The sequence below is a fragment of the Cetorhinus maximus genome, chromosome 1, assembly GCF_964194155.1.
Source record: "Cetorhinus maximus chromosome 1, sCetMax3.hap1.1, whole genome shotgun sequence".
Taxonomy (NCBI): domain Eukaryota; kingdom Metazoa; phylum Chordata; class Chondrichthyes; order Lamniformes; family Cetorhinidae; genus Cetorhinus; species Cetorhinus maximus.
The window spans coordinates 195,260,201-195,332,289 of record NC_135879.1 but is presented as its reverse complement, the minus strand read 5'-3'; positions in this window follow the sequence as shown (position 1 = coordinate 195,332,289).

The following is a 72,089-nucleotide window of genomic DNA, read 5'->3' as shown; positions in this document are numbered from 1 at the left end:
TCAGCTCTGCTCCTTCTGGCACCATGAGGGTAACAAATGAAGGACAATCAATTATATAAAGAGACAGAAAGGAGATGTCAAGGTACAGACAGCTGGCATATTCTGCTCTGATGAGGTTGTTCAACCTCATCCTATACTGCAAAGATGCAAAGGAATCCTAGGGCTCAAGTAGGTGAACCTCCAGCCTCCAACCCAAAATAATCCACCACACTTTCTCTGTATTTCTGTTAGGCCCAGGCCCCTGATGTTTATTGTATGTTTCTTTGATCTGGCTTTCATTCTTATTGCCCAGCTTGACTGTTTCATCCTGTACTGCCATTGCCCCTTCAGGTTTGATGTCTTGATGCTGCACCAGTTCTCTGCATCTCCTCTTATTATTTTCTGATCCATCTCACCAGCCATTCAAAGCCTATTTCTGGCCTAAACCCTGCTGCTGACCCATTTGACCACCCTGTTGACATAACTGAAGCATTACGAGTTGGATTTATAGAGCTTCTATGTCTCAACATTTTTATTCACTGAATCTGTGATTTATGATGCCATCAAAATTTTGGGCCCATATTATTTTCACAGGTGAAAAATGCTTATTGGAAACTGTTACTTCAGATGGAATTTCCATATAGTGTGGCAAAAAAAAAAATCTCACTGCAGCATGTTGTCAAATGCTGTTTGATATTCTGTACCACCTTGGTTTGACATGGCACAGCACATATTAAATGTGCAATGTGAAATGTTTCCTCCAGACATAATGGGACAAAAGGGGAGATTATGTCATTGCAGATTTGAATTAGATGTCAGGGAGCACTGTCCAGCGCCAGAGAGTCAACTCATTCTTGATGCAGCATCTAGACAATCTTAGCAGTCACATTATATTAATCACTTTGTTACAAGCTTGTTTATATGTTCTCCATCAGGATCACATGTAAATCTTTATTAGTATGTGGTGAATGCACTCAGACTCAACAGCTGAATGGAAAAATATACTTTCTACAAGAGACAATGATTCTCCTGCCCCTGATGAGCTACCCTCGAAAACAGTGAGTGATCAGATTTGTGAAATTTCCCTGCCCCAACACTCACTACATACACCACACACATACATATGCATGTATGTATATTATGGAACAGAATAATGAATCACTTTGTCACACTGAAATTAAATAATGTTCAATTATTTTTGCAAGTTTTCAACTAAACTACCTAAGCTATGCATTTTTTGGCGATAAAGTTGTTAATCATGTATTAAGTACAAAAGAATCAGATGCTATACCCTACAATCTTAACCAAACTGTTTAGTAGAGTTGGATTTGTCCAATTAAAACTCATGTAGAACATGCTAGTCGTTGTATTTTCTTCCTTTTGCAAATGAATATTTGATTTATCTGATCTCCATGGCAATGCCTCTACCAATCAGAGTCCACTTGCCAACCAATCAGGGCTCTCTTCTCATGCAGTATAAGTTGTTGTTTCCTTGAGATTTGGTATTTTTGTAAATCTGTCCTGAAGAGTGCAAGCCAAAAAAATTCAACAGCAAAACTCAAGATCTTCACTGCCAAGTGACTTTTTTTTTTGATTTCATAAATCTTAACAAATACAAATAAAAAAGAGAGTGCCAATTTTAACCACTATGTTCCATCAGCATTCAAAGCAAATTGGTCAATCCTGACACATTTATGATAAAATCTACCAGTACATTTGCAATGAACTGGTACAAATGCTGAATATTTTGCTCATCTAGTCGTGAATTATGGAATAGTGATATAATGCAATTTTAGAAGTTCACAGTGCACTAACACTGCCTACTTTGAGCAAATGTTGACGCAAATCTTTAATATTCTGAGCAAAATCTTCTCTTGACCTATTTGTCTGCATTTCTCGCATACAATTTACATATATTGCATTTTTGCTGGCAAAATAAAATGAGTATTGATTGGTTTTCAGCTATAATCTATTGTGAAAGATATTCATAAAATTATATCTATGTTTTTTTTGTTGCTGATTAATTATATTCTACCTGTGACAGATGTTTTACAAAATGTCAGTTCAGTGACTATTACAATTTAACAATACCTAATTTAAAAAGTATTTTGGTTCAATCAACAGGATTGCACTTCTATCAACTTCAGACAATACCATTATGGAAGGACACCTTGCGCATCATTCATTCTATGTACCAATTTTTCTCTCACACTTGCAACTAAATAACTCAGCTTTTGTATTCACAAAACAGCAATTGATCAGAGCCAATCAGGAGAGGAATGAAAGCCATACATTCTGACGTTCAAAAAACAACTCAAAAATAGACTATCAGAAACAACTTTAATGTGATAAGAATGAAGCCCTGAGATGCCACTGCTTTGTGAGCGCCCATTCCTGTACACCACCCGGCCTCATCATCCCTCCAAATTGTTTCCCTTCCCAGTTCCTGTTGTCAGCTAGCTTGACGTCAGAGGTGGCCAATTTCCCACAGTCTGCAACCAACAAATTCTCTTAAGGTGCCTGCAGTTCACCAGCAGCATGTGAATAACTCAAAATGGGTCAGGCATCATGGCAGTAACAAAAGCCAGACAGGCAGTGGGTTTACCCTTTCCACTGACCACCCTTTTGCATCATTTCATCGGACCCTTGTTCTGTCATACCTCTAATGAATGGCCAATGACTACAATGAATAAATCCCGCTATTACTGCTTTTACCCAATGATCTCCTAGTCTGTTCATTTTGGGAGTTCCAGAATTATGTAAGTGATGCTAAAGGCCCTGATGGCACAACTCATAGCCTGGAAGTGGTCATCAACAGTGCTATTGAGTGGCACTTGCTTAGCAGTAACCTGCTCACTGATGTCCAGTTTGGTTCCGCCAGGGTTAATCAGCTCTTGACTTCATTATGGCCTTGGTTCAGACATGGACAAAAGGGCTGAACTCCAGAGGTGAGGTTAGAGTGACTGCCCTTGATATCATGGCAGCATTTAACTGAAGGTGGCATCAAGGAGGCCTAGAAAAACTGGAGTCCACGGGAATCAAGGGAAAGCTCTCCACCGGTTGTAGTCATGCCTAGTACAAAGGAAGATGGCTGTGATTGTTGGAGGTCAATCATCACAGCTCCAAGACATCACTGCAGCAGTTCATCAGGTTAGTGTCCTAGGCCCAACCATCTTCAGCTGCTTCATCAATGACGTTCCTTCCACCATAATGTCAGAAGTGTGGATGTTCGCTGATGATTGCACAATGTTCAGCACTATTCCTGACTCCTCAGATACTGAAGCAGTCCATGTCCAAATACAGCAAGACCTGGACAACACCCGGGCTTGGGCTGACAAGTGGCGAGTAACATTCGTGCCACACAAGTGCCAGGCAATGACTGTCTTCAACGTGAAAGAATCTAACCATCGCCCCTTGACATTCAATGGCATTACCATTGCTGAATTCCCCACTATCAACATCCTGAGAGTTACCATTGACCAGAAACTGAACTGGATTAGCCAGTGCAAGAGCAAGTCAGAGGCTAGAAATCCTGTGGTGAGTAACTCAACTCTTGACTCCCCAAAACCTGTCCACCATCTACTAGGCACAGGTCAGGAGTATGATGGAATACTCTCCACTTGCCTGGATGAGTGCAGCTCCAACAACACTCAAGAAGCTTGACACCGTCCAGGGCAAGGCAGCCCCGCTTGATTGGCACCCCATCTGCAAAAATTCACTCCCTCCACCACTGACACACAATAGCAGCAGCGTGTACCATGAACAAGGTGCACTACAGGAACTTACCAAAGCTCCATAGGCAGCACCTTCCAAACCTATGGCCATTACCATCTGGACGGACTAGGGCAGCAGACACTGGAAAAACCACCACTTGGAAGCTCCCCTCCAAGTCACTCACCATCCTGACTTGGAAATATATTGCCATTCCTTCACTGTCGCTGGGTCAAAATCCTGGAACTCCCTCCCCAACAGCACAGTGGGTGTACCTACAAGTGGACTGCAATAGTTCAAGAAGGCAGCTCACCATGACCTTCTTAAAGGCAATCAGTGATGGGCAATAAATGCTGGCCTAGCCAGCAATGCACACACCCAATAAATGATTTTTTAAAAATTGTAAGAGGCTACTGCTCTGAGCTTGCTACCTCACCATTTTGGATGCTTCTGCAGATAACCATGAAGGTGTCACTTGCTCTGTGGTATTTCTTGTGGCATTTGAGTAAATCCCACCTTGATGACTGAAATGATAGCAGATATTGAGTACTTCGTAATCTCTGTCAACTGCTGCAGGTAATTCATGATGAACTCAAAGAATGTTGCAAGTGCTTTTTGCTTCTGCATTAATTACTGTTGAAAGTAGGATCATTGGAATACTAATCCCTTGCCCATACACTTTGCATTAAGAGAAGAAAAGAGAGATGTTCATAACCTCAAGGTGTCTCAAGGGTCTTTGCAGTCACTGGAGACCTTTAGAAATATAGTTATTGCTGTAATGCAGGAGACACAGCAGCCAATTTATGCACAGCAATGTCCCACAAACAGCAATGTAATAATGATCGGACAATTTATTTCAGTAATGTTGATTGATGGATAAAATTTGGTCAGAACACTTGAGCAAACTCACCTGCTCTTTTTTTGAAATGACTCTATGATATATGTTACATCGACATAAGACTGCTGACAGGACTAATTCTATCTGTAGGGTGGATTAGGAATGATAATTCCACCCTGTCCGTTTTCCACTATTGAGACGGAGGGAAAACTGCTGCACCAAATTATAGGAAAGTGTCAGTGGCAGAAAAAATACCTCTCAGATTGTCAGATAAATGAAGGCATTTTACTGGTTGAAGAAAAGGCTAGATGGAAGAAATCCTATGGATTCAGGGCAAGAATGCACATAAAAGCTTTATAGAGAAAGGTTGCTGAAACAGTCAGTGCAAACTCCATCATTACAAAATCTTCCATCAAATTCAGGGAGAAGTCTGTTGACCTCAAAAGGATGGCCAAGGTAAGTTAAGGCACACATTGATTGATGCTTAACTTACCTCTTTACATATCTGGCTGGATTTGTATCCTCAAGGCGGGTAACGGGAGTTGAGCAAATTCCTGGTTCAGCTCAGTCTCCCCTGGAGAAAGTGCCTAGAAAGACATGGTTTTCATTGCGGGGCAGGGCGCAGGTGGTGCAGGCAGGCACCAGCTATAGTCGGCCAGCCGACCTGGCAAAGAGGTCGGAGACAGCTACAGGGTTGCCGAGTGCTGAGGTGGGCTGTTTAAAAGGGTACCTCGGTACCTGTACTGTGGGACTTTGCTCCAGTTATAATGAAAAAAGTAAGGCCCTCTAGCCCTTACCCCTCATAAGCCCTTACCCCTCTCACACACACTCCCCATGCCCAATCCATGCCACCTCATGCCCTCCACCCACCTCCTATGGCCCGACATGCCAACACATGAAATAATGCGTGATGATGTCCGGCGTGCATCCCGACATCATCGTGCATCATCTCCATATTTCGTACAGTGGACGCGCGCCGGAGGCCCCTGCGCGCCCGCCAAAATGTCAACAGCCTATTAAGGACATAAAGAAAGTAATTAAACAGGTTAAGAACGCTGCCCGTCCAACCTTTAGGTGGTGAGCAAGCGAAGAGCCCAAGAGGCCTTCGTGTTTTTCAGGAAACCCCATCCACGGGCGGGATAATGTTTCCTGAAGCTTTTATATGAAAAAAATAAAATTTCCAAACTTCACAAACATGTCCCAGCTCATGTGATCAGCTCCGCACCTGCCCCCACCCGCTCCCGCCCTGCCCGCCCACCATAGGCCATAGGGAACATTCTCTCCATGGCCTAGCAAGCCACTCAGTTGTAACAAACCGCTACAAAGTCACAAAAAAGGAATGAAACCGGATGGACCACCCGACATCAACCCAAGCACCAGAAATGACAACAGCAATCTTAGACCTGTCGACCCTGCAAAGTCCTCCTTACTAACATCTGGGGGATAATGCCAAAATTGGGAGAGCTGTCTCACAGACTAGTCAAGCATCAGCCTGACAAAATCATCCTCACAGAATCATACCTTACAGATATGTCCCAGATACCACCATCACTATCCCTGGGTATGTCCTGTCCCACCGGCAGAGGTGGCGACATAGTGGTATACAGTCGAGAGGTTGCCCTGGGAGTCCTCAACATCAGCTCTGAAGCCCAGGAAGTCTGGTGGCATCAGGTCAAACATGGGCAAGGAAACTTCCTGCTGTTTACCACATACCGCCCTCCTTCAGCTGATGAATCAGTGCTCCTCCATGTTGAACATCATTTGGAGGCAGATTGAGGGTGGCAAGGGCACAGAATGTACTCTGGGTTGGGGACATCAATGTCCATCACCAAGAGTGGCTCGGTAGCCCCACTATTGATCAAGCTGAACAAGTCCTAAATGACATAGCTGTTAGACTGAGTCTGCAGCAGTTAATGAGGACACCAACAAGAGGGAAAAACATACTTGACCTCATCCTCACCAACCTGCCTGCCGCAGATGCATCTGTCCATGAAAGTATCGGTAGAAGTGACCATTGCACAGTAATTGTGGAGACAAAGTCCCGCCTTCACATAGAGGATACTCTCCATCGTGTTGTGTGGCACTACCACCATGCTAAATGGGTAGATTGCAAATATATCTAGCAACTCAAGACTGGGCATCCATGAGGTGCTGCGGACCATCAGCTGCAGCAGAATTGTACTCGAACACAATCTGTAACATCATGGACCGGCATATCCCCCATTCTACCATTACCATCAAGCCAGGGGCTCACCCTGGATCAATGAAGAGTGCAGGAGAGCATGCCAAGGAGCAGCACCAAGCATACCTAAAAAAATTGAGGCATTAACCTGGTGAAGCTATAGCAAAGGACTACTTGCATGACAAACATCATAAGCAGCAAGTAATAGACAGGGCTAAGAGATCCTACAACCAACGGATCAGATCTAAGATCTGCAGTCCTGCCATCTCCAGTCATGTATGGTGGTGGACAATTGAACAACTCACTGGAGGAGGAGGGTCCACAAATATCCCCATCCTCAATGATGGTGGAGCCCAGCACATCAGTGCAAAAGATAAAGCTGAAGCATTTGCTACAATCTTCAGCCAGAAGTGCCGAGTGGATGATCCACCTCAGCCTCCTCCGGAAGTCACCAGCATCACAGATGCCAGTCTTCAACAAATTCGATTCACTCCACATGATATCAATAAACAGCTGAAGGCACTAGATACTGCAAAGGCTATGGGCTCTGACAATATTCCAACAATAGCACTGAAGGCATGCGCTCCAGAACTTGCCGCACCTCTAGCCAAGCTGTCCCATTACAGCTGCAACACTGGCAGCTACCCGGCTATGTGGAAAATTGCCCAGGTTTGTCCAGCACAAAAAGCAGGACAAAACCAACCCGGCCAATTACTGCCTCATCAGTCTACTCTCCATTACCAGTAAAGTGATTGAAGGGGTCATCAACAGTGCTATCAAGCGGCACTTGCTTAGCAATAACCTGCTCACTGACGCCCACTTTGGGTTCCGCCAGGGACACACAGCTCCTGACCTCATTACAGCGTTGGTTCAAACATGGACAAAAGAGCTGAACTCCTGAGGTGAGGTGAGAGTGACTGCTCTTGACATCAAGGCCGCATTTGACGGAGTGTGGCATCAAGGAGCACTATCAAAATTGGAGACAATGGGAATCAGGGGGAAAACTCTTCACTGGTTGGAGTCATACCCAGCACAAAGGAAGATGGTTGTGGTTGTTAGTGGTCATTCATCTCAGCTCCAGTACATCACTGCAGGAGTTCCTCAGGGTAGTGTCCTCGGCCCAGCCATCTCCAGCTGCTTCATCGATGACCTTCCATTATAAGGTCATAAGTGGGGATGTTCGCTGATGATTGCACAATGTTCAGCACCATTCCCGATTCCTCAGATACTGAAGCGGTCCATGTTCAAGTGCAGCAAGACCTGGACAATATCCAGGCTTGAGCTGACAAGTGGCAAGAAAGATGCACGCCACACAAGTGTCAGGCAATGATCATCTCCAACAAGAGAGAATACAACCATAGCCTCTTGATGTTCAATAGCATTACCATTGCTGAATCCCCCACTATCAACATCCTGGGTTACCATTGACCAGAAACTGAACTGGACTAGCCATATAAATACTGTGGCTACAAGAGCAGGTCAGAGGTTAGGAATCATGCGATGAGTAACTCATCTCCTGACTTCCCAAAGCCTGTCCACCATCTATAAGGTACAAGTCAGGAGTGTGATGGAATGCTCCCCACTTACCTGAATGAGTGCAGCTCCCACAATACTCAAGAAGCTTGACACCGTCTAGGACAAAGCAGCCTGCTTGATTGGCACCACATCCACAAATGTTCACTCCCTCCACCACCGACGCACAGTAGCAACAGTGTATACCATCTACAAGATGCACTTCAGGAATTCACCCAAACTCCTGAGACAGCACCTTCCAGACCACTACCATCTAGAAGGACAAGGGCAGCAGATAGATGCGAAGCCTACCACCTGGAAGTTCCCCTCCAAGTCACTCACCATCCTGACTTGGAAATATATCGCCATTCCTTCACTGTCGCTGGGTCAAAATCCTGGAACTCCCTTCTTAACAGCACTGCGGTGTATCTACACCACATGGACTGCAGTGGTTCGAGAAGGCAGCTCACCACCACCTTACCAAGGCAACTAGGGATGGGCAATAAAATGCTGGCCCAGCCAGCGAAGCCCACATCCCAAGGATGAATAAAGAAAAGCTCCATGAAAATTACAGAGAACTAGGACATGCCAAACCATCAATGAGGTCAGTCAAGTTCGGAGTGCAGGGTGCAGGCTTGTGACCCAAACCAGCCCACACCCTTAAAAGGCACTCCTTAAATCCCTGAAAGGTGGGAATGGGGTCAGGAATCCTGAAATCAGGTCCCCGTCATCAATTTCACCCCTCCACAGACTCTCCCTGACTCCATGAAAATCCAGCCCATCATGCTATCTCTGTTCAGGAACCGGCTTTCACGGAAAGTGACAGATGCAAAGCCTTTGAAACTCCTAAAGCACCATCTTAACTAACAACAGTCGTATGAACTCACATTTCTTGCTAAGTTTTTAAGGACTGTTGACAAATGTCACTATGTGCAAGGCTAAACAAGCAGCGCTATTTTTAACATCTTGAGGGAGCTCTGGGGGAAGAGATCAGGTACTCTGATGAGATCTTAGCATGTTTCACAGAGAAGGAAATGAACTGAGCATTCGACCGGGAAAGCATCAGTAAGCTGTCGCCTGAGCAATATGACAAAAGTCACTAAAAGTTGCCTGAAAGGGCCCCATTGCAAGGAAATTCAATGCAATGTTAACTTTGATTTTGGATTTAATCTCAGCTCCCAAAATTTGTAGGCTTGGGTTGTTTTAGAGATTAAAATGCAAAAAATAATCTGAAACACGAATACAACTAGTCTTGAACCCACAGATTTCTCATTTTAACAGGGCTGGGATGAGCAGCAGGTATTTAATCCACTTGTAGAAAATGGGTTAGCCATTTGAATATCATAATAAATGAGCTTGCATTTATTTTAACAGTAATTCTTTGAGCTAAGTGCCTCTCCTGCATGTGGATTAGGAGGAGCAGGAATGTTTCCTCCAAGCCTAACAAGCTATCAAGTAAACCATCCTCTGTGACCTGTCTGTCTCACTGCCCAACAACATCCCCCTCCTCGACCGCTATCTGCTCCCACCATTTCCAGTCAACACGCCTCTAGCCTGTCAATCAGGCTGCCTATGGCAGGAAACCAACAGAAAATATTTAGAGGAACCCTGCAATTAAAAAATGACAGGACATTTAAGAAACTTATTTTTTCACGTTTCCTGACCTCAAAACAGATGCCTGCATGGAACACACTTCTGGGCTAAAATTCAGGCCAATATTTTTCTTATCATATGTAAATTGACAGCAGATCATCAGCCAATCATTGGCAGACTACTCTCACTACCAGAAAAAGTTGACATCAATTTGCATTCGAATGCCCTCAAATGCATTCAGAAATGATCAGTAATCATTTGACAATAAGTTTTTCATCAATATTAACGTCCATTGCTATCTTTTGACTGTGATCAAAAGTAATCAAGGCATCGTAAGCACTGAAGGAATCTAAAGTGATCACTGGCATCAAAAGCAATCATTACAGCTTCCCCCACACACTCACCCATGTTTTCCCTCCCTCCCACTCTGCCCCACTCACTCCTTCATAACCTCACTTCCCTCCCCCTCAGACCCCATTCATTCACTCAGATCTTCCCTCCCTCTCAGCCCTCACTCATCCTCTCACACCTTCCCTCCCCTCAGTCCCCATTCACTTTCTCACTCATTCTTTCCTCCTTCTCTACCCTCCCTCCATTGAGGTTTCCTGACTTTGCCAGATGTGAGAGAGTTTCAACCCCTTTCCCTTCGGCTCCACTCCAACCCCAGGCACTGAATTTCAGCCCCCAACTTCGCTCTCAGTCTCAGGCCACGGACCCATGCTGTATCCCCTGGCCTCGGACACGTGTTCTCCCCTCCTCATCTCAGACCCACATTCTCCCTCCTGGCCTCGGAACCACATTCTCCTCCCAATACCCACTGGCTTCAGACCCACTCTTGGCACCATTCAGTGGCAGCAACTCACACCGCGGAGGCAGCACCAGTAAGACCCAATTCTAGAAGGCACTTTGCAGGCTTCACATGATCTACTTGGGGCATCTACTTCTGCATCTCCCAATCACAAAGCGAATTAAAGGCAGGTGGCTTTGGCTCAAACATTGCAAAGGATGGATGTATCCATGTGCATATTTCTGAGATATGGTCATGTGGTATACATCCTTTCTATTGAGGTTTGACAGTGAAGAAGTGCATTGAAGACAGAAATTATTACATTTTTGTTGTCTTTTGTGCCAATGCTCTGGGGAAGTCAAATTGTCTTCCTTCAAGAATGTCTCTCATATTGCTGCTGACAGCCCTTGGTAAATTTGACAAGGAAGCTAATGCAATATAAAATAAAGCATTTACAAATTCCCTGGCACAGTGGTGGATAGCATACTGGGTCAAAGTCACTATAGCCTGACAGGATCGAGAAGTATAAATGTCAATGCAATCCTCACTTTCATTGCCACAGTTAAAACTGTCCAACTGATTGACTATGTGCCCATTGTTACAATCCCAACTGCTCTTAATACCAAACAAGTCAGATCCCAGAGTGAAACCTGGCTTGGTTTTCTTTTTAGCATTTTTTTTTTAGAAACCATGGAGAAAAGTTACTGAACAAATTCACAGGAGTCTGCTAATGAACTTTTAATACAAAAGATAGAATATTTATTAAAACAAGAAAAGTGAACTATATTACACCAGACAAAAAGTTTGGAAAAATCTAAATATAAACACAAGAAGACAATTCAAATTCCCATCATTCCTTTACATCAGCAATATCTTTACAGACACATAAACCAGTGAAGAGTTACCACTAGCTTGGCACAAAGGCTTCTTGGGACTGGCACAAAGGCTTCTTGGGACTGGCACAATTGTAAATAGTTTTTTTCCGGTGAATTCCTGAGCATTCAATTGATGCTTCTCACCCAACTCGTACCTCCCCCCAAGACACCCAAAAACCACACTCTAAACTCACTGTTTCTTCAACTGCAGAGCAAACAAATTAGTTTCCTAAACTCAGTCTTCCAGTAGCACCTCTGCTAAGTTGATCACTTTACTGAGTCCCAGAACAGATTACTCAGTTAACCACTGTCCCACTAGCATTGCAGGTTTTCTTCTCAGAAAGCTTACAATCTATGTCTTCTCTCTCTGGCCCATACTCTGAGCACTGAACCCCCCCACCTCTCTCAACACCTGGCATTTCTGTGTCAGTTTCACTAGATCCCTGTTGCTAGGCAACAATAAAGCTTTTCTACCTTGTATTTTGTTTTCAAAATCAATGAACTTTCAACCCTTTTTAACCCATCTCTTTTACTTCAGGGTTTGTAAGACCTCATTAAAAATGTATATATACAAACAAACCCAAAAAGTCTGAAACCTCAGTCACAAGTCTATCCAGACTCCCAGGCACCAAGGTTCATAAACAAAACCTAAACTAAACTGAAACCATTTTCATTTTTTGTAACATATATATATTTATATATATATATTTCTATATAAATTAAACTTAAAATTATAAATTGTTTATTACACCATGACCAGATATAGAAGATAGGATAGTTTTGTAACTCTATCTTTGCTAATGGCCTGAATTTTCCTTTCCTAATAGTGGTGAATGTAGAGATGTTCATTGCCATTGAGGATTACAATGGCACTGTAGTTTCCGGTGATCTCACTTGCACCAAAATCTGGAAATTGCGGTGTGCCTCAATGGGCTCTGGACAAGTGCAATCTACAAAACACATGCATAACATACTGCATCAGCTGGGATTTAGAAAAATCCATCATGTAATGTCAACTGATATCTGCAACTATGTCAAATTTTGTCATGATCGCTAGAATTTTTCCTCACAAATAAGCTCTGATCACTTTCGCTGTCAGTTGAATGTTTCTAAGTGCTCTGAAGGTAATTAAATTATGTTAAATTATTGCAAATGCTGTTGTTTGAGTGCAGTGTAATTTCATTTGATGCCAATTTGGGATGTCAAATGATGGCTAAATGATTGTTGTTGGGTGCAGATGATGGCTAAATGACAGCTTTTGGGTGCAGATGATCACAAATGAGCACAAATGATGCCTGTTGAACGCTGTTGAATGCAAATGATGTCAACATTTTCTGGTAGGGCTATTTGCCTCAGGGAAAGTGTGGATTTCTGAGTCAGCTTTGTACTGAAAAATATGCAGGTTCTAGGTCTGTAAATTGCAGTGAAGGGGTTCTTCGTGTTAAGTACCAAGCAGTTTTTGTGATGCCTCACTCTAAATTCCTCCAATCTAGTGTTTTCTGTGTGTACCTCCTCTCTAAAACATAAAAGTTGTGGGCAAAGGCAAAACACTGCGGATACTGGACATCTGAAACAAAAACAAAAAGTGCTGGAAAAACTCAGCAGGTCTGACAGCATCTGTGGAGAGAAAGACAGAGTTAATGTTTCGAGTCCATATGACTCTCCTTCAGAGCGAAAGGGAAGTAGAAATGTTGTGAAATATATACCGTTTAAGTGGGGTGGAACAGGTGAAGCTGGATAGAAGGCCAGTGATAGGTGGAGGCAAAAGAGAGATTGCAAAATATATCATAAACTAAAGGTCAAAGGGTTGTTAATAGTGGTGGTACTGGCAGAAGGAGGTGCTATTGGTGACATTAAGAGTGGAAAGCAGAATGTGATAATGGCCAGATTAGGGGAAGCATTCTGGAAAGTGACAGATGGCCCTAGTGGGGGTGGGGTGGGGGAAGGGAATGGTGGTGGGAAAAAATATCAGAAATAGGCTAAAAGCTGGGGATAAAACAATGAATAAAAATGAAAATAAATTTAAAAAATAATAATGAAAAAAAAAATTAAAAACAAAAATGAATATAGAAAAAGGGGATCAAAAAGGGGTGGGGATGGAGAGAGAGTTCATGGTCTGTAGTTGTTGAACTCAATGTTAAGTCCAGAAGGCTGTAAAGTGCCTAATTGGAAGATGAGGTGCTGTTCCTCCAGTTTGCGTTGAGCTTCACTCGAAGATTGCAGCAGGCCAAGGATGGAGATGTGGGCATGAGAGCAGTGTGGTGTGTTGAAATGGCAAGCGACAGGAAGGTCTGGGTCATGTTTGCGGATAGACCGTAAAGCGGTCACCCAGTCTGCACTTGGTCTCTCCAGTGTACAGGAAACCGCATTGGGAGCAGTGAATGCAGTAGACCAAATTGAGGGAAGTGCAAGTGAAGTGCTGCTTCACTGGAAAGGAATGTTTGGGCCTTTGGATGTTGAGGAGGGGGTGAGTTGCAGGGGAAGGTACCGTGGGAGGCGGTTGAGATGCTGCAGGTGATGGAGGAGTTCACCAGGATGTCCCGGAGGGAAGGGTCCCTACGGAATGCCGACAGGGAAGGTGAAGGGAAGATGTGTTTGGTGGTGGCATCATGCTGGAGTTGGCAGAAATGGCGGAGGATGAGCCTTTGAATGCAGAGGCTGGTGAGGTAAAAAGTGACGACAAGGGGAACCCTAACATGGTTCTGGGAGGGAGAGGAAGGTGTGAGGGCAGAGGCATGAGAGACCGATTGGACACGGTTGAGGGCCCTGTCAACCACCATGGATGAAAAACCTCAGTTAAGGAAGAAGGAAAACATGTCAGAAGAACTGTTTTGGAAAGTGGCATCATCGGAACAGATGTGATGGACGTGAAGGAACTGAGAGAATGGGATGGAGTCCTTACAGGAAGCGGGGTGTGAGGAGCTGTAGTCGAGGTAGCTGTGGGTGTCGGTAGGCTTGTAATGAATATTGGTGGATAGTCTATCACCAGAAATTGAGACAAAGAGGTCAAGGAAGGGAAGGGAAGTGTTGGAGATGGACCATGTGAAAATGATGGAGGGGTGGAAATGGAAAGCAAAATTTATTAATTTTTCCAGGCCCAGATGAGAGCATGAGGCGGCATTGAAACAGTCATCGATGTACCGAAATAAGAGTTGTGGGAGGGGGCCTGAGTAGGACTGGAACAAGTTGCAGGATTGCCATGGCCTAAGTCAAAATTCTACTTTCTAAAAACTTAACTAATAATGGTAGGAAAAGTGTTCACAGAGCTTCCAGAGTACAAAGCAGCATAAATTGATATGCAGGCAAATGAAGCAAATCTTCAGTCCGAGCAAACAAAATAACCTCATTGTAGTATTTGTCTTGGAGGTACCTCTGTGCTACTTGTACTGCCACTTATATGACACAAATCTAATTTGGGTTGGGCTTGGGTGACAATTTGGGGAAATAGAGCTGGAATGTTGACCATACCAACCCAATCCACCCTTCCCCATTGAAGACTAAGGGTTGTTGTTAAAAGGGAAATGGCAGTTTCTTTGAGGGGAACTCTGTAATTATATTGTTGCTGGATTTAAGGATATAGGCCTTATCTCTCCATTTTATTATTTATCAGCCACTGCCTCAGTGGAAACCAATTCAGCAATGAGAGCCTCAATCAGAAATTATACCCCTTGTTTGCATATGCAAAATTCCATGGCTGTTGCAGCACTATGCATTGCATATTTGATTTTTTTTATTTGGTCTTTATTAAAATGGTGGGTAATACACCTCAAGCTCATAATGAGCATGCACTTTCTTCCCAACACACTGGAAGCTTAGGTGGTTGTTTAGCTCTTGAAAAACAGGTGCTGTACAGCTGAATTTCTAGGCCAATGTGTATTAATGACATTGTTTGGTTCATTATTTAATGCACGTGTTAATATGATTATTTTAAATAGCCAACAGAGGAATGTCAAATGGACAAGTGATGTGCCTGATAACAGCTAAAATAGTAATTTCATGGCTGGTATGGTAATGGGTAATACTTAAACATTTTCATGCAATGTAAATAATGACAATATTTGTATAATGTGCCATTTTTATACTTTTTTAAACACATTGGTTTTCAACACACTTAGAAGAAAAATGCAAATTTTCTATTTGTAAAAAATACTGGACTCTAATCCTGTTTCCTGATGGAATAACACTGCAGTCTTGCTGCTGTATTTGCTGACAAACCAATACAAAATTTGAAATATTTTGATATCTTTCAGTTTCTCCTTTCAGTACTTTTGCCTTGTTTACTGTTCAAAACAAACAAAAAAGTATTCTATTAAATAGAAAAATTACCACTTCTTAAATGCATTACACTACAGGGAGGAATTGGGGCATGTGATTACATTGAGATATTGGGACTGCTGGTTATTGCAAGGAGTTTCCCATTACTCAGTTCATAATTTTATCTACTACTTTATAACTTCCCAGTGGAATAATATGGTATTCTTGATTCCACTGAAGAAAGAGGATATGACTCAAGTGGCACATACGCCAGGAATAGAATGTACTATTTATCACATCATCTGGGAGGTAATGTCCCAACCTACCTGGTAAATGTATGCATATTGGATACATTACTGCCTACATAGTCAAACAACGGGGTCTTAAAATGAAGTTGGCAGTATAATGTTATTCTGCTGACATTATTATGTACTGTACTGAGAGTTCTGGTTGCAAATAGTATCGGTTGCAGTACAGTGTTTCAGGTAATATATTACTTTTTTTAGTAGCAATCTTGATTCTGAGTCAGAAGTTTATGTAATCAGTATTCACGCCAGAACTTGAGTGCGTAATCTAAGGTGACATCCCAGTGTGCGAATGGGGGAATAGCACATTATGGGAACTCCCATTCTCAGGGTTCTGCCTGGTTCAAATTTAATATAGGTGTTAATATACTTTTATATAGGCAACGGAGGAATGACACAATGACAAGTGAAGTGTTTTTTTTAATAACTACAATAGTAATTTCACGGTTGGTATGGTAATGTGTAGTGCTTAAATATTTTTATACAGTGTAAATAGAGATAATATTTGTATGATGTACAGTTTTTATACCTTTTTAAAACACATTGATTTTCCATCCACTTTGACCAAAAATGCAAATTCTCCATTTGGATGTTAAAGATTCCCATGTAGAAATTCCAAAATTCAGGAATGGTCCCACTAGCATTCATCTCATGGGACCAGAAAATTGTTCCATCGTAACCTCAGCAGGTCCCCACTGTACATAGGACACCTCAGCTGACTACAAAACACTACAGGGTTAAAACTGTGGCCAACTGAAAGGTTTGTAGTAGTTTGCTAGAAGAATCTGCAGTAGATTCATCATGCATGGTCAGTGTATTTAAATGAAGCATCCATAATTAGTTGTATGTTTTTTTGAGTTTCAAGTGCAAATCCTGTTCAGTGGTGTATTCACCTATTCAAAGTAGGCTTTAAAAGAAAGTTACATCCTCACACGTGAGGAAGCAAGCTTGTAAAATGGCACAATCTTGTACCAGCAAGTTTACATAAATATATAAGCCAAAAAAATGTTTATGCAATACCTAAGACTCCTATTTGGTGGGTAAGAAACACACATACATTTTTGGTTAGGAGTGCACTATCCGCCATGTTGAAAAATTATTGCCGCTTTTGTGCCACTGTGCTTCACTCACCATGTACTAAGTGTGCACGGCATAACTGACAGAAAGATTCCATAATTATCTGAAAGTGGAGCCAGGAGGCAAAGGGGCCCACTGTATAAGAACAGTGACAGGAAACAGTATCCAATTCATCACATTGCTGGATTCTCCACCATTTATTTAGTACATTATTTTATCCAAAAGAAAATCCTTTTCTGTATCACATTCACAAATATTTAATAAGTTATTGTCCAGCAGTTAATTCTCAATTTTATTCCCAATAATCAATTCCATTACATTGCACTGTAGTGGTATATGTTTGTAGTTGCCTTGTTCTATTTTGTTACCCTTTTTAAAAATGGGCACCACACTATCATGTTTCCAGTATACAGAGACTTCCCTCGGGCTTATAAAGAGCTTCCTAATAATAACCATTAATACTTCACAAATCTCACACCTTGCCCCTCTTAATACTGAGGAAAGGAGGGGATATTATCAATCTTTCTGCATATACTAAAATTGACTGTTTTTTAGCCTGGTAGAACTTCCTTTATGTTTACGTTGAAGAGTCTTATTTAGAGAAGGGAGATTGCTCATATCATCCCACCAAGTACTTGAAGCGAGTAGAATATATATAATCAATTGAATGCTAATGCCAACTGTAATTTTAATGGGTTAGCCCGCATGTGAAAATAGCAAAGAAGAGATTGATGTGTGAATAGAAAACTTTCTGCTAATAACAAATGAGTCATTTTCTAGCTATGGTATTTTAGATTTTGCTATGTATAAACTTTAAACAAGTTAGAAAACTCTGTTCTCTGAGCAAGAAAGTCATGGATTAGGAGTACGAAAGGATTGAAGCCCCACTTAAGTACATTTAGATGGTATTGGTTAAGGGATAAAGACAACGGGATTATATCCTGCTCTTTTTCAAATAGTGTTGTATCTTTTGCATCCAACTGAATAGGCACTTTAAGCAATCCCTCAGTATATGTAGATACTTCAAGTAACTTGCACATAAATTGGTCACCAAATTGCCATATTTGCCTGCATAACAACAATTTCTGTTCTTCACGCTTCTCTATGGGGCAAACTTTCAGGTCTTACAAAGGATTCATAGGCCTGTGATGTTCTGGAAATAGAATACCTGCCTGAATTACCAATACACACTCCCTGCACGCCTTGCATGGAAGCATTTAAGATAATTACTCGTATGGTTACAAAGTTACCCCTTCACCACAGACAATCCCATTGTATCACCATTGCATTGCCACATCTATTTATTTTTTTTCCATGACATCCTAGCATTTGCAAAACCTACAGCTCCTCCTGGGACTCATTCCCCACTTCTCATTCCACATGCTTGACTTTCTATTCATCACCCCCCTATTCTTATTTCACATTGGTTCATCTCCAGCTCTCAGAAGGTACTCTATATACGCAGCCCTAAATACCTCTTCTTATCTTTTCAACAACCAATCACTGACTCTCACTCTCCTTCTACAGGGCAACAAGTTATTCATAGGAGCAACGAGATCAGCAAAGCAGTATTCAGTTCGTAAAACAAAACCTTGGAGATGAGTAGCCTGGTAAAACTATAAACACTGGAGAAGGTCAGACTGGCAGCTTTTCTGAATAGGGGTCTGCATTTTACAATAATCCAGAAATGTAGAATCATAGAATGGCTACAGCACTGAAGGAGGCCATTTGGCCTGTCATGTCTGTGCTGGCTCTTTGAAGGCCAGCCCTCTGCCTCCTTCCCATAGCCCTGCACGTTCTTCATTTTCAGAAAATAATCCAACTCCCACTTGAATGCCACAATTGACCCTGCCTCCACCACACTGTCAGGTAGCGCGTTTCAGATCCTAACCACTCACTTTGTAAAAAAGTGTTTTTTCTCTCTTGTTGCCACTGCTTCTTTTATCAATACCTTAAATCTGTGCCCTCAAGTTCTCAATTCTCCCACAAATGGGAACATTTTCTCCCAGCTACTCTGTCCAGACCCCTCATGATTTTGAATAACTCTATCAAATCTCCCTTCAACCTTCTCTTCCCCAAGAATAGTCCCAACATCTTCATTCTATCAACGTAGCTGAAGTTCCTCATCCCATTGTGTGAATCTTTTCAGCCTCTCTAATGCCTTCACATCCTTCCCAAAGCCTCAATACTCCAATTAAAGCCGAACCATTGTTTTAGTTTAACAAATCTGCCTTGTACTCTATTCTCCTGTTGATAAAGCTCAGGATCCTGTATGCTTAACTAACTGCTCTCTCAACCCGTCCTGCCACCTTCAATGGTTTATGCACATATACACCCAGGTCCCTCTGCTCCCCCTGTAAAAGGTACAATTTAGAGTTTAGAATTGTACCTTTTATTTTGTACTGTCTCTGTTCTTCCTACCAAAATGATTCACTTCACACTTCTCTGCATTAAATTTCATCTGCCACTTGTCCGCCCATTCCACCATCTTATTGAAGTTCTATACTATCCTCTTAATGGTTCACAATACTTCAAATTTTAATATTGTCCGCAAATTTTGAAATTGTGCCCTGTACACCAAGATCTAGGTGATTAATATATGCCAGGAAGAGCAGGGGTCCTAATGATCTCTAGGGAACTCCATTATATACCTTCCTCTAGTAGGAAAACAAATCATTACCCACTACTCTCTGTTTCCTGTCACACAGCCAATTTTGTATTTATGTTGCTACTGGTCTTTTATTCCAAGAGCTATCACTTTCCTCACAAGCCTGTTGTACTGCACTTTATTAAATGCTTTTTAGAAGCCCATGTACACAACATCAACTGAATTACCCACATCAACCCTATCTGATACCTCATCAATAAACTCAAGCACGGTAGTTAAACATGATTTGCCCTTAACAGATATGTGCTGGCTTTCCTTAATTAACCCACAATTGACCAAATAACTATTAATTTTGTCCTGAGTTACCATTTTTAGAAGCTTCCCCACCAACTGATGGCCTGTATTTGCTGATTATTGAACAAGGGTGAAACATTTGCCATTCTCCAGTCCTCTGGCACCACCCTGTATAGAAGTCGGATTGAGAGATAATGGCCAGTACCACTGCAATTTCTATTCTCACTTCCCTCAGTGTCCTTGGATGCATCACATTCTATCCTGATGTCTTATCAACTCTAAGTACAGACTGTCTATTCAATATATCCTCCTTATCAGTTTTAAACCCTTCAGGTATCTGAGTATCAAGTATCTCTTCTTTCACCATGAGCTGGGCAGCATCTTCCTCCTTGATAAAGACAGGAGCAAAGTACTTTATTTAATATCACAGCCATGCTCCCTGCCTCCATATGTAAGTCTCCTTTTTGGTCCCTAAGCAGCCACATCCTCCATTTACCACCCTTTTACTACTTATATTACCAAAGATGACTTTTGGATTCCCTTTTTTACGTGAGCTGCCAGTCTCTTTAAATACTCTATCTTTGTTCCTCTCATATGCTTTTTCAATTCCCCTCTGCCTCACAACTGTGCCCCTCATTGGAAGGAAAACCCACCTGCGAGAGTTGCTGGCCAGTCAGATTGACCATTCCAGCAGTGCTAGAAGAGACTGCAAGGAAGCCCATGAAGAAGTATCATGGATACCAGACAAAGTGAGTCCAGGGTTTCTTAAGCAGGGAGGGATTGGCATCCTAAGGAGGAGGGCAAGTGGGGTGGGGGAATCAACTTTGGTGAAAAAACAGCCTCCTCACTCTCAACAGGCTCCCACTGCCCAGCATATTGTGGCAGTGGAGGCAGATTGAGGCCTTTAATTGCCACTTATTTGGACAGTTAAGGCCGTCTATAGGCCTAAGGGAAAGCGGGCTATCAGGAAAGGGTTAGTAGTGGGAAGGCTGCCCTCCTGTCATATTTTACTTCCCTCCTGCTGAAAACATACTTCCTGGCAGGGTGGGGTGTTTGGGCTGGAGATGGGTCTGGAGTTTGATGGAGTGGGGGTTCTAAATTCCAGCCCTATAATTCTTGCACTTCTGTGTAATTTCCTTATACAATTATTCCTCTACATCTTCCACACTAGTTGATGGTCTGTAGACTACACTGAGCAATGTAATTGCACCTTTTTTGTTCCTTAGCACTAGCCAGATAGATTTTGCCTTTGATCCCTCTGGGAAATCCTCTCTCTAGCATTCACCTCATCAAATATTCAACAAACCCCACAACTTGAAGCTACCACCTGAAGTCTTTTCCAGCCTCTCAGTAATATCATAACTCTTGTCCCTTCTCTCTTTCCTCCAGGTCCTTCTCAGCACCTTGACACAGTAGAAGAAAATGCCTCAGAGGAGGATAATCTTCCTTGAGGATGCACTGTCACACACTCACTACCTCCTAAATTTTAGGGGATCAGTAATGAATGTAAAATCTATTTTGTTGGTAAAGAATTTATCTTATATGAAGACCTAATGTAAAAAGACTGCAGAACAACTTGGTCTCAAGGCTAAATAATACTTTTCTTCAATTTAACTCTGAATTTTCTCATATATTTATATATGCTTAGATACTAAGTTATCTGTAATTTAGCCATATTAAATACATTTCATGTTTTGATAATCTAAACACCAGTGTGCCTGTCTTCATACCATGAGTAACAGAAAGAAAGATGGTCGGTAGAGAGCCTAGAACTACTTTGTAAAGGTAGTGAGAGCTGATGTAAACTACATAAAGACTGCTTGAAGTAGACTAGTAACATGAGGTTAGAAGAAAAAGCAGAAGGAAGAGGCTTAAAAAGTTGAGCTCCACCATTGTATTGTATAATCTACAGTGAAGACTTGGTGTGTGTTGTTTATGAGTGTGCAAGTTCAAGTAGCCCTTAATAAACATGCAAATACTTGACTACCTGAAACACTAATTTCTGATACATAGACGACAACAAGCTTAGCCTATCATTAAAACCATTTCATGACTGGAAGTTGCTTCACCTGTCCACTGTAGCAGACTGCAAGAAGCCTATATTAAAGACATTAAGGGCTGTTGGTGATCTTTAAAACCACTGGCAAAGGTTGACCATTCCGGTGCAGTAAGTAGAATATTCTGTTGCAGCAGACTGCCTGATGCACTGCTCACTACAAGTAACTGACTCTTAGCTTGTGGTAAAGTGGGGTACCATGTACCTTTAAGAGAATGCAAGTGGACTAACCATGAGACAGTACTGACCAACCACTGTACAGCGTGGGCTACTGGTTAACTAAGTCTAGAGCTGGAGGTGGTTGTGGGAGCATGCAAAGATTTAGCACTCTGCCTTCTGTTGCAATAAACAATCAAAGTTTGTTCTTATGTCAGTCTTGCTCCATTATTGATAGCGAGCATCAACTAACAAGTGTATATGTAGGCGTGCAATCCGAGTTTACTCAACGAGTGAACTCAGACTCAAGACATAAAACTGGTGACGAGGATAAAAAATAGCAAAATTACAAGACCCCTGAGTGAGAAGCCACAAGACGGGTAAGTAAAACATTACAAAGGGAATCTGTACTTACGTCGTCAAACAGACAGCAATTAGAGCAGATAGCTGTGCTGCAGTTTTAACTGTGAGGAAAACCCTGCAGAAACGCGATCATGGGGATCTCATCAAAACTCAAAAAGAACACGAAACCCAGCACAGAAAAGATGACAGCTGCCCAGGCGGAGTTCAAAACAAATGGTGACTGCTCTTAAAGTGGTAATACATTTAAAGAGGTACATGCAAGAAAAATGGCTATGGACAGAAAATTTTAAGAGACCCCCCAAGAGAGGGTAACTCGGTGGAAGGCAAAAGACAAATCGATCGACAGCAGTCAAGAAAGCTGCGGTAACCCAAACACCTGAATTAATCATTATCTGGGGAGCCATTGGAAGCGCAGTCCCCTTGCAGTCATTCACGATGCCGCGGATCGAGCACGTCGATCCATTCGACTCCATTTCAGATGACTGGCCTCAATATGTCGAACACTCAGTGCGCTTTTTTACTGCTAACAACATCATGGGGGAGGAAAAGAAGAGGCGGATTCTTTAGTCCACACGCATGAGCAAAACATACAGGCTGATCCACAGCCTCACATCACCTAACACTCCCGACTCGAAGACTTTCGACAAATTAGTAAAAATTGTACAAAACCACCTGAGACCAAAGCCCTCAGTTACTATGCAGCGCTTCAAGTCCAAAATTCACGGAATAGGTTTCCAGAAGGGACAATAGGCATAAATTGAACATTGAAAATTCGGAATGTCCATTGGTGATATGTTGAGAGACTGACTGTTATGCGGGATTGAAGATGATACTATTCAAAGGTGTTTGCTAGCCGAAGCTAATCTAGACTTCAATAAGGCCACAGCCACAGAGAGTGCTGTTAGAAATTCGGAAGCTATAAGAGATATGCAAAACGGCGCTGTCCATCTGGTAGGACAGGACGGACCGGCAACAAAAGGCACGAAAACATCAGACCCCACAGAAAGGCAGGAAGCACCCCCTATGTACAGATCAGTAAGAAAAAGCAGTACTACAGTGAAAACACACAAAATGAATGACAGAAATGCATTCAGGCATTCAGTAGATGATTGACAATTCAAACAAGCCAAATGCTTTTTCTGCCACGGCTATGGTCACACAACGTGGCACTGCAGAGATAGGCTGAGACAGCATTTTAAAGACAAAGGGAGAAATGATGAAATATATCTCATGAAATAGAATCAGACATCCATTCATTATATAACCTGAAAGTGGGTAGAACTGAGCCAATCCAAGTAGTCATTATAATGAATGGACAACCCATTAAGATGGAAGTTGATACTGGAGCATCATTGGAGAACATACATTCAGATACTTGAATAAAGGAACCCATCCTTTAAGATTGAAGATTTCAGACACTAAACTGAGAACATACACGGGTGAAGAAATAAGACCGAAAAGGATATGTCACCGTGCATTATGAGGAACAGTCTACAAAATTTCCCCTATTTGTAATGTCAGGCAGGGGACCGAGTCTCCTCGGAAGGGACTGTTTGGGAGAGATAAACCTTGAGGGCCCGCTAAGTTCCCACTTTGAAACCTGAAGCGTTACTGTAGAAAAAAAATGAGTGTGCGAAGACCCAACGGGAGAAGCCCGTAGAAGTGCTGCACTGGGACAGAGTTCAAGATGAAGTCAGAATCCTTCGCAAAGGAAAGGAAAACCTGTTAAAGGACTTCTGACTGCTACAAAATTCAATCAGCTCCCAATTTGTGCCACTGAAAAGATATGAAGAAGAAAAGGAAGAGTTAAACCTGTCTTTGGCCAAGTTAAGGAATGGATTAACTGAGAAGGGGCAACGATATGAGATTCTCCAGGAAACTATTAATGAGAAGAGGAGAGAATTGAAAGAACTGAAGCAGCAGCCATGTAAAAGCCCTGAAGTTTTAAAACTAGAAGGCCCTCAGTTCTCAGAAGAGCTGTTGGAAAACCCAACTATTGAGCTCACTCACTCATACCTGAGCCTAATCCAGCCAACAGCAAAATTAATGAGAAGGCTGAGGTACGGATCAGCACTACCAAGAAAAGGACACACAGGAAGAAAAAGAGGGATTATTGACAATCTTCGAAAAGAAAAACAATTTTCTTCTCTCTCTCTGTTGCTTTGTGCTTGTTGCCCTTTATCTGTTTCAGCTTGAAGGGGAGGGGCAGCAGGAGTGAACGTAACCTCACCCGGAAATCATCTACTGAGGAACCTAATGGACAGCTGTCCACTGAAAGGGAGGGCTCGGAAAAACCAGCCGAGGTTGTTGAACTGCGACACTCAACATGTCTGAGATAGCCCCCTGAGAGACTTGATTTGTAAATAGTTATTAATGTAAATAGTTCAGATGTTATTAAGTTTGTCAACTGTATTTTTTAAGTAAAGAAGAGGGATGTGGTAAGGTGAAGTACCATGTACCGTTAAGAGAATGCAAGTGGACTAACCATGTGACAGTACTGACCAACCACTGTACAGCGTGGACTACTGGTTAACTAAGTCTAGAGTTGGAGGTGGTTGTGGGAGCATGCAAGGATTTAGAGCTCTGCCTTCTGTTGCAATATACAATCACAGTTTGTTCTTATGTCGGTCTCTCCATTATTGATAGCGAGCATCAATTAACAAGTGTATATGAAGACGTGCAATTCAAGTTTATTGGACCCCAATTTTCAAGTATTCATTAGGACCCTCTTTGTGCCTAGTGGGCATCTCAGCTAACTTAAAAAGAAGAGGGGTTAAATTTTCAGTCTTTTAGATTTTTCCTGTCCAACTCCCCAAATAATTAGGGTTAAAATGAAAAACCAAAAACAGAATTACCTGGAAAAACTCAGCAGGTCTGGCAGCATCGGCAGAGAAGAAAAGAGTTGATGTTTCGAGTCCTCATGACCCTTCAGCAGAACTGAGTAAAGTTAGGAGAGGGGTGAAATATAAGCTGGTTTAAGGTGGGGGGAGAGAAGTTGTGGGAGGGGGGGTGGGGGGAGGGGGGTGGGTGGTAGTAGGGACAAGCAAGCAGTGAAAGGAGCAGATAATCAAAAGATGTCACAGACAAAGGAACAAAGAGGTGTTAAAGGTGGTGATATTATCTAAGAGAATGTGCTAATTAAGAATGGATGGCAGGACACTCAAGGTATAGCTCTAGTGGGGGTGGGGTGGAAAGACTGACAGGGCATTACAGATTTAAAAATAATGGAAATAGGTGGGAAAAGAAAAATCTATATAAATTATTGGAAAAAACAAAAGGGAGGGGGAAGAAACGGAAAGGGGGTGGGGATGGGGGAAGGAGTTCAAGATCTAAAGTTGTTGAATTCAATATTTATCTCTAGGGTTAAAATGAACTTTTTTTAACTGTGTCATGGTTGAGAAAAGAACAATTTTCTTCCTGTATTCTATAAAAAGAGATTGGTGCTGCAATCATGTTAAATAAAAAGTATTATTATTAATCTTGATTTTTGGCCTAAGAAATGAAATATATTAAAAGTTGACCATTTTAGCAGGCGAGCTTCATTGGTCACAAGTTTTGTGCAGGTCAAATAAAGGGAGGGTTGCATTAGAGATTCAATTACTCAAAGTCAGCACAATATGGGGCGTGTAGTACAGGATTCTGTGTGCATTGGAATGCATTGGATAACACCAATGTCCGGTCTGACTAGCATCACCTGATTTTATGTTTCCGTTTCATTTGGCCTGGCACACTTTGATTCTTCTTCTTTTGTATGGCTGGGTATAGAGTTACAGCTATAATTTTACATCAAGGTGGTCTAGCTAGGATAGTATGTCAGGAGCGGCAGTGCATATCGCTGTAATACCTTCTTTGTACTTATGAGCCGGGCATTGAGTTGTTAGGTGTTCCATGGTTTGTTCTGGGCTGCACACAGCAGAGTTTTAAACTTTCCATTTGTGCGTATCCGCATCTGTCCTGGTTTGTGCGGATGTGGTTTAGGGATGCCCATGAGCTTTGTGGGAGGTTGAAACCAGGGACCTTCTGTGTTGGGTCTTTCATGAGGTGTTTGTGACTTCTTGTGAGGGTCATTCATTTTTTCAGGCTTCTTCAGGGTTCAAATCACATTGCCTGACATTGTCTGCATGGGTCCAAAAGGGCTTACGTGACTTCAAGTGGAGGTGAGGGACATTGGTGAGGTCCTGGTGGATGGGAAAGATTTTATTTTCCTCGATTCACTGAGCTTCATGGAGGGTCACTGCATCACAGCAAATCGGTAGGGGGATGGCTGGGTGGGGGTGCGGGGCTGTCGATGCTCACCTTGGTAATATGCAGTAATCTTTTTGACTGAATTTTTAAAAATTCATTTACAGGTTGTGGGCATTGCTGGCTAGACCAGCATTTATTGCTCATTCCTAATTGCCCTTGAGAAGGTGGTGTTGAGCTGCCTTCTCAAAGTGCTGCAGTCCCTGTGGTGGAGGCACAGTCACAGTGCTGTTAGGGAGGGAGTCCAGGATTTTGACCCAGCGACAGTGAAGGAATATTAATCAACATTTTCACTTGTTAGATGATAATATTAGGTCTACATTCTGTGGAGTGAAGCAGCAATTCAACTCTCACCAATGTCTCACAACAGCACATCACAGATTCACACAGTACAAATTTGATATTGTGCTGTCCATGATCAATTCAATTGTGCTATGTGGCAAAAATTGCTTTTGCTTTGTTTATTGAAATGTATCCTAGTTATTTTCCTTTTTGCATTGCGTGTTATAATACATTGATATTATACTGAATTGTGTTATACTGAAGGAAATGTTTGACGAGAATGTTGTTGTTTTGACCCAGCAGTTGTTAAAGCTGAGTTATTTAAAAATCCCTGAGGGAAACTTTAAACAGCTGTCATAACTTACATTTTTACTTTTGTATGTTTGAAATGCAGCTCTAAATTCAGGAATCAGACCATTAGTTCTCGAGAGGTTTTACATTAAACTAAATGAAACATTCTATTAATTTACACACTTAAATATATGCACATGGCTACAAATTATTACTTTCATAACTTTTAACAAATTCCCAAATTAATCTCCATTATGGCAATATCACCCATAGACTTAAACAAACACCAGGCAAAGCATTTTCACCTTACGCATTCAAAATGAGGTTCCTCTCACTTTGGTTCCTGTGGAGACAGTTGTAGGCTAACAGTTACTTTGATCTTACATTGCCTCTGCCTGCACACACAAAAACTGCTATCGGTTATATACAGCACATCTCATTGAATGTGAATTCTCATTGTATCACCAGCCTCTTTGAACTCCACCTCTTCTAACAATAAAAACTCTTTTGTAGTACCAATTTTATTAGTAATATAAACATATTGCTTGGTCTCTACTAGCTAGGTGCCAGATTTCACCCCACTTCTTGAATGCTCTATTTAAAAAATACAACTGCACTCTACCTCTCTTATATCTCAAAACAAGTACACATCCAAGCACCCAGGTTAGCTGGCTTGAGTCGAATTAAGACACACCCACAGACTATACTTCTATTTTAAAAGAAAAATATTTTCTAATATTATTATATAGCTTCATGACAGTTGTGCTTTAAGTTTGTGATTGCTTACTGTTTGTGACCAGGTAGTATAGCAGTTTTTGTTATCCACAAGATTATTCAGATACCAACTGGAGACACACATGTCCATTCTCAATACTAGTTTTCTCCAGGATTTTCAATTAGTTTGGATCCTTTCTGCTTGGTGGAATGATTACATCTTTTGAAAAACACAGTTCCATTAGCTTAAATGTATCCCAACATTCTCAAAGACAAGGATCAAAAACCTTTCAACATCCATAATTAATTTATTTTCTTGCAATATGCTGATGCACAGCTCTTTTGAGTTTGTGATATAATAAGGATAGATAAAAAAAATGAACAATTTTGATTGATGTATTGTGAAAACAATATACTCTGAGGTATTAGCAAGTTTTTTAACTCCAAGGTTGGTTAATATAAGAGACCAACATACCTAGTTAATGCTTCAAATATGATGGTATATACAGGACAGTGAATTTTATGCAGTTCATCATGCAAGAATAACCTGATAGCCTGTAACATTGTGTGTTATCCTTCTAAGCTTCAATTACTCTATCCTACATGTTCTTCCTATGTGTTAAATCACCGTTGTGTTGAAAAAAGAGGGACTGCAAAGGTTTCTAGCTTAACTAATTTTCCAGGATCGCAGGACTGTCTCACCCACCTACCTCCTACAATCTGTTAGTGTTTGAAGTAAAGCTAGGCATCAACTGATCACTACTTTTTGATGGACCTCATCTTATATAGAACTAGAATTTTTAAAAAATATATTATTCTTTCATGGGATGTGGTTGCCACTGGCAAGACCAGCATTTTTTGGCCATCCATAATTGCCCTCGAGAAGGTGGTTGTGAGCCATCTTCTTCAAACGTTGCAGTCCATGGAAATGTAGGTACACCCACACCACTGTTAGGAAGTAGTTGAAGGATTTTAGAGGAGAGAACAGCAGGAGTCTGAGAACAGCATGAGAGGAGAGATCAGCAGGAGCCTGAGAACAGCGCGAGAGGAGAGAGCAGCGGTAGTCTGAGAACAGAGAGAGGAGAGAGCAGCGGGAGCCTGAGAACAGCGCGAGAGGAGAGAGCAGCAGGAGCCTGAGAACAGCGTGAGAGGAGAGAGCAGCAGGAGCCTGAGAACAGCGTGAGAGGAGAGCAGCAGGAGCCTGAGAACAGCGCGAGAGGAGAAAGCAGCAGGAGCCTGAGAACAGAGAGAGAGGCGAGAGTAGCAGGAGCCGGAGAACAGCGTGAGAGGAGAGAGCAGCGGGAGCCTGAGAACAGAGAGAGGAGAGAGCAGCAGGAGCCTGAGAACAGAGAGAGGGGAGAGCAGCGGGAGCCTGAGAACAGCGTGAGAGGAGAGAGCAGTGGGAGCCTGAGAACAGAGAGAAGAGAGAGCAGCGGGAGCCTGAGAACAGCGTGAGAGGAGACTGCAGCGGGAGCCTGAGGACAGCATGAGAGGAGAGAGCAGCAGGAGCCTGAGAACAGCGCGAGAGGAGAGAGCAACGGGAGCCTGAGAACAGCGTGAGAGGAGAGAGCAGCAGGAGCCTGAGAGCAGAGAGAGGCAAGAGCAGCAGGAGCCTGAGAATAGAGAGAGGCAAGAGCAGCAGGAGCCTGAGAACAGCGTGAGAGGAGAGAGCAGCAGGAGCCTGAGAACAGCGCGAGAGGAGAGAGCAACGGGAGCCTGAGAACAGCGTGAGAGGAGAGAGCAGCGGGAGCCTGAGAACAGCGTGAGAGGAGAGAGCAGCGGGAGCCTGAGAACAGCGCGAGAGGAGAGAGCAGCAGGAGCCTGAGAACAGCGTGAGAGGAGAGAGCAGCGGGAGCCTGAGAACAGAGAGAGGGGAGAGCAGTGGGAGCCTGAGAACAGAGAGAGGGGAGAGAGCAGCAGGAGCCTGAGAACAGAGAGAGGGGAGAGCAGCAGGAGCCTGAGAATAGAGAGAGGCAAGAGCAGCAGGAGCCTGAGAACAGCGTGAGAGGAGAGAGCAGCAGGAGCCTGAGAGCAGAGAGAGGGGAGAGCAGTGGGAGCCTGAGAACAGAGAGAGGGGAGAGAGCAGCAGGAGCCTGAGAACAGAGAGAGGGGAGAGCAGCGGGAGCCTGAGAGCAGCGTGAGAGGTGAGAGCAGCGGGAGCCTGAGAACAGCGTGAGAGGGGAGAGCAGCAGGAGCCTGAGAACAGAGAGAGGGGAGAGCAGCGGGAGCCTGAGAACAGAGAGAGGATAGAGCAGCGGGAGCCTGAGAACAGCGTGAGAGCAGAGAGCAGCAGGAGCCTGAGAACAGCGCGAGAGGAGAGAGCAGCGGGAGCCTGAGAACAGAGAGGGAGGAGAGAGCAGCAGGAGCCTGAGAACAGCGTGAGAGGAGAGAGCAGCGGGAGCCTGAGAATAGAGAGAGGGGAGAGCAGCAGGAGCCTGAGAACAGAGAGAGGGGAGAGCAGCAGGAGCCTGAGAACAGAGAGAGGAAAGAGCAGCAGGAGCCTGAGAACAGAGAGAGGAAAGAGCAGCAGGAGCCTGAGAATAGAGAGAGGGGAGAGCAGTGGGAGCCTGAGAACAGAGAGAGGGGAGAGCAGTGGGAGCCTGAGAACAGACAGAGGGGAGAGCAGTGGGAGCCTGAGAACAGACAGAGGGGAGAGCAGTGGGAGCCTGAGAACAGAGAGAGGGGAGACTGCAGCGGGAGATTGAAAACCATTTCTAATGCTGAAGAAACTGAAGCTGGGGCTTTCCCCTTCCATTTGTGGTGGGCGTCATAGCAGGTAGGAGCAGTAAATATCGGGAGATTGCAGAACTTGGTTTCATTCGTCATAAAACCAGTTTGTGATCATCTGCTCCTCGACTCGCCACTGCCGCTTGAAGGGTTCTCAAAATTCCCACATTTTTCATATCATCAACAAGGATATGACTTTTAGACTTTTAAACTGCTGAGTTAAGTATAAAACCCTGCAGACAGGAGGCTAGGCCTATGAAGGCCTGGAACTGGACATGCCCGGGCTTGTTGAGTGCAGTGTGTTTTTTTTTCCCTGAAACCAGACAATGAGAGAAGACAGAATACGCATTCTTCCCTTTAAAACAATCAACACAAAACTAAAGCCCATCAAAATTTTGCATCCACAATCAATGCAATTATGCGAACCCATCAATACTCCACACATACAATGGCTTTCAGTTCAAGACTAGTTACGGGGGCAGGAAGACAATGATAAACATCATGCGAGCCCATTAAAAACAATGGGACAACAATCACCGGGGGAAGCCGACCAAAATCAAACAAAGAACTAACCTTGATTTGGATTCCGATAAGAAATTCGAAAGACAGTATAACTGGCCCAGTCAGTTACGAAGGAGAGAGAGAGCAACCAGCTAGCAGGGCAGTGGGCAGTTGGAAATGGTTGAAGCGGAGTTTAAACAGGGAGCTGAGCCAAGCGGAGGAAGGAGATCTGGAGGTTTGCAGGCCCGCCAGGCAACAGCACGGCGAGGGGCAAGGGGTGGCAGGCTCAACCCGAGACAACAAGGCCGCAACCGCAGCCGTCCACGAAGATCGACCAGCCACAACCGTGCCCTCCACCCAACTGAAGATCCTCCGCAGTTTCCACAGACCAGGACCATGTAGGGACGGCAGGCCCCAGAGGACACAAAGAGCGTACCCCAAAACTGCAACCGGCTTACCTGGCTGGATTTCGAACTGTCAAGGAACCCTGGGTTGGTGAGCATGATCCCTGACCTCTCCTAGTTCAATTTAGTTAGGTTTTGGGGGTGGGACAAGGGTAACAAGTAGTGTGATTTTCCCTCGTTATGCCGTGTGTTCCCCATTCTTAACTAAGTGTACTTTGTAAGTCTGTATAATCTCAGTGTAATCCTAATGTTATAAGTTCATTTGTGACTTCAATAAACTCAGTTTTTTTTCTTGCACCAAAACCAGTTGTCTGCTGCACTTTGTCACAACTCCCAAATAAGTCCAAGGTCTAGAACCCAGGGAGTGGGAGCGATTCGAACCGCTCAGAAGTCAGAGGTGAAGCTGACACACACACCACCACCGCACCCTAGACACTCGTCAGGAACCTCATTTCAATACTTCAGCACCTCATTATAAGCCCTGCTCACCGGAATCATTCCCCCTCGCTGGATCATGAGCTATCGCACTGGCGTGTTTCACAACTGTACATAAGTGACGTGCACTTTGAGACCTGCACTTCGCTGGAGACTTTGAGGTTCATTTTCCCACCTAACTTTGGGTAGCACTTGTGGTCATAAGTGCCAGGCTTCGCAGGAAGCATCACACTGCTTTTATGGGAGCTGATGGGCAGCCTACCTACCAGACCAGCAGTAAGGCAGGAGTGGCTTTTCAATGGCTGCAGGGCTAGGGCTTGTTTGGGGAAGGGGGGTAACCCAGGGTGGGAGTGAAGGCACGTGTTGATCTGTGCAAGTGGCCTCAAGATGTTGAGGGCTGAGGAGGCAGTCTTCAGAGGAGATGAGGCCAGATGGACATGTGAGGATGTCTGTGAGAGAGTGAGTGGTGATGGCCCTTGAGCTGGCAGTGAGTGAGATGCCAGTGAATGTGTGTTGGCCTTGTGAGCTTTTTTTTATTCATTCACGGGATGTGAGCATCGCTGTCTAGCCCAGCATTTATTACCCGTCCCTAATTGCCCTTGAGAAGGTGGTGGTGAGCTGTCTTCTTGACCACTGCAGTCTATGTGATGTCAGTACACCCACAGCGCTGTTAGGAAGGGAGTTCCAGGATTATGAACCAGTGGCAGTGAAGGAACGGCGATATATTTTCAAGTCAGGATGGTGAGTGGCTTAGAGGAGAACTTGCAGGTAGTGGTGTTCCCATCTATCTGCTGTCCTTGTTCTTCTAGATGGTAGTGGCCGTGAGTTTGGAAGGTGCTGACTAAGGGGGCTTGGTGAGTTCCTGCGGTGCATGTTGTAGATGGTACACACTGCTGCTACTGTGCATTGACAGGGGAGGGAGTGAATATTTGTGGATGTGGTGCCAATCAAACGGACTGCTTTGTCCTGGACGGTGTCAAGCTTCTTGAGTGTTTTTGGAGCTACACTCAACCAGGCAAGTGGAGAGTATTCCATCACATTCCTGGCTTGTATCTTGTAGATGATGGACAGACATTGGGAAGTCAGGGGGTGGGTTACTCGCCACAGGATTCCTAGCCTCTGACCTGCTTTATAGCCACAGTATTTATGTGGCTAGTCCAGTTCAGTTTCTGGTCGGTGGTAACACCTAGGATGTTGAAAGTGGGGATTCAGCCATGGTAATGCCATTGAATGTTAAGGGGCGATAGTTAGATTCTCTCTTGTTGGAGATGGTCATTGCCTGGCACTTGTGTGATGTGAATGTTATTTGTCACTTGTCCAGGCTTTGCTGCATTTGGACATGGGTTTTTGAACATTGTGCAATCATCAATGAACAGCCCCACTTCTGACCTTAGGATGGAGGGATAAAGCAGCTGAAGATGGTTGAACTGAGGACGCTACCCTGTGAACTCCTGCAGTGGTGTCCTGGAGCTGAGATGGCTGGCTTTACAACGACATGAAACTGATTTTTGCAATCTCTGAATATTTACTGCTCCCATCCGCTATGACGCCCACCTTTTGGTCCATGCTTGAACCAAAGCTGTAATGACATCAGGAGCAGAGTGGCCCTGGTGGAACCCAAGCTGAGCATCAGTGAGCAGGCAATTGCTAACAAATGCCGTTTGATACACCTGTTGATGACCCCATCCGTTGCTTTACTGAGTGTGTGAGTTTAGAGTAATGAGATGGCTGCCTTACCCTGGGGGCACGGATGAGAACATTCATCCTCTTTCTGCACAGGATGCTCACTGATGACCATTGCCACCACGTCCAAGGCCAGGGTGGTAAGAGTGCTGAACCTCCTACGACCAGAGCAGGGGTAGAGGACATCACGGTAAGCTTCTAAATTTCATTCTAGGGCCGGGAAACTGAACTCTTCTTGGCTTTCGGGGCCATCTTGAGCAGTCCGGAGCTGCAAGCATTGAGAACTGTGTGCGCAGCTTAAGTTTAGATATGGTGCCTTGAGTGAGGAAACGGTGAGGGAACAGCATGGTAGGCGATTCAGAGTTTGCCTGCCAGCGATAAGGAGTGCTTCCTGTGACTGCATAATTAATGAGGTGGGAAGCAGATGATATGGTGAAAAAACCCACCTGCGCAGTTGGCAGGAAAAATATCTTTTTTCATGCCCACCATTGCACTTAGTGCAATTCAGGGAAAATTCTGGCCTGAGTGAAAAAAAACAACTGTGACATCGCAGGAAACTAGTAAGTTGATTGACCGGTAAGTGGTTGGTGTAAGGGACAGTGTATTAATAGCTAGCTCAGGGCACCAGGGTTAAGGTAGGTCTATAAATAAAGTAGCTAAAACTTTAAAATAAAATAATGTAAAAAATAAAATAATATAATTCAAATAAATATCTAAACACATATTTGTATAATTAAGTAAAGTATAACTTTTAATTGTAGGTGGTGCTAGCATTTAATAAGCACAGTAAATTCTAAAATATGTAGGAATTGTTTTAAGTTAATTAAGACAAGAATTAAATTAAATTAACTAAATAACAAATGTAACAATAGCAGAACAGGTGTTATGTTGCAGCTGTGGAATGTGGGTTCTCCTGATTGCCAAGGCAATCCAGGACAAACACATCTGCAGAAATTTAAGCTTCTAGAGGAATTCTGGATCAGGAATATTGATCAGGAAACCAAACTGCAGACACTGCGCAACACAAGGGAGGGGCAGAAATACCTTGACACCTTGTTCCAGAAGATGGTCACACCTCTTAGAATATGGTCATCTGTTTTGGTCAGCAGTGAGGGACAGGAGGATGTGACCATGACTGAGGTAGGTAAAGGGATCAAATAGACAGTAGTGAAGGAGTCTCAGACTTTGCAATTGTCAAACAGGTTTGAGGTGCTCGCAACCTGTGTTGATGAAAGCGAGGTCTGCAAGTTTGATTATCTCTAAATTATTACCTAAATAGTGGGGGCGAAGGATAAAATTTGGGAAGATGTGGTAAATCAAAAAATAGAGACAAGGCAAGAGGGGAAGGTATTAATGTGAGAAATAATGAACTGACCATGACAGGAAGGGACAGAGAGTACAAATCTAAGAATAAATAAGAATAACCTAGTGATTATAAAAATAATAAAAGGACAGAATTTAAGGCTCCGTATCTGAATGCACATAGCAATTGAAATAAAACAGATGAACTGATAGTGCAAATTGAGATTAACAAATACAATCTAATATCTATTACAGAGACATGGCTTCAGGATGACATAGATTGCAATCTGAATTTGAAGTGTATGTGACATTTAGGAAGGACAGGGAGCCAGGAAAAGGTTGACAGGTGGCTGAGATAAGTAAAGATGAGATCAGTACAATAGAGAGAATATTCTAAATTCAGGAAACCAGGATATAGAAGTGTTTTGGGTAGAGATGAGGAATGATAAAGACAAGAAGTTACTTGTGGGAGTGGTGTACAGACCACTTAACAGTAACCACATGGTAACACGGGTATCAAAGAAGAAATAATGAGAGCTTGTCAGAAGGGTATGATGATTATCATGGGGGATTTTAATCTACATATAGGCTGGATAAATCAAATGGGCAAAGGTAGCCTAGATGAGGCATTCATAGAATGCTTTTGGGACAGTTTCTTAGAACAGCATGTCCTGGCACCAACCAGAGAGCAGGCTACACTAGACCTGACACTGAGCACCAAGATAGGATTAATTAATGACCTCATAGTGAAGGCACCCCTAGGTATTAGTTACCCTAACATAATTGAATTTTACATTCAGTTTGAGGGAGAGAAGTGTGAGTCTAAGACTAATATTTTAAACTTAATAATGGCAATTATGAGGGCCAGAGCTAGCAAAAGTGAACTGGAAATTTAGATTAAGGGATGGTCAATAGAAATGCAGTGGTGGACATTTAAGGGGATTTTTCAGAAAACTCAGAATAAATACATGACAACAAGAAAGGAAAATTCCAAGAGAAGGACCAACCAATCGTGGTTAACTAAAAATGTTAAAGATAGTATCAAACTTAAAGAAAAATCTTATAATTGTGTAAAGATGTGTGGCAGGCCAGAAGATTTTATAAAAGCAAAAAAATGACTAAAACATTAATAAGAAGGGAAAAATTCAAGTACGAGAGAAAGCTAGCTAGAAGTATAAAGACAGATAGTAAGAGCTTCTACAGATATTTAAAAAGAAAAGTTAACAAAGTGAGCATTGGTCCTCTTAGGGATTGCCCTTTTAGGACAGCGATAAGGAGAAATCATTTCTTTCAGAGGGTTGTGAGACTTTAGAACTTTGGGTCATTGAATATTTTTAAGGCAGAGGTAGATAGATTCTTGTTAAGAAAGGGAATCAAAGGTTATCAGGGGTAGATGGGAATATGGAATTCAAAACACAAACAGATCAGCCATGATCTTATTGAACGGCAGAGTAGTCTCACTATTGAGGACACAAGTAACATCCCAAATTAGCTGTAAATCAGGAAATAGAAGGGAGGGAGGAACTCAAGAAAATTACAATCACCAGGGAAGTAGTACTTAGCAAATTTTTGGAATTGCATGTTGACAAGTCCCCAGGTCCTGATGGGTTTCATCCTAGGGTCTTAAAAGAAGTAACTAGTGAGATATTGATGCGTTGGTTTTAATTTTCCAAAATTCACTAGATTCGGGGAAGGTTCCATTGGGTTGGAAAATAGAAAAGGGAACTCCTTTATTCAAAAAGTGAGGGAGACAGAAAGCAGAGAATGATAGGCCAGCTATCTTAACATCTGTCATAAGGGAAATGTTAGAAACTATAATTAAAAACGGGAAACTTAGATAAATTTAAGGTAATCAGGCAGAGTGAGCATGGTTTTGTGAAAGGGAAATCATGTTTAACCAATTTCTTGGGCTGGATTTTCAGCTTGGTGTGTGGGCGTGCGCCTGACACGCATGAGCATAAAATAGCACGCAATGACGCCCGGCACGCATTCTGAAGTCATCACGCATTCGCGAGATAGTTAGGACGGTGGGCACGCGCAGGAGTCGGCAGCACGCCCGCCAACAATTAAGAGGGCTGTTAAGCCCAATAATAAATTAATTAAAGTGAATTTTTCACTTAAGGTTGGCGGGCGGGCAGAAAGGCCAAACAGTCTTTGGATTTTTGAAGAAACCTCATCCGTGAGTGGAATGAGATATCGAATGTTAATTAAAAATAAAATAAAATAAAAATGTTTAAATCTCATTTTTAACTCTGTCACGTGAGGGGATATTTTTACCTTAATTTTAAAATTTTTATTTTTATTGTTAGAAATCTTCAGCTTGCTGAGGCAGCTCTGTGCGTCCGTGCTCACCCTCCTTCCCCCCACACCCAGGCAGCATTGAATGCTTCAGCGCGCGATCCAAGCTGGCTGGCCGTTGATTGGCCAGCCAGCGTGAAATCGCGGTCGGGGCCCAATCACGGGTGGCAGTCGGTTTCGCGGCCGCTCCCAGGCCCGCCCACCTGCCCGACGAGGTAAAAATCCTGTCCCTGGAGTTCTTTGAAGGAGTAACAGGTGCTACGGATAAAGGAGAACCAGTGGTTAGATTCTCAGGAGGCATTTGATAAGGTTATTGCAGAAAATAAAAGCTCATGGTGTAACTTATTGGCATGGATAGAAGACTGGCTAGCTAACAGGAAACAGAGATTAGGCATAAATGGGTCACCTTTTGGTTGGCAAGATGTAACGAGTGGCATGCCACAGGGATCAGCGCTGGGGCCTCAACTCTTTACAATTTATATAAGTAACATGGATGAAGGTATGGTTACTAAATTTGCTGATGACACAAAGATAGGTCGGGAAGTAAGTTATGAAGAGGACATAAGGAGGCTACAAAAGGATGTAGATAAGTTAAGTGATGGGCAAAGATCTGGCAAATGGTATATAATCTGGGAAAATGTGAAATTTTCCATTTTGGCAGGAAGAATAAAAAAGAAACATATGATCTAAATGGTGAGACATTACAGAGCTCTGAAATGCGGAGGATCTAGGAGTCCTGGTGCATGGATTGCAAAAGGTTAGTATGCAGGTTCAGCAAGTAATTAGGAAAGATATTAGAGTGTTATTGTTTATTGCAAGGTCAATTGAATGCAAGAGTAGGATGTTATGCTTCAGTTATACAAGGCATTCGTGAGACCACATCTGGAGTATTGTGTACAGTATTGGCCTCCTTATTTAGGGAAGGATGTAAATGCATTGGAAGCAGTTCAGAGAAGGCTTATTAGACTAATACCTGGAATGGGCAGGTTGTCTTATGGGGAAAGGCTGGACAGGCTCGGTTTGTATTTGCTGGAGTTTAGAAGAGTAAGAGGTGACTTTAGAAGAGTAAGAGTAAGAGGAAACATATAAAATCCTGAGGGGACTTGGCGGGGTGGATGTGGAAAGTATTACAACTGGGATAGAAACTAGGAGCAGGAGTAGGCCATTCAGCCCTTCGAGCCTGTTCCGCCATTCATTATGATCATGGCTGACCATCCAACTCAATAGCCTGCTCCCCCTTTCTCCCCATACCCTTTGATCCCTTTCGCCCCAAGAGCTACATCTAACTCCTTCTTGAAAATATACAATGTTTTGGTCTCAACTACTTTCTGTGGTAACGAATTCCACAGGCTCACCACACTCTGGGTGAAGAAATTTCTCCTCATCTCAGTCCTAAATTGTCTACCCCATATCATCAGACAGTGACCCCTGAATCTGGACTCCCCCACCATTGGGAACATTCTTCCTGTATCTACCCTGTCTAGTCCTGTTAAAATTTTATAGGTTTCAATGAGATCCCCCTCATTTTTCTGAACTCCAGCGAATATAATCCTAACTGACTCAATCACTCCTAATATGTCAGTCCCGTCATCCCAGGAATCAGTCTGGTAAACCTTCACTGCACTCCCTCTATAGCAAGTACATCCTTCCTCAGACAAGGAGACCAAAACTGCACACAATATTCTAGGTGTGGTCTCACCATGGCCCTGTACAATTGCAACAAGACATCCTTGTTCCTGTACTTGAATCTTCTGGCTATGAACATACCATTTGCCTTCCTTACCGCCTACTGCACCTGCATGCTTACCTTCAGCGACTGGTGTACAAGGACACCAAGGTCTCGTTGTACATTCCCCTCTCTCAATTTATAGCCATTCAGATAATAATCTGCCTTCCTGTTTTTGCTACCAAAATGGATAACCTCACATTTATCCACATGAGAGGACTGTGCAGTTAATTTAGCCCCACTATTCCACAGGTTGTACTACTAGTGTAAATGTTTAATTCACTTACCAAAATGGCCAATTATTTACCTTCGCTACCGTTAGGCCCAGAATAAAGAGACTTTAACCAGGCCACTTCCAATAAATTCAAAATGCTTGATTTATTATAAAACAAAACTTCTTTTCTAAAATAAGTTGCAGGGACTGATCAACACACAATTTGTAACCTGGAAGAGTAACTATCTCTCCCTTCTAAAATTCCCCAGTGCAAACAAAGGACAAACAAATTGGGTCTCTGCAGAGATGGTCATTTGAAGAAAAAACTTTAGAAAAGGGTGAAGTTCACAGGGTTTTGATGCTGTCGATCTGTTGCTCCCTCATGCAAGGACAGGTCACTAGTCCCAGTAGATGTCTGGAGGTTCTCTCCAACAGACCTTCAGCATGGAGGAAAATAGAGCCGGATCAATCCTTCTCAGCCTCTTGGGTTTCGAAGTACAGACAAGTTCCCCTGAAATGACGATTCCTCACTGGATACTGAAAACTACACTGGATTTCAAGCAAAGCAAGGAGATCACAAGCTGGGCAGCTTATCCGCTTCTTAGTTCTTTCCCAGCTGATTTCAAAACACCAAATTTAAAGCATAAAGCTCCTCTGTCGGGTGATTTCTAATAATTCACCAGGCCTCTGCCTTTAAAATTATTTTTTTCCGTCAATTAAATTGATTGTTGTTCAAATAGGCAATTATCTCTCTTCCACAATTATCATGCTGGGCATTTAGCTGACGTGATGTGATTTCTTGGAAAAGGCATTCTTGCTCCAGCCCAAGATGAACATGTGACCTTCTTTAAAAAAAAAATCTAGGTCAGCTCCCAAGTGTCCAAATAATGCAATGTCCTTCCCAATTTTAAAAGAAAATATAGTTCTTGTAGATATGGTTCTAACAAAAGGATGTTTCCTCTTGTGGAAGAATCAAGAACCAGGGGTCGCTGTTTAAAAATAAGGGTTTTCCCATTTAAGAGATGAGGAGAATTTTTTTTCTCTCAGAGGGTCGTGAGTCTTTGGAACTCATCCTCAACAGGCAGAATCTTTGAATATTTTTAAGGCAGCGGCATATAGTTCTAGATAATCAAGGGGTTGAAAGTTTATCGGGGGTAGGCAGGAACATGGAGTTGAGGTTAAAATCAGATCAGCCATGATCGTATTGAATGGTGGAGCAGACTCGAAGTTCTGAGTGGCCTACTCCTGCTCCAAATTCATATGTTCGTAAGTTCATATGTTTGATCCACTGAGAGTGAATGAACGGCGATATAGTTCCAAGTCAGGATGGTGTATGGCTTGGAGGGGAACTTTCAGGAGGTTGTGTTCCCATGAATCTGCTGTCCTTATCCTTCTAGGTGGTAGAGGTTGTTCGACAGATCCAAGTCAGTTGGTGAAGTCAAAACTAAGACAGAGAATTTATCCTTGCAGAAAGAGCTTCTTGACGTAGTACAGAGTCAACACTCCTCCACTCCATCAGTGTACCAGCTATCCCCATTTATACTATTTTGATAAAACCAGATAAACTAAATTAGGAAAATAAGAGACAAATTAAAAAGTAGCTCCTTAAACAAATACTGCAAAAATAAAGACTAAATCTTATAGGAAACTTACAAACCTCAAATTAAAATGTGATTAAGGGGGTCAATAAAGCACCCTAGCTCCCGCTGTGCCCACCGGGCATGGAAGGCCTCGATTGTGCCAATGGACACCGTGTGCTCCCTCTCCAGGGACACCCGGCCGTGAACGTAGCCACGGAAGAGGGGCAGACAGTTGGGCCAGACAACCACCTCGATTGCCCACTGCCTGACTTGCCGATGGCCAACTTTGCCAGGCCTAGGAGCAGGATCATAAAGAGGTCCTCCTCCCACCCCAACCCCCTCTGCACCGGGTGCCAGAAGATCAGGAGTGTAGGACTGAATTGTAACCAAAAGTTAAGAAACAGATTTTATAAATAACTAAAAAGGGAGTGCAGCCTATGACACTCCATATACACATGGTCCACAAGACTGCAACACACGCAGGTTTCAAGGAAGTCCATGAACCGACACATCCTAAGGTTGTATGAGACTGCTGCGTGCAACACCCTCCATCCCAGGTCCCTGATGCTAAGGGGGAGGACTCCCGTGTAGAGAGCTCTCCATTGGGGAACTCCGCCGCCGGACGGCAACAAGGCATGCCAAGCATGCCCGGACGGCGGGCAAAGGCAAAAAGGTGAAAGGTGTGCAGCAGCAGCCCATACAGGCAGCCCCTCCATGCTGAGCTAAAAGGCACGGAGAGTATTTCTGTGAGGTGGTTCAGGTTGCAGGGCTCCAGCTACTGAGGGAGGGTTCAGGGCTTGGGGCCAATTGGAATTCTTTCCAAGCAGGGGTTCACTCGGACGGAAGTCCACTGCATCACTGACCGTCCCCGAGGCTACATATGACATTGGGGCCAAGCGCGACCGTCCTAAGATCATGGGTGGCATTGACCATGAACCAGCGTCCACCGGCACACAATGCACCAGTTCCTGTGGGATCATCCAGCCCACTCCCCCACCACCCAGCACGTCCCCAATTCTGGTCTGCAGGCCCCCCCTCTACCAGCCACCTGAAGTAGTGGAGTGCCGATTCCTGAGCAGCGGCACTCTAATGATAGCCATTACTCTCCCATTTGTAACTCTTAAGAGTCAAAACCAAATAAACTAAATTAACAAATCAAGGGACAAGTTAAAAGGCAGCCCCTTAGAGGGTAACTGTAAAAACAAAAGACAAAATTTAAACCAAAATGTGATCAAAGGGGCCGATAAAACACTCAGTACCCATGCTGCCCACCGAGCAGGGAAGGCCTCGATGGTATCGGCAGACACCGCGTGCTCCCTCTCCATGGTAGCTGTGGAAGAGAGGCATACAGTCGGGTTCAATGACCCCCTCGATCGCCCACTGCCTGGACTTGTTAATGGCCAACTTGGCCAGGCCCAGGAACAAGTTCACGAGGAGGTCCCCTTCCATCCCCGCACCCCCCTCCACACTGGGTGCTTGTAAATCAGGAGCATGATACTGAAGTGCAAACAAAACAACAGTAAAAGGTTTTTCAAATAACTGAAAAGGGAGTGAAGCCTACAACACCCTATATATACGTGGTCCATGATCTTCACAAGGCCGCAAAAGATGCAGGCATCTTGGGAGTCTGTAAACTGACACTGCAGTTGTACGGGCTTGCTGCGTGCAACACCCTCCATCCCAGGTCCCCGATGGAAAGTGGGAGGATACTCCCGTAGAGCGCCCTCTCTGGGGACCTCCACCGTAGGACGGCAACAAGGCATGCCAGGGCGTCTCCGGGCGCTGGGCGAGGGCAAAGAAGTGAAGGGTGTGCAGCAGCAGCAGCCCATACAGGAAACCCCTTTGTGCCATGCTAAAGGGCACAGAGGGCATTTCCGCGAGGTAACTCAGGTTGCGGGACACCGGCTCCCGAGGAAGGGTTTGGGTCTTGGGGCCAATATGGAATTCTGTCTGAACAGGGTTATGCTCCGACGGAAGACCACTGTGCATGTGCGCCGCCTCAAGTCCCAGTATGACATCGGGGTCGAGCACAACCATCCTAAGGTCACCCCGGCAGCCACTGCCCTCTTCTCTGCCAGTCACCGCAAGTGGTGGAGTGCGGATTCCTGAGCAGCGGCTCTCTGATGACAGCCGCTACTCCCCCATTTGTAACTCTTTCGGGTCAAAACCAAATAAACTAACTTAACAAAATCAGGGATAAAATAAAATGTAACCCCTTAGAAGGAAACTGCAAAACCAAAAGACAAAATCTGCCCCTCTCACCCCCACCCATTCGTAGGTATGCAAATATCCAGCATCTGTTTAACAATGGGCAAAATCGCCTCAGATTTGCACTAATGCTGTAGCGAGCAGGAAAAAGAACGTTTTATCCACCAGCCAGAATGGCGGCTTTTCACGCTCTATCATCCCAATCCCGCCTCATTAATCATGCATTCCCAGGAAACACACTGTTTCACTGGTGGATGGCCTCCGATTCGCCCGCCACAATGTCACCTCGCCCCTTCCTCACGCTGGGCACCATATTTACAGTGCAGACACATGCACACCTCTCAGTTCTTCCAGCCCAGGACTGCTGTACAGAAGACATGTCCCTGAAAGGCAAGAAGATTGCAGCCCCATATTCAGTAACACGGCCCTGGAACACCTTTTGGACACTGTGGAGGCCTGCCGTGATGTCCTTTACCCCCGCTCTGGCCGCAGGAAGGGCAGCAACATCATCAATCCAGCTTGAGAGGTGGTGGCAGCGATGGTCAGTGCTAGTGCTCTGCAAAAGAGGACAACCACCTAATGCCAAATGCAAATGAATCATCTCCTCTGCTCCACCAGGGTAGGTCACTCTCCTCATCACTCTCAACTCACACACTCACAAATCCATCACACATCCACAGGGATCTCACTCAGACAGGAGTCAGACATTCACATAAGCTATGTGAGGATCTATGGAGCATCCCCACTGCACGTTGTCATCATCCTCCTGGAACGTAGGGACTATGGGAATCCTCTGCATCTCCATGGCAGGAGTCTTATCACAGAGAGTATTGTGCGCTGCCATCAGCCAGACTAGAGTCAAATGTTCACAGGTGCAATGTGAGAATCTAAGGTGTCTCCTCACTATATATTGTCAGCATCCTCCACAAACCTAGCAGCTATAAGGACCTCCCAAGCATGCCTGCCTCATCCGGCCAGTGCGATGACCTCATCACCTTAATCCTTGCGTTGGAGGACCTCCTCACCCTCATTCCCGTCAACATCCTCCTCATCAGAGGAGGCGTGCAGCTCCTTGATCTCCTCCTCAGCCAGCTCCTCTCCCTGTTGCAGCACCAGGTTATGAAAGGCACAGCAGGCAACGATGATGTGTGACACCCTCTGAGGACTGTATTGCAGGGCTACATCAGACCAGTCCAGGACTGGAACCTCATTTTCAACATTCCGATGGTTTGCTCCACCAAGGTACAAACTGCAGCATTAGCTGCATTGTGCTTTCTCTCTGCTGCAGTCTGAGGCCGCCACACAGGTGTCATCAGCCACGTCCTCTGCAGGTAGCTCTTGTACCCGAGGAGCCAAACCTGCAGCCTCTGTGGACCCTGGAAGACAACAGGGATCTGAGACCCATTTAGGATGTGGGAATTGTGGACACCCCTGGGAACCACGTGCAGACCTGCGGGATGCTTTTGTTGTGGTCGCACACCAGGTGAACATTCAGAGAGTGGAAGCCCTTGCGGTTGATATAGTTGACCGCTTGTTGCCCAAGGAGATCTGAGCTTCACGTGAGTGCAGTCGATAGCACCCTGCATCTGTGGAAAACCTGAGATCTGGGCAAATCCCAGCGCTCTTGCTTCTTGGCTTTCCTGATCCCAGGCGAAATGCACAAAGTTGTGTGCCTTTGCGAAGATGACATCCATGACCTCATGGATGCATGTGAGGGTGGAGGCTTGTGAGATCCCACAGAGGTCACCTGTGGAGCCCTGAAAGGAACCACTGGTGTAGAAATTGAGCACCGTAGTCACTTTCATGGCTACTGGCAGTGAATGCCCTCCATGTACCCATGATGCTTAATCCTGCAGCCGGTAGCAGATGTGACCAACAAGTTCCCTGGACATGCGCAGTCTTCAGTGACATTGGTTCTTGGTCACCTGCAGGAATGACAAGCGCCGTCTATAGACACTGGGTCTAGCTAGGGACTGACCAGCAACGGCTCGCTGTGGCTCTTCAGCAGCGTGTGTGGGAGCCCCAGCTGCCCCTTCTCCCTTAAGTTGTTGCTCCTCCCTCTGCCCAGCCAGGTGCCTCCATCGCTCTCTTCTCCTTTCTCTCCGCTCTCTGTAAGCCATGAGACATACAGCTAGGTTGCCAGGCCCCATGCTCCTGATGTACTTCTCCTGCAGAATGAAGAGAGAGATGTGTGGGTTAGCTTGGGTGTACTAAGAACCTATCCTGGTTAAGTCTGAATGCCCCTGAACACATCCCAGAGAATGCTGGCCACCACATGGACGGCCAGAGTTTAGTGCATTGCATGGCTGCCTGAAACCCCACCCAACTCCACCCCACCTGACCGATTGGCGGCAGCTTTGCCCATTGGACTGCATGCTGTGCTCTCAGCTCAGGTGCAGGCATTCTCCTAACCCACACTGCATGGCTGCACTGCTAGCTTGAACCATGAAAGGGACTGGTCCAAACCTGAATGGTGAGCACCTCCACCAGTGACTGTTCATTGGCCAGCTTTCACATGGAGATTGTACAATTATCTAGTAGTCCAATTGTTCTGCATTCCACTAAAACACTCATTAGTTTGCAGTCTGTGCCTGAGGTGTGAAAAGCTCTTGAGCATTTGTTGGCATTTCATGTCTCTGCATTGCTTGAGTGGGCAGATAAGCTAGAAGCCCAACTCTAAGCATGTCAATGTGGCTGCACCTGAACTGCCTCAGCTGCAGAGGAATGGTCACTTTATACAAGGACAAAAACAAAAATACTTGGAAAAACTCAGCAGGTCTGACAGCATCTGCGGAGAGGAATACAGTTGACGTTTCAAGTCCGTATGACCCTTCATCAGAACTCTTCATCTGTTCTGATGAAGGGTCATACAGACTTGAAACGTCAACTGTATTCCTCTCCACAGATGCTGTCAGACCTGCTGAGTTTTTCCAGGTATTTTTATTTTTGTTCTAGATTTCCAGCAACCGCAGTATTTTGCTTCTACTTTATGCAAGGTTTCACTAAAGTGTGGCCGATTCCCTCTCACCCTTACACGTGCTTTGTGGGCTACCTTCAACTGCAGGGCAGCCCTTGCCCCCACCCCAACTCGCCTCAACCACAGTGTAGCCCTTGTCCCAGCACCGCACTGTCAGCCAGCCGGGAAAAAGGGACTTGCCTGTGCACTCGCCTGAATGCGCAGCTCCTCAACCTTGAGGTCCAACAGGTGACCCTCGCAAGCAATGCGCAACATTGCTGTGCAGTTACCTCCGAATTCCCCTCAAAGGGCAGCTCGCCAGGTGCACACCTCATAAATGCTGTTGTGAATGCCGACGTGTTGGGATGATCCAACATGGGGGATGATTTCGGTCAGCTGGGCTTATAATAATATGCAGATGCATTACAATGAAGTTCCCAACATGCATTGGCAGGAAATGTGGCTTGCCATTGATAGGTGGAGCGGACGATTGCAAACTGGTTTCATGACATCATGAAAATGATTTTTGGCCTTCCCGCCATATTGTCCATTCACGTCAGCCATGACGCCCAACGCCAGCGGGCACGTAAAATTCCACCCAATGTAATTGCCATTAAACCTTAACAATGTAATTGCCAATAACAGATTAGTTTCTGGTCAATGGTAATCCCCAAGATGTTGATGGTGGAGGATTCAGCGATGGTAATGCCATTGAATATCAATGTGGTTAGATTCTCTTATTGGAGATGATCATTACCTGGCACTTGTGTGGCACAAATGTTCCTTGCCATTTATCAGCCTAAGCCTGAATATTGTCCAGGTCTTGCTGCATTTGGACATGGACTGCTTCAGTATCTGAGGAGTCGCAAATGGTGTTGAACATTGTGCAATCATCAGCGAACATCCCCACTTCTGACCTTATGATGGAAGGAAGGTCATTGATGAAGCCGCTGAATTTGGTTGGGCCTAGAACACTATCCTGAGGAATTCTTGCAGTGATATCCTAGAAGTGAGATGATTGATCTCCAACAACCATAAACATCTTCCTTTGTGCTAGGTGTGACTCCAAACAATGGAATGTTTTCCCCAGATTCCTATTGACTTCAATTCTGCGAGACCTGCTTGAAGCCACATTCAGTCAAATGCTACCTTGATGTCAACGGCAGTCACTCTCACCTCCCCTCTTGAGTTCAGCTCCTTTGTCCATGTTTGGACCAAGGCTGTAAGGTCAGTAACCAAGTGGTTCTGATATGCTGAGCATCAGTGAATAGGTTATGACTGTAAAGTGTCACTTTGCTGATGAGTGCTGTTGATATAAATGACAGACTCATGCATTCATATATTGACAGTTCATTCTTGGATGTGAATGTTGCAGGCAAAGGCGGCATTTACTGCTCATCTCAAGTTGCCCTTGAAAGGTGGGGTCAATCTTCTTCTTGAAGCACTGGAGTTTGTGTGATGAAGGTGAATCCACAGTATTGATAGGTAGGCAGTTCCAGGATTTTGACCCAGAGACAATTATATGATATTTCTTTAAAATAAAAGCAAAATACTGCGGATACTGGAGATCTGAAATAAAAACATAAAATGAGAAGAGTCACATTGGACTCGAAACGGTAACTCTGCCTCTCTCTCCACAGATGTTGTCAGAACTGCTGAGCTTTTTCAGCACGTTCTGTTTTTATTATATTTCTCTGTCTGTTTTCATAATGCAACCATTAACTTTTTTTATTTTAAATCAGTTCAAATATCCATAAAAGTAAAGGTAGGCCAAGCAAGTTCATTTAGCATTTGCCCAGCAATACTACCAACAATTTCTCAAAGTTACTCATGACAAACATAGTGTTGTTCTGAATTTCAAGCCTTACCATTCCTCTATGAAAGTGAACAAAAAGAAAGTCTTTTGTTGCTGCTGAGGCAGCAGCACATTTTATAACATAAGAAATAGGAGCAGGAGTAGATCATATGGCCTGTCGATCCACCTTCATCATTCAATACATCATGGCTGATCTTTGACTTCAGCTCTAACTTCGCGCCTGATCTCTATAACTCTTGATTTCCTGAGAGACCAAAAATTTGTCTATCTCAGTCTTCAGTATATTCAGTGACACAATATCCACAGGCCTCTAGGGTAGATAATTCCAAAGATTCAATAATGCATTGAATGAAGACATTTTTCCTCATCTCAGGCCTACATGATCAACCCCTTATCCTGAAATTGTGCCCCCTTGTTCTAGATTCCCCATGGAAACAACCTCTTACTGTCTACCCTGTCAAGCCCCTTCAAAATCTTAAATGTTTTAATGACATCATCTCTCATTTTTGTGAACTCCAGAGAATATAAACCCAATTTACTCAGCCTCTCTCGTCGGGCAACCCTCTCACCCTAAGGACCTTCACTGTACTGCCTCAAATGCATGCATATCTTTCCTTAAATATGGAGATCAAAACTCCACACCGTATTCCAGGTATGGCCTCACCAAAGCCCTGCACGATTGCAGCAAGACTTCCTTATACTTGTAATTCAATCCCTTTGCAATAAGGCCAGTAAAGGTCAACATGCCATTTACCTTCCTAACTGATTGCTGTGCCTGCATGCTAACTTCCTGTGTTCCTTCTATGACTTCACCCAAATCCCTCTGAACATCAATATTTACAAGTTTTGTGCCTTTGAAAAAAATTCTGTTCTTCTATTCTTACGACCAAAATGAATAACCTCACACTTCCCACATTATACTCCATCTGCCAGCTTATTGCCCAGTCACTTAAACTGTCTATATCTCTTTGCAGCCTCTTTTGCCCTCTTCACAAATTGGCGATTTTCTCTTCAACATTGTGCCTTTCTCTAGTTCTTGGGGGAAAAGAATGTCACTTTGCTTCAGCTTTTTCCTTTAAAGAATTCGCAGTCCAAAAATTCAGATTCAAACTGAAATTGTTTCACCAAATCTCCAGAGTGCAATTGAGTACAACTTCCGAATTTCCTTTTGAACATGCTATTTCTGAGATTAAAATATCTTTTCAATTAAGCAGTCAATTAGGAGTGAACTCATAGTGGATTCCTCAAATACCGATATGTTTGTTACCATGAAAAAAAATTCCCTTTCACATCTTGGAACTGAGATAAGTTTGGGCATATTAAAATCTGGCTAATGAAAATTATTTCTTTAGGACCTTGTAGTCACTCAGTTCACACCAGGCCTGAATGAAGCCCCATTGTTTCTATTGTGGCTTCTGGCTGACTCTTCATCAGTCCTACCATTTCTTCATTATATGTCATTGCAAGAGAGAGCCAACAGAAAAAAAAAACATGCATTAATATTAAGGAACTTGTATGAAGGGTTAATGTTAAATATGTTACAATCCTTGTCCAGACACCAGGACGTGGGTGGAGATTGGTTAGGGACCAGTAACATTTGTTTAAAGTAAATAAAGGTTGAGATTCAAGACACCTGCATTTGGAATAAATCCACAAGATTCCACGGGTTTTGAAAAAACAAAACAAGAATTCAGAAAGATAAACCAATTTACAATGTGTATCTTGTACTCTAACATTCAGGGTGAGTATAAAGTACATGTGAATTAACACTGTGGTCGAACATGCCACACCACAGAGTAAATGACAGATGCAACTGATGATTTCTCAAGAGCCCACTGTGACTGTGAGTTACACAACTGTGAGTTACACAACTCTTTAAATTCTGTCTTCTTCACGAGGGATTCCAATTCTGTACTTTCAAAGATCTAGCCTTGGAACTCCCTCAAAGCCACTCCCACTCGGACTACCTTAACTACTTCTCACTTCCCAGTGTTTGAACCTCATCCCCTGAGAATACATTCCCCTGGATTCCCAAGTCTGCACTCTAGCCTTTAATTACTGGTGTAATTTCAGTTCTCCAGAGCCTCTCCTAAGCCCTCTCTACCTGGAGCCTGCCAACTCAGCTCCTCAAAGCTAACAAAAGCACTTCAGTTGTGTGGAGCTAGCCACCTTTTTTTGATTGCTTCTTACTAACTCTGATTGACTAAAATTGACTGACCCTTGAACTGAGCTGGGTGGCCTATCAACACACTCCCATAGGGTCCCAGCCTTGTTACTAGGCAGGAACCAATGTAACAGCAATAGAACATGCTTAACCTTAAATGTTACAATCTCCACAGGGACACACAGATCAATGGGTTTCATGACGAATATATAAATATATAATCTCCTCATCAGTGATGTAAGATCATATGACAACAGAGCATGGTGAGATTGTTCTATGTAGAGCCTCGTGCTAAGTCTGTACTGTACCTAGTTAGTATAATGTTCAATAAAAGTTAGAGTTTACCAAAATCCTTGCCTCCATCAACATCTGTAAGACTAAATCATGAACAGTCCCCTCGAAGACCCACAACAATGATAACAGAACTCAAACTGCATGGGATGATGGGGATTTCAAAGTTTTGATGACTTTGAATAAAAAAACAATAGATAAGTGGCTTTGGATGTATGAGGAAATATTTTAAACTCAATAATAATTTATAGGTAAAATCCTTTCCTTTTTGTTTCATTCCCAATGTTCCTTTCAAAATGAAACAAGGAAACTGCTGCAGGATTGTGGATACTCTCATGAGACTGGTAACACCTCCTGGCAGTGTTGACAATCAGATTTGATTCCTGGCATTTCCAGACAGCAAATTATAGACAGTCTCTTCATACTTCGATGCATTTGCTGACATGTTCTGTAAAATATAACAAGGTGTGATTGAAGAGCACTAATGTACTTGCAATCATATTCTAGCAGGGAACAGAGGATAGGTTGATTGATTGAAGGACATGACCTGCAGCCCTTTCCTTTTAACATAGATAGCATGCTCTCAGTCCCTTGCTATACTACATGTGCCAGTAAGGTATTGCTTTAAAGAGGTAATAACAGTAATAGCAATAATCTTTTATTCAAAACATTCTCCTGTCACCAATTCAGAACAAATTGCACTCTTTCTTAAAAAAAGAGCCTCACCAGAGTAGAGATCTACCATGTAAGGTCTCCTTGCCTCTGGACTGCTCCAACAATATCACTGTTGAGAAGAAGTCCATGCAAAGTGGAGAATCTCCATTCATTGCAATGGAGATGCAATTTTGGTCTGAATGGGGAGGCTCTCTGGCCTTAGGGAAACAACAAATGCTTACTTTTGCAGACCAATAATGCTGAACTAAGGTACTTGGTAGGTAGCTAATGACACTCAAATATGCAACAGTCTGATGCATGTGATGCAAGATATCAGGCTAAACTCTGCTGTAGCACTCTCACTTCTGAGTCAGAATGTTGTGAGCTTAACTCCCACCCAGAGACTTCAGTTAATAATGCATACTAACACTTCAGTTCAATACTAAAGGTGCTAAGGGAACAGGACTGCACTTTTGGAGGTGGTATCTTCTGGATTAAACCTGTCTGTTTTCTTTGGTGGAAGTCCAAGGTTCCAGGGCCTTATTTGATGAAGTGTTCTGCCAATATTTATCCTCCAATCAACAGAAGGGACAAATAATCCCTCAACCAAATAAATGAAACAAATCATCTTGTCATTCCTTATTGCTGTCTGTGGGACTGCCAATTAGCTGCTCTATTTCCCTGTTTTAGAATAGTTACCATACTTCAAAAGTGCTTCATTGGCTGTAAACCAGTTTGGGATATCCTATTGTGAAAGGTGTTATATAAATGCACATTGTTTCCTTTTACAAGAAAAAATCATGCATAATGTGAACAGTGAAGGATGACGGATTTTAACTTTTGGTAGCTATACTTAATTCTTAACACGAAGGAGCGAATGCTAACTGATGATTAACAGATGTAAAAGCCTTCGTGTGGGCACCGTAATTGGCTGGGTAAACTATCATTTGCAGGTATCTAGGTTACCTAGCCACCAACTCCATCTCTCTTCTAGCAGCTGTCTGAGGGATAACCAGATACTTTGCAAATTTCATGTCATATTTGACCCAATGATGAGCTTTCAACCTCACACCTGTGCTATCACTAAAACCACCTATTTCCACCTCCGTAACATTACCCAGTTCCATCCCTGCTTTAGTTTATCTGCTGTTGAAGTCCCCACCTTTGCCTATGTCACCTCTAGAGTTGACTAGTCACACTCCTGAGTGACCTCCCATCTTCCAGCTACTGTAAACTTGAAATGATCTAGTGATGTCATGCTGCAATCCCTTAAGGGTATATTACAATACTCGCTTTCTTTTTAAAGATATTTTCCCTCCATCCAAAGAAGTATAACTATTTACAATACATGTTTACTGTCCAAGTTGTTGTGTTGTAATATAAAAGCACCAATCAGTCATAAGGGAATGTGCAAATACATTGCAGGTTCATTTATTGAGACTAGACACATGTGAACAGATATACATGGATATAAAACTTGAAGGCATTAGAACTGCAGAACTGTGTCTGTGTGCTCTGCTGAAAGTAAAAGTGAAACTAAAACTGGATCACATGACACACTTTCTTTCTAGTGATGTCATGCTGCAATCCTTTAAAGGTATATTACAATATCCCCCTTTCTTTTTAAAGATATTTTCCTTCCTTCCAAAGGAGTATAACTATTTACAATACATGTTCATGTTTACTTACCAATACATAAGCGTATAGAACTGATGAATCTATGGCTGGGATTTTTCAAACCCGCTGGTGTCGGGTGTGTTCGGTGGCGTGAGTGGACAATGTGGTGACAAGGCCAAAAATCGGTTTTGCGATGTTGTGAAATCAGTTTGCAATCATCTACTCAGCCCATCGATGGTGGGCTGCGTTCCCTGCCATCAGACGTTGGGAACTTAATTGTAATACATCTGCATATCATTATAAAGCCAGCCCGCTGGACTCATCCCCCACCCCTCCACCCCCCCACCCACTCCACCCCCTTGCTGGATCATCCCCCCACGTTGGCGGGAAAACACGCCGGTATAGAACACGTCTTGACAAGTGTGACATGCAGAAGTCAGGACTTAACGCCAGGGTCTTGCTTGCATCGTGGACATCCGAGGAGCAGAAGATGCTGGAACTGGACAGCAATGACACACTGGATGAACGTCCATGGCATGCTGGGTGGATTCTCATGGACATGGCTGAGCCGCGAAGCAGCTCACGGAAAATGTAAAGCCACCGTTGATGCTCACAATGGATGATGGTCGAGGGGGTGGGATAGGGAGCTATAGGATCGACAGGGAGAGGAAAGTGTCAGGAGGGGATGAGGTTGGGGAGGGGGGGGGGGGGGACTGAAGGTGTCAGAGCAGTGAGATTGGGGAGGGCAAGGGAGTGGAAGGGGTAACGGGGGAGAAGATGGCAACTGGGGAGGTATGTGTAAGGGGGAACGGAATGTGTAAGGGAAGGAATTCAGAGGGGGGAAGGAGTGCGGAGAGGGGAAGGAGTCCGAGGGAAGAAGGAATGCGGAGAGGGGAGGGAGCCTGGGGGGAGGAAGGAGTGCAGAGAAGGGAGGGAGTAAGAATGGAGGAAGAAATAAGGGCGGGGGAAGGAGTCGGGAAGGGGGAAGGAGTAAACCTCGAGGAAGAAGTGAGGGTGTCTGTGGGGGTCAGGAAGGGGGAAGGAGTAAGGCTGGAGGAGAAGGTAAGGCTGGAGGAAAGAGTCAGGAAGGGGGGAAGGTAAGGGTGATGGAACAAGTAAGGGTATCTGAGGGAGTCTGGGGGGAAGGGGTTGCTGGGGGGGATGGGGTCCGGAGGGAGGGAAGGGGTTCCAGGGTGGGGTGGGGGAATGTACAGGTGAACGTGCATGGCAGGGGTCTAATGGGTCCATGATTGCCTCCTGGTGGGCGAACTGAGGGTGGGCATGATATGAGGGAATGGTGAGAATGACTGAAGGCAGAGTGAGGTGGTAGGGTCGGAGGGTGTGGGTTTGACCGTAGCAATAGAAGACACGGCAAGCGTGGTTGGTGGGGACTCGGAGGCAGATATGGGCCGTGGGATTGGGAAGGAGGAAGTCGGGGAGGTGAATGTGGATGGGGGTGGGATTTTCAGGAAGGAAGGGGACGTGCACGTTCACTTGGACATACCCGAAGGGAAAGCGTTGTGCCTAGTAAGTCACAGAGAGGAGGTGGAATGTGGTGTCAGGGGTCAACTGTGATATGGAAAGGAAATGGGTGACTAGGGGAGGGGAAAAGACAGGGGAACTGACCAAAAACCGAATCCAGACAATGCTGTCTAAATCGAAAATGAAACGAGAGTCATGGTGGGCAAGATCAGATGCTGCATGGGAGTGTGATTAGTGGGTGGGCAGAGATGCAGGTCAGCTCAGATGGACAACTGAAAGCGAATCCCAGCAGGCAGCATTGAAAATGCTCAGGACATTGAGGTGAGTGTGATACGTGAAGGATCCACGTGCATGGGGGAGTGCTTGCACGAGGCTTTAAAAGACCATGCCACACACAAACACACACACACACACACACACACACACATTCACGTCTTCCTCACAATCACACGTTGGCCAACTCCTCCCTCAGTGGTGACAGAGGACGAGGTTGAGGGGCTCACAGGCAAAGGGGACTCAGAGGAAGAGGACAGCCTCTGAGATTCCTGAGTGGATGGCTCAGGGGTGTCCAGCTGCTGCTCCTCCTCCTTTTGGGTGTCTGGGGGCCCCGGACTGACTCCTGGAGGGGAAGGAGCGCCTGGAGGGATGTTGAGGTGCCTTGTTTCCCTCTTGTGTTGCCACTGCAGGAACTCACCCATGGCTCCTGTGATGGAGAGTAAGTCTGCACACATCTCCACGCTCTGCTGGACCAGGGTCCTCATGGCATCTGCCATGCTCCCCATGGACACCTTCATACACGCACATGTGGGCACCACTTCATCAGAAAGCAGGTGGATGCACTCCTCTGTCTCGCGTGCTACTCTGTTGAGGGCTTCCAACAGCTCTGTGTGATGTTCCCCCCGTCTTCTGCTGACTCTCCAGGATGAGTTGGACACCTGAATCCAGCGGCTCGTCATCTGACTCAGACCTCACAGATACCTAATCCCCAGCAGTCCTCCAACCGCTGGGGAGCTTGCACAAGCCTGCCTCCTCCTGCTGCGGACATGAGTCCATGTGGCGACCACCAGATTGTGAAGCTGAGCCTGCTCTAGATCTAGGTCCCACTGAGGTGTGTGTCTCTGCGCTGGTGGAGGGTGTGGGTAAACACTGTGACTAGTCTTCCAGGCTGCTTATTTCTAGCTCTTCAATGGAGGAGAAGTCCTCTTGTCTGGGGGTGAGGGCCTGGATGGAGCTGAGGAACTGGATGGCTGAGGGTGTCGGTGGCTTGGCAGAGCTCCCTGTGAACCAAAGTAGAGATAATTAGTGTCAGGTAGCAGAGTCAAAAGCAGGAGAGAGACCGCACACAGTTGCGTTGAGAGAGGGATGATGTGGTGCAGGATCCTCACGAGGATGTTTGCTGCTGACCTCACTGTCACCTCAATGGCCCATGTCCTCACCAGTCAGCATGATGGCACATTCCTCAAAGTGAGTGAGGTGTCTAATGTAGGCCACTCCATCCCTGGACTGGGACCTCTCCCTGATGTGAGCAGGCTTCTCCTGTATGAAAACAGATGGAGAGAGTGTGAGCAGGACACATGGCACTGTATGGAATGTTTGTGTGGTGAGCGGAGCCATGGACAGGATGAGGATGCAAGCGCCAGAGGATATGAGCCTGTCGGAGATGTGAGGGTGTGTGTGAGAGTTAGTGGTGTTGCCCCTTGAGGTGTGAAATCTCGGTGGATGTGTGATGGGTTTGCGATTGTGAGTTGGGAGTGATGAGAAGAGTGACTTACCTTGGCGGAATGGATGAGGCCATTCATCCTGTAATGGTACAGGGTGGCTGTCCTCTTTTGCAGGGCATTGGCACTGACCACTGCTGCCACAGGCTCCCAAGCCTGGTTGGTCACGCGGTTGCCCATCCTGTGGCCAGAGTGGGGGTGGAGGACATCATGGTGGGCCTCCACGGCATCCAAAAGGCGTTCCAGTGATGCGTTGCTAAACCTGGGGGCTGCAGACTTTGCCTTTTGTGGACTTCTTTCCTGTAGTTGTCCTGGGCTAGAAGCACTGAGAAGTGTGTGTGCGGCTGGACTTTAAATATGGTGCCCGGTGTGATGAAGCGGCGAGGTGATGGCATGGTGGGTGAATGAGAGCCCACCCACCATGGAAATGGGGCGTTTCCCAGGAATGCATAATTAATGGGGCAGGTTTGGGATGATAAGGCGTGAAAAGCTGCCATTGCGGCCGACGGGTAAAACATCATTTTACACGCCCGCTACCTCACTTAATGCAAATCTAGAATGATTCCGGCCTATGAGTCTCTAAAGCATAAACAGCACTGTGGGTGTATCTACACTACATGGACTGCAGCATTTCAAGAAGGCAGTTCACCACCACCTTCTCAAGGGCAATTAGGGATGAGAAATAAACACTGGCCTAGCCAATGACAACGACACCTCATGAATGAATGAAAATAAAAAGGTAATCTGTTGGTACACCCAGACCTTGTATGGTAATCTTGTCTGGAGGCTTCTTCAATTTCTCACAATGATCTGTGGGATTGTCATTCTTGAAAGTTGCTCCTGATTGCATTTGTGGTCTTGTCCTAGATGCAATAGGACTGCACAGTGGTTGAGAAACTGGAATGGATTTGATTTATCCTCAGTTACGCTTCACCATTGCGACATTGTGTATAATGACTTCATAGGACCATGGTTCCAGACAAATCCTTGTCACCTCGGCTGGTTGCCATGTACCTTCTGTTGTATCTTGGATGCAAAATTGTTGTCCTGACTGTACCCGCTTTTTTATCATTCACATTGGTCATCTTACTGCTTGATGGTACATGTAGTGTATGGTCTGTTTAGATTAGTGCATGGCTGTTTGTAGCTATACGTTTTGGGCTTGTCCAGGAGGTCTTTCTGGGATTCTTCCATGGAAGTGAATGCAATCACCAACTCAACAATTCTGTCTGCTAGCTCTGTGTCCAAAAAGAAAATCCCTTTTCTCTGCGTTTGCTGACAAAGCGGTCTATGGATTCTGACGGCTGTTGTCGAAATGGCATGAACTCTAGTTGATGAATACAGAAGTTTAACCTGATGCTGAACTGGTCTTCCAATGTAGTTCATAAGTTTTAGGGGTCTTTTAGCTTTTCTGCTGTCAATCCTGATGTGTTCAGCATGTGTAGAGCTTCATTCCCAATTATTATTTGAATTTCTATGGCTTGCCTGTCTGGTTCAGACACAGCTGAGGAACCATACGCTGTTTAAAAAATTTGAATTTGTGTAGTAGGTCAGCTACATCCCAATTCAAACTGGGGAATTTTGGGGACATTCTGACAATATCCCTTTGACCTTCCTTCTTCTATGGTACCCAAGATGAGTGTCGCTGTAGCAGCTTTCACGTGCTTTTCCAAAGCTCCACGCATTACAATCGCACCCTTCTCTGTCATGATTTTTATGACTTTTTTTTGTTTGACTGTCCCTCACTCACTATCGATCTGGCTCACACCCTGGTGTGAGCCATTCCTGACTGAGCTCAGTGCTGGTCCTCTTGGTACGCTGTCCCACTCACTGATCTGGCGGGTTATGTGCTGAAATCTCACCACGAAGGATCTGCCTGCTTATCTTTGCACTGTGACTTCAAAACTTTTCTGTCCGGTCAGCACACTGCAGTGTCAACACTCTCTGACACTGCAAATTCGTCACAGTCTGACGAGAATGTCAAGGGTCATCTCATGTCATGTAGCACAATCAATGGCTGTTCGCCGTGTTGTACCTGTTTTATTTTAAATCTATACCTTTTATGCCCTTTTAGTCTTATTTCACCCCACCCCCACTAGAGTTGCATGTCCTGCCATCCATTCTTAATTAGCACATTCTTTTAGATAATATCACCACCTTCAACACCGCTTTGTTCTTTTGTCTGTGACATCTTTTGATTATCTGTTCCTACCACTGCTTGCTTGTCCCTACAACCACCGCACCACACCCCCCCAACTTCTCTCCCCCCACCAGCTTATATTTCACCCCTCTCCTATTTTTACTTAGTTCTGTTGAAGGGTCATGAGGACTCGAAACGTCAACTTTGTTCATCTCCGCCGATGCTGCCAGACCTGCTGAGTTTTTCCAGGTATTTCTGTTTTTGTTTTGGATTTCCAGCATCCGCAGTTTTTTGTTTTTATCCATTGAAACATACACTTTTCGGATTTAGACTGAACCATACAAGCCAGGAGGTACCCCAGAGTGATGTCTATTCTATATCGAGGTAGCCATTCTCATCTGGGACTAAGGATTTGCAATTTCTAGCCCCGCTCCCTAGCCAATTTTCCGTGGAGGGAGATGCTGCAGTCTACACCAAAACCTTCACACGGCTATCAGGAAACAAAGCAAGTCAGGTGGGGATTTAAACTATGCCAACACACTCTGTGGTTTTACTGTTGCAAGATCATGCTAAGGTCAGAGGAGATTAGGGTTGCCATAATTCTATAGATATTGATAACAGATAATGTTGCCTTTTAAAAAAATGACATGGAACTGCAGGATTATGTACATAGCAAGTTGAATATTAAGTAGGTTATGTCTGTCCATAGAATCCAATGTGATTAGTTTGTAGTAGTAGCTTCTGAGGGTTTTGATTGGAGTCAGGTACTAATTAAACATTTACAAATTAAAGAAATTGGGACATTTTTCATTGTCTCTCCAGATGTGACTTATTCTAGCTTTTTTGATCAGTGTTAAATTTTTAAAAAATCATAAGGCCAACCAACTCAATTCAAACTAAAGATTTTTTCCATAAGTTTCCTTAATAATGACATTCAGAAAAAGGACAGTTGTCAGTCCGCTTCCATTTGCTTTATTAAAATATTTTTTTCTGTTAAGTGTATAACGATTATATTTGCAACATAAAGTGCTGGATTGTCAGCTCAATTACAGTGTATCAGATATTTCAGAACGGTGATCACAATCATATGTACAATTTCATGACAGGCCTCAGGCCTAAGAACGTTGAATACATATGAGATGACATTACGCAATTATCTCAGGCTGCAGCAAAGCACAAACATTGAAGATTATAGTCTGACTACAGCTTAAATTAATTCTGTGAGTTATGTGCTTGCTGAAGAATATAGCAACATCCAGTTAAAATAAGACTATCAAGAGTACAAGATATATGCATATGTAGAATAATGTTTACTCCTAACGACATCAACTTGAGCTGACATAACTGAAACACAGAATTGTTACAGCACAGAAGGAGGCCATTTGGCCCATCTTGTCCATGCCAGCCCGAGGACACCCAGGTGCCCTTTCTAATCCCACTTTCCTGCACCCGGCCCATAGCCCTGCAGCTTACAGCACTTAAGGTGCAGATCCAGGTACTTTTTAAAAGAGTTTAGAGTTTCTGCCTCTACCACCAACCTGGGCAGCGAATTCCAGACACCCACTACCCTCTGCGTAAAAAAGTTCTTCCTCATGTCCCCCATAAACCTTCTGCCACTTATCTTGAATCTATGTCCCCAGATCCTAGAATTCTCCACCAAGGGAAACAATTTTATCCTGTCCACTCTATCTATACCCCTCATAATTTTGTACACCTCAATCAAGTCACTTCTCAGCCTTCTTTGTTCTAAGGAAAATAACCCCAACCTATCCAGTCTCTCCTCGTAGCTACACATTTCTAACCCTGGCAACATTCTTGTAAACCTCCTCTGCACTCTCTCCAGAGCTATTACGTCCTTTCTGTAATGTGGTGACCAGAACTGCACACAATACTCCAGTTGTGGCCTCACCAGTGTTTTGTACAACTCCAACATTATATCCTTACTTTTATATTCTATACCACTGTCAGTGAAGGAGAGCATTCAATATGCCTTCTTTACAACCTTGTCTACTTGAACTGCTGCCTTCAGGGACCTGTGTACTTGTACGCCAAGATATCTCACTTCATCTACCCCTCTTAGTATATTCCCATTTGTTGTGTAATCCCTGCAACTGTTTGACCTCCCTAAATGTATGACCTCACGCTTCTCTATGTTAAACTCCATCTGCCACATTACCACCTACTCCACCAGCCCATCTATATCATTTTGGAGATTATGGCTGTCCTCTATACTATCCACTACTCGGCCAATCTTTGTGTCATCTGCAAATTTCCCAATGGTGCCCCCACGTTCACGTCCAAATCGTTAATATATAACACAAACAGCAAGGGTCCCAACACCGAGCCCTGTAGAACACCACTTGAGACAACTTTCCATTTGCAAGGGCATCCATTGTCCATTACCCTTTGTTTCCTGTTCCAAAGCCAACCTTTTATCCAGTTTGCTACATTACCCTGAATCCCATGGTTTTACTTTCCTGACTAATCTGCCATGTGGGACCTTGTCAAATGCCTTACTAAAATCCATGTACACAACATCCACTGCACTACCTTCATCAACCCTTCTTGTCACTTCCTCAAAGAATTTAATCAAATTTGTGAGGCAAGACCTTCTTTTAACAAATCCATGCTGACCATCCCTGACAATCCATGCCTTTCCACATGACAGTTAATCCTATCTCTCAGGATTGATTCTACTAATTTGCTCACCACCGATGTAAGACTAACCAGCCTATAATTGTTTGGCATTCCCTTTGATCCCTTTTTAAACAATGGAACTACTTTTGCATTTCTCCAGTCCATATCAATGCTCCTCTGCCATTTCAGGGGAAGGGAAGCCACAACACCAATGAGAGAACTAAGGCAGGTGGAGGCCCCCCAAACCCCCTCATTCATGATGAGGTACAAGATGGCTGCCTTGGAGCTGGAGTGCCGGCACCCACCTCGGTCAGCCGGTCGTGCAGAGACAGGGGTTTCTGACGAAGGTAAGAGTGCAGTGCACAGAGGTGAGAGTGTCGGTTTGTGCAAACATCCTTGTGTAATCTCATCACTGAGGGGAGCCTCAAACCTGGAGTTTGCATTGGTCATTGAAAGAGCATGATGCAGATCTCCATTATCTCACCAGGGCGCCTGGCATGCACAGTGACAGTGTGAGGATTTAAACTAATAACATGCCGTAGTTCTCCCTTAGAATCGCCAGCTGGCCCACAAATGCAGGACCCCAAAGAGCCACCCTTGACACCAGAGGAACACTGGGCTTTAGATGCACCTGCGTCAGGGGACTGCTGGAGACCAGGATGATGCTCATTTGAAGGCAAATGATGAGCCTCTGGACTAATCCATTAGCTGGATGTCTGGCAGGATCTGGCTGAGATCCGTGAGGGTATGCATGCCATGGCCTCTGTTGTGAAGGAGTCCATGCGGAGCATGAGCACTGTGTTGACCCTCATCGCTGAGCGCACCGCCTCCTCCAACTCTTATGGAGAGGCATCTCCAGGGACAGAATGAAGGGTTCCTGGGGTTGCACTTGGACCTGCCGGTCCTCACACAGGCAATGACTACAGGAGGTCAGTGTCACTGTGGGAGATGGATGAGGCACTCAGTACCCCAGCTATGTGCCTGTCCATCAATGGTGAGCAAGGAGGTCCAGAGCGACCTCGCATTGGCGCATGAGCTGCTTGTTGTCTCTGCGGGGTCCTCTCAGGGCACTCTGGATGACGGCAACAGCTCCTGGCATCTGATGAAGCTGCGGCGACAGGGGAGATGCCAGCCATGGCACTGGCTGCTCCCTCCCAGGTGGGGCCAGAACAGGCTCCACTGGCCAGAGGACAACCACCAAGGTCATCAAGGCCAACAAGACAGCAGGGTCAGCAGGCTGCCTCCAATGCTGGTGCCAGCGAGGGGGGAGCATCAAGACGTAGCGCTCGCAAATGTAGGTTTAAGGCACTGTGAGCGCAAGAGGGACTGTTCAAGGGTGATCTTCTGTTCTGCCATGTTTTGTTAATATGTTTACTGGTGTGACCATATATCATTATGTTCACTTGATGTGAGTGCCAACATGGTATAATTTTTTCTTTTGTCTTAATGGCCTGAGTATGCTTCACTTGTTTTGTTGGTGCAGGGCACGTCGGTAACTCATGCTGGATGTGACTGGCTCTAAACTTTATTGCACAGGCACTGAGTGGACTTTGGGCTCAAAGGAAAGGGTCATATCAGACATCCGGGATGGAGGCAGCAGTCCTGGCATGAGGTAGAAGGAGATCTTTGGCAGCCTAGCTGAAGGAATGTTGGATCAAGGCGCCCCTGATGTCCTTGCCTCCCTGAAGCTTCCAGAGCTGCCTCCACATCCTCATCATGCTCCTCTCCAGGCTCCTCTTCTGACTCACCACTGGATTCATCGTCTGTGGCCTGAGGAGCTGCCTCAAGATCCTCTTCCTCCAGTGGGTCCCCCCTTACCAGAGCCAGATTTTGGAGAGCATAGTATGCAACCACTTTCAGTGGCACCTGCTCTGGGGGGGGGTATCGAAGTGCTCCCCCTGAATAGTCCAGACATCGGAAGTGCATATTCAGAAAACCTCTGGTCCTCTCTATCACTGCCCTTGTGGAGGCATGACTTATATTGTAATGCTGCTCTTCCTCTGTTCTTGGGTGGTGGAGAGGCATCATAAGCCACCTTTTCAATGAATAGCCCTTGTCACCCAGCAGCCATCCATCCAGTCGAGCTGGAGCAGTGAACAGCCTTGGCACCTGTGAGTATCTGAGGATGTAAGTGTCATGGGAGCTGCCAGGGTATCTGCCACAGGCTTGCAGAATCTGCGTCATGTGGTCACAAACTATCTGGACATTCATCGAGTGGAATCCTTTCCTGTTGATAAAGGCACCCGGCTGACCAACTGGCACCTTGATGGCTACATCTGTGCAGTCAATTGCCTGCCAAGCTTTGATTACAATTGATCTGGGTCATTTCTCGCCCCATTAAAATTGGCTTTCCCCAGTTAATCTTACTCTGGACTGTTCCTTGTCCTTTTCCGTAACCAGCGTAAAACTAATGACGTAATAATCACTGCCCCCTAAATGTTCCCCTCCTGTCATTTGATCCACTTGGCCCACCTCATTCCCAATAGTCAAGTATAGCAATGCCTCCTTTCTCATTGGTCTGGAAACATACTGCTGTAGAAAATTCTCCAAACCCATTCAAGGGATTATTGCTCTTCTTCGCTCTTTACACTACTACCATACCAATCTATCCCTAATGTCTCCTATTATAACTACTCCAACTTTCTTACACCTCTCTGTAATTTCCTTTCAGATTTGTTCCTCTGCATCTAGCCCACTATCCCTGGAAGTCTTTAGACTACACCGAGCAATGTAACTGCAACTTTTTGTTCCTTAACTCTAGCCAATTAGATTCTGTCCTTGACCCTAAAATAACAGAAAAATACTTTAGATGCTGAAAATCTGAACCAAAAACAGAAATTGTTGGAAAAACTCAGCAGGTCTGACAGCATCTGTGAAGAGAGAAACAGAGTTAATGTTTTGAGTCCACATGACTGGATCATGTCCATTCAAACTGTCCTTCCAATGTTCCTCTTCCCTAGTCACCACATGCATTCAAGCTGTCTTCCACACACTCTGTCTCTCTAATACAGCAATCAACAGTACACCAGTGCTTCATATGCACATAGCAAAGAGTTACAGACCTTCAGTTGTCTCTTTGGACCTTATTGCCTCTTGCAAGCTGTTCTCACTTTAAATCTCTTTCTGCAGCTTTTATTTCTTTAAATCTGAAGCATGGAGGCTTTCCCTCTGCCCCTTACTCTTAACTTCACTTAATAGGACCTATTCCCAGGTTCCTGTCCTTCCTTTGACTAGAAGGTCTTCTTTTGGCTTACCCCTCTTCCACTCCCCTGGATTTTGGGTTTTTGTCTTTAGCTTGGGACTGGCTATCTGTCCACTTTGCTCCAGTCTCTCCTGGCAGCAACTTTCAGAACCAACTGCACTCAAACAGCTTCCAAAACAACTGATGTTCCCCTTCTTCTGTGTATGTGCTTGTGGGAGGGACGTGCCTCTCTGGGCCCCTGTTCCTAGACCACAGTCCAATCCTTCCAAACTTGTAGGCTTACCTTATCTTTAGGAGTGGTAAAGTTCCTCATTAGAAATGCAAGCACCCTTTTAAAGTGAAACCAAAACTCCATTTGACCTTTCATGACATACAGATACAGAAATACAAATCAAACTTATACCTTAAAGCTAAAACTCATTCCCAACACCCACAGATACCAATATAACTTACTTAAACTATCTGTACTCCCTAACACTTCCTCCTTTGGAGGAAAGAAAGCTTCACACAGTGAAGATTTCTTTACAATGGACTTCCATCCTCCTCATATAAACTTAACATCATAAACTTCTAGCTTATTATCTATCATACAAAGAAATTTTCCATATTGTTTCACAATTATACATATTATATCATACAATTACAAAAACGTACTTAAACAAAGTCAATAAATGTAATAAGATTAGCAGGATTTTGTACAACATTGCATTATCATAACTCAACTTTTATGTTTCTTTTTCCTCTTATTCCTAGCCCTTAACTCAGAAAAGAATGTTTCATTTAAGGTTGCAGCATAATTGTCCTTTTCTTTCACTGTAGGCATAATTCCATCCTCAAGGTCATTTTCTGAACCCAAATGTGGTAAAGTCTCATTTCGATTTAGCAAAATCAAAATGGCATTTTTGTGAATTAACATCTCATTTCTTCTCCCAACAAAATCTCTTTTTGCCATTTCAAGGGTGTTATTGAGATGCTTCTTATGTTAACACTAAATCATTTCATACTCCTGCTTGGTTTTATCTTTAAACTTTTTATGATATTGTTGTTTCTCCAGATCCCATTTTGAATAGATCTTTTCCACTTTTTAATTGAGCAAAGTCAATTATATTCTTCCTGTGGAATTTCAAAGTTCATTCCAAACCTTTAATTATTTTACATAGTCCATGTACTATATCATTCCACTTTTTTCCAGGTTTTGAATGGTCTTTTGCAAGTTGTCCACTTACTTGGAATCCAACTACTGTATTTTGTATATTAGCACTGGCAATCAGTTGTAAATCAATGTTTCTGGTCATTGACTTTTCCAGACCATTTTGTGATTTCAGTCCTTTTTGTTGGCAATTCTTGATTGCCAATTCTGCAGGCACTTTTGTTGTTTTCCTATTGTCCATTACTGAGGTTGACATGTCAATAATTTTACTTGGGTCAGTTTCCCACTCAACTGGACCACAATTCAGCAAAGAGTTTTTATTCACAGGAACAATTTTGGAACCATGCCACACATCTTTTTCCTTTCGTCCACTTTGCTTCGAAGCTCAATAATCTCATTGCTCCTTTCATGCGAAGTTCTAACAATTTGTTAGTTTAGTTTTTTAATTCTGCATTCAATTAATTATTCTGATTTTCCAACAATTCTTTTTCTTGTTTAAGGCATTTTTCCCGATATTTCAAAGCAACTACTGATGCTTCAATTTAATCAAGTTTTAACTGAAGATTGACATTTGTTAGGTTTGCTTCTGCAAGTTTATCATTTAGACATTTCAAGTCCTTAGTCAAGTGTTCTACTTTCTGTGACTGGTTTTCAATTGATCTCACCAATTCTCTTCTTTCACACATGAAAGTTGGTTTTCTACATTAATCAGGTTTTCCTTCAATTGCTTGTCATCTGCAATAAGCGCTTCATTTTTGGCCACAGTAGTTTCCTGAAGATCAACATGATCAACTGCCTGCTGCAATACAGTCATTACCACACAACTGTCTCCACTAGCCAAGTCATTACCCAGAATAAAATCTGCCCCTTCAGTAGGTGATTTAGGAATAATCCCCATCGTAATAATTCCATTTACAATGTGACTTTGTAAGTTGACTTTACACAAAGTAACAAGTTCATAAATTCCATCAATAACTCCTATTAATACTTTTTCCTTCATAAAACTATCCGGAACACAAATTGTATCATCAGCCACCATCAATGATTGATCTGCTCCAGTATCTTTCAAAATTTTAATCTGCTTACTTATTTTGTTGGAGGAGTAAGGGAACTCTTCTCCCTTTGGCACGTAACTTCCAGACCCTCTGTTAGCCTGACTTCCTTCACAAGTAATCAAAGAAGAATTCTTTGGACTATCCTGAACCATATCCCCCTTTCTTGTAACATACAAGAGCTTCCAAAACAACTGCCGTTCCTCTTCTTCTGTGTGTGTGTCTGTGGGAGGGACCTGCCTCTCTGGGCCCCTGTTGCTAGACAACAGTCCAATATTTCTACCCTTGTGTGTTTACTTTTTCTTTAGAGGTCGTAAACCTCTCATTAGAAATGCAAGCACCCTTTTAAAGTGAAACCAAAACTCCATTTGATCTTTCTTAACACACAGGTACAGAAATACAAATCTAACTTAAACTTTAAAGCTAAAACTCATTCCTAATACCCACAAATACCAATATAACTTATTTTAAAAATCTCTATTTCCAATCACTGCCATAAAGTTATAACCTTATTCATTCACTTACTACAATAGTAACCCGATTTAAATTCTTAATCTTCCAACACCTAATTTGAAACGAATACTCAACTTTCAATATAAAAGAGAAATACACTCACCACCAATCTTTTTTATCCTCACTGTGTTCTTACCTCTCTCACTGATCTCACAGTGACTCTCTCACACTCTCCAACACTCCTTTTATTCCCGCTGCAGTCCTGCCTCTTCCGCTGGTCTTGCAGTGACTCAAGATGCTTTACAAGAGTGTTGGCAAGGACATTTTGACAAAAAGCCACATGGAATGATAGAATCATGGAATAATATAGCACAGAAGGAGCCCAATTGTCCCCTGTACCTGTGACAGCTCTTTGTAAAAACTATCCAATTAGCCCCATTTTCCTGCTCTTTTGCCATAACCTTGGAAATGCTCACCTTCAAGTAGTTATCCACTTTCCTTATTGAAAGTTAGTATTGAATCTATTTTCAACATCCTTTAAGGCAATGAATTCCAGATTACAACATCTCACTGTATAAAACATTCCCCTCATCTCATCACTTCACCTATGTTTCTTTGCAAATTACACTAAATATGTATACTGCGTGTACTGACCTTATTCAATTTGAAACTGTCTCTCCTTATTTACTCCATTGAGACCTTTCATAATTTTGAACACCTCTATTAAGTCTCTCCTTAACCACCTCAGCCCTAAGGAGAACAACCCCAGTTTCTCTAGTCTCTTCACATAACTGAACACCAGCATCCCTGGTACAATTCTCGTAGATTACCTCTGTACCTCTCTAAAGCCTTGACTAGCTACCTAAAGTGTGGATCACAGAATTGGGCACAGTACTCCAATTGGGGCCTAACCAATGATATATAAAGTTTTAGCATAACTTCATTTTGTATACTAGGCATCTGCTTATAAAGACAAGTATCCTGTATGTGTTTATAACAGCTTTTTCAACTTGTCCTGCCATCTTCAAAGATTTTTGTTACAACCCCAAGACACTCTGTTCCTGTACCCCCTTTAAAACTATATCATTTAGTTTATATTGCCTCTCCCCATTCTTCCTACTAAATCACGTCACATTTCTCTATGTTAAATCTGCCATATGTCTGCCTATGTCACCTGCAAACTTTGAAATTATGCTCTGTACACTCAAGTCCAGTTTATTAATATATTTATATAAAAGAGCAGTAGACCTAAATATTAATCCCTTGGGCAAACCATTGCATATTCCCCTCGCATTCTTAAAACAACTTGTATTTATATAGCACCTTTAACATAGTTAAAAAGTCCCAAGGCACTTCACAAAGGTATTACCAAACAAATTTGACGCAGCCACGGAAGGAGATATCAGGACAGATGACCAAAAGCTTGGCCAAAGAGATACGTTTTAAGAAGCATCTTTGAGAGGGAAATAGTGGAAGAGGGGTAGACAGATTTAGGGAAAGATCACCAGAGCTTCAAGCCCTGGCAGCTGAAGGCATGGCCGCTATTCGCTGGAGTGGTGAAAACAGAGGATGTGCAAGAGGCCTGGAGGAGCATGGAGATCTAAGAAGGTTGTAGGGTTGGATGTAGGGAGACACAAGGCCAAGGAAGAATTTGAAAAAAAGAGAATTTTAAAATCGAGGTCACACCAGGAACTAATGTAGGTCAGCAAGCACACAGGTAGCTGTGATGGAGTATATGGGCAACAGAGGTATGGATGAGCTCAAACTTACGGAGGTTGCAAGACGTTTCACTGATGTAGCCAAGTCTGGAGGTAATAATAGCATGGGTGAGAGATTCAGCAACAGATCAGCTGAAGAAGGAGCAGAGACTGGCAATGCATTACAAGGCTGTGATACAAAGAAAGACATTAGGTGATTTTATAGGTGATTATATAAAAGTAGCCTCAATGACCTCTGTGAATTCATGAAAGTTACAGTAGCAGTGGAGTGCAGGATCAGTGAGTATGACTGCCATTAAGTGGCTGTGAATCTGAAACGTTAAAAAATTCCCTATGTTTGGATGTCCAAACTATTCCCTAACCTAGACTTCCTGACATGGGCCTACTTCCACCCTTTTAGAGACTGGTACTAATCTTCCTACTAGGCACATTGGTCTCCAGAGTTATGCTGGTTCCTTTATAGACTTGGATAGTGGAGACTCTCAGTACATGGAATTCTGGGCCCCACCCCTCTGACATTGCTGTTCTTGTAAAGGACAGTTTAGGCCTGTCCCCTCTTTCCCTGAAGGTCAAATAGGATTTCCACCTGGCACAGACAGAATAGGCCAAATGGCTTCCTGCTGGTAGGAAAGTAATTTGTGAAAAGGACATAAGGAGGCTACAAAAAGATAAAGTTAAAATGGTTAAATGAGTGGGCAAAGATCTGTCAAATAGAGTATAGTGTGGGGAAATGTGAAATTGTACATTTTGGTAGGAAGAATATAAGAGAAGAATATTATCTAAACAGTGAGAGATTGCAGAGCTCTGAGATGCAGAGGGATTTGGGTGTCTTAGTGCATGAATCACAAAAGGTTAGTATGCAGGCACAGCAAGTAATTAGGAAAGCCAATAGACTGTTATCATTTATTGTGATGGGAATTGAATACAAAAGTAGGGAGGTTATGCTTCAGTTATGCAGAGTACTAGTGTGACCACATCTGGAGTACCGTGTACAGTATTAGTCACCTTATCTAAGGAAGGATGTAAATGTACTGGAAGCAGTTCAGAGGCTTCCTAGACTGATGCCTGGAATGGGCAGGTTGTTTTATGAGGAAAGGTTGGACAGACTAGGCTTGTATCCAATGGCATTTAGAAGAGTAAGAAGCAACTTGATTGAAACATATAAGATCCTGAGGGGACTTGACAGGGTGGATGTGGAGAGAATGTTTTCTCTTGTGGGAGAATCTAGAACTAGAAGTCACTGTTTAAAAATAAGGGGTTGCATTTAAAACAGAGCTGAGGCGAATTTTTTTCCCTCAGAGGGTCATGAGTCTTTGGAGCTATCTTTTTGAAAAGACAGTGGAAGCAGAGTCTTTGAATATTTTTAAGGCAGAGGTGTATAGATTCTTGGTAAGCAAGGGGGTGATAGGTTATCGGGGGTAGACTGGGTGAAGATTTGAGGTAACATTCAAATCATCCATGATCTTATTGAATGGCGGAGCAGGCTCGAGGGGCCGAATGGCTGACTCCTGCTCCTTGTTTGTATTCCGTGTCATAAATTGACAATATGTCTATGTTTGAGTCAACAATCAACATATTGGGGTGTTTCAAACCTTTTCCAAACCGTTGCTCCAGATAATTGGTAGAAGTATGACCAGAGATTCAGAGAAAACAGCCATTTTTTTTCTTTTTGCTTTTCTAAGTTTTTCTAACCTTCATTTAGGTTTCTCAAGTAAAATATACTCAAATCAAGGAGGGGTGCTGCTTTATTTTCCTCCCCAGTGCCTTACAAAGGAGGGCTTGTCTCCCACCTTTGACCATTTCTGCTCTCTCCCACTATTTCCTTCACAATCTCCAAGGCTTGGATTTTCACTGAGTTGGGATGACTTGGAAGGCCTTTAAAAATGACGAGTGTGTCCTGATTCTGGGATTCACAACCCCATTCCTGAAATTTGTGATTGATTTTCAGGAGTCCTTTTAAAAGATGTGGGCTGCTTCTGTCAAAAGCTCGCACCCGGCACTCCCAACCTAGCCAGCTCCATTGCGGAGATAGGCATGTCCTACTCCTCTGCAATTTTCATGGAGTCGAACCAGGATTTTAAAGAACCCTGGTTCACAGCCCCTCAGAGGAGTCATGAACCCAAGTGTGCATGAGGGGATGTTTTACAACATAAGTTTAAAAGGTCCTTCTCATGCCCTCATGCCAAGCTCTCCTCTTCCACTCATGGCCTATGTTCCCCCATGCTCCCTATGACAACCTCTGCCATTCCACCCATGGCCTATGACCCCTCATGCCCCCTATGCCAAGCTCTGCCCTTCCACCCACCCCCCGGCCCCTCATGCTACTTATGCTAAGTTCTGCAATTCCACCCACAGCCTATGTCCCCTCATGCCCCAATGCCTAGCTCTGCCCTTCCACCCACCCCCCTATGACCCTTCATGCCCCCTATGCAAAGCTATGGCACTCACATGTGCACTAGAACCAATGTATCCCATAATGTATAGTGGTATGTTTTAAAAAGTAGCTTTGAAAAAAAGTAATCCATTAATAATTTTCTCCTATGCTTGAAAAAAAGGTCTGGAATATGAGTTAATAAAAGCATCCAGGCCATTTGAAGTTTCAAAAGCCATAAACCACATACCATTGAAACCACTTAACATGTGTATACAAACATAGTGAAATTGACTGCAGAGATTAGAGAGCCTGAAATGTCAACCAAACAGTGTTTCCTCTGGGGAGCAGCTATTCTTGTATTATAATAGCTGTCTGGGATCTCAGCCAAGAAAACATAATGAGGCCCCTGCGACTACCTCTGTTCTTCTTCCTGGGTAAACTGGCCCAACTCCAACTGGAACCTAGCCCCCCAGCAATGAAGATCCTGACTTTGCGGGCACTTTATCCCAAGGCAGAAAGGCTGAGCTGCAAATTTTATGACTCCTCCTACCTGCCTCAAGGATGAAAATCCAGGCCATTATCTTTTGATATTTCTCCTGGTCCCAAATCCATCTCTGTTGACCAGGAAGTTTCAGTCCCAAGTTTCAATGGGTCATTTTCCTCTCTCCTTCCCACACAGCAAGTTGTTTCTCTCTAACCCCACAGCCCACTATCTCTCTTTTTCTCTCTCTCTCACACATGCTCCTGTACTTTCACTCTCTCTCTCTCTCTCTCTCATGCACACACATTTTCTCTTTCTCCTGCTTACTCTGCCTCACTTTCTTACATCAAAGCCGGACAGAATTAAATTGCCTTTTTCATCAGTTTGTTTGCCTTAGAGAATGTTTTGATTGGGTAGTATTTTTTGCCGAAATGTGATTGGGGAGAAAATTGAAATTGCAAAGAGGTCTGTGATTATTTTCTATCTTCATTATCTATCAAACAAAGAGAAAAGAAACATAGGGCAGAATTTTCTGCCTACCGGGCGGGCGGGTCCGACCCAATCTCCGGCGGGCAGGGAGCCGATCCGCACCGGAGAAGCAGGCCCCGCCGCCATTTTAAATGGGCAGGCCAATTAAGGCCCGCCCAGCGGGAAGTGCTATGCGGTTCCTGTGTGGGCGGGGGTGGATTCCCCAAATGCGAGAGTGCGCTATTTCACGCATGCGCACGAAAGAGCGCACATCTCCCTGAGGCTAAGTGCTTCCTCAGGGAGATTGCTGAAAGTTGCACAAACATTAAAAATAGAAAAAAAAATCCTTAACATGTCCCCCTCATGTGACAATGTCACACGAGATGGGACACGTTAATCAACTTCACTCAAACTTTATTAAACTTTTTTAAACCCTACATGAAACCTCATCCCGCCAGTGGATAAGGTTTCATGTATTATCAGAAGCCCGCTGGGGCTCCTGGCCTGCCCGCCAGCCTT